This window comes from Eretmochelys imbricata, chromosome 1 (assembly GCF_965152235.1).
Source record: "Eretmochelys imbricata isolate rEreImb1 chromosome 1, rEreImb1.hap1, whole genome shotgun sequence".
In the NCBI taxonomy this organism is placed as follows: domain Eukaryota; kingdom Metazoa; phylum Chordata; order Testudines; family Cheloniidae; genus Eretmochelys; species Eretmochelys imbricata.
In genome coordinates this window covers 185,608,795-185,680,883 of record NC_135572.1, presented here as the reverse complement: position 1 = coordinate 185,680,883, position 72,089 = coordinate 185,608,795, and the positions used below count along the sequence as shown (strand labels likewise).

Here is a 72,089-nt window from a genome sequence, read left to right as displayed (position 1 = left end):
TGGGAATATGGCAGATGAGATGATTAGAGACCAGCAGATTGAGAAAACAATCATGCTTCATGTAAGAGAATGCTTACTTCTAGAACCACAACTTATGCTAGAAAAAGCAATAACCAATGCTACTCAGATTGAGTCAGCTACAGCTGAAGCCAAAATAATGAGCATGGATACAGGAGGCACAGTCCAGGCTGTGACTCCTTTGCAGAAAAGTTCACTACCACTGCAGACACACAATTGCAAGAGGAAAACTAATGAAAAACCACTGAATCAGCAAATTCAAAATACAGTAAAAGCATATTTTCACTGTGGATCCCCACAACACCTTGCAAGCTACACAGGATGTCCAGCAAAAGTAGCTCAGTGCAATCATTGCAAAAAGATTGGACATTTTGCCAAAGTATGTCGCAGTAGCGAGTTCAATCAACAGGTGCATGCAGTACATTCCAGATGTTACTGTGCTGAGCATGGACAAAATCACTACTGCACATATTTCAGAACAGATGAAGTGCACTGTAAACGTTTCCGCTATGCCCTCAGGCAAACCACACTCTATTCAACTAATGTTGGACACTGGCTCAGCAGTATCTATACTACCTGATTCCATCTATCTGCGTTACTTTAAAGATGTGCCTCTTACTGAACCCAAACTTCACGTGGTGTGCTGTTTGAAAAACCTTATTCCAGTACGTGGCTGCCTGCCAGTAATAGTTACTTTTGGTGATTGCTGTGTAACTGCAGAGTTCTACATTGTCCACAAAGGTACTCCTATTGTTGGCAGAGATTTATTGGCTGCTTTAAATCTCAGGGTAGTTAATGGACAAATTGATCTTCCTCAGCAAAGCAGTCTTGCGGTACACACACCAATTTCAGCTGGGACCCAACACTAAGTTGAGGAGAAACTCGGCTGAGCTTATGGGTTTCTGCATAAAGTTAAAATGCAGAATAATGTGATGACTGTATAACAGAAGTTACAGCACTTATCATTTTCAGTCAGGGAAGCTGTTTCAGAGGCACTTAGAAAACTTGTTCAAAAGGACATTATTGAAGAGATTAACTCCTCAGAATGGGTTTCACTTATAGTAGTGACGCAGAAGAAGGGTGGAGGCATTCACCTTTGTGTGGACTTAAGGGAGCCAAATAAAGCTATTGTGATTGACAGCCATCCTCTTCCTCACATAGAAGAAGTATTTGCAGAACTCCGTGGAGCAAAGATGTTTTCTACTCTTGATTTGCAGAGCACATACCACCAGGTTATGTTGCATGAAGATAGCAGAGACCTCGCAGCATTTATTACACATGCGGGACATTTTGTTTTCAACGTGTTCCATACAGTCTCGTATCTGTCCCAAGTGCCTTTCAAAAAATGATGTCATTGATTCTGAAGAATCAACATGGAGTTCAGTGCTATCTGGATGATGTGAGAAAAACAGTTGAACAGAACCAAGCAAAGTCTAAGTCTTTCACAGACAAGCGGCAGGGTGCTAAGGAACCAAAGTTTGAGTGTGGTTCCTTCGTTAGAATACGAAAACCTGGAATTTTATGCAAAGGGGACCATTAATTCACAGCTTCTCTTAAAATCATAGAGAAGAAGGGACCTTACACCTATCGACTTTCTGATGGGCGGATGTGGAATGCTTCTTATCTTGTACCTGCCTATGCACCAAGAGGAAATTATGCCAACATCTAGTCTTCACTGGATGACTTCACCGTAGTACCAACACTACTGCAAGACGTTGCACTGGAACCGGGACTTGAGAGACGGCCTGTCAGACCCATATGACCACCTGTCTAGACTTGGTGATTATGTTATGTAGTATCTACAGTGTTTTCAGTGTAATATTTCTGCCAGCAGTATAGTGTCGTTTCATAGTTGTTCCTGTGGTTAGAACAATAATGTTTATTTTAATTGGGAGAGTTTCTTAAGAGAGGAGAGAATGTGGTGTTCAGATGTTGCTTGTGATTGTTAGAATTGGGAGCACTGGCTGTTGGGAGTCTGAAAGGACAGGAAACAGGAAGGAGGGGGGGAGGAGTTGAGAGGCTGGGAGAAAGCTACAGAGGGTGAAGCAACAGCTTGGTAAAGAGGTTTCCACTTTGAAAATAAAGTCCTGTTGAAGCTTGTTAGTACCTTGCCTGGTTGATACAACAGTAACTTAAGTAGGTTCTTACTCATTCCAACTGCACTACTAAAATGAGTAAGGACTTCTCACGTGAGTAAGATTTTACACAGTCTGGTTCATGCATGTGAGTAACTTTATGAACTCGCTGTGACCACTCATGGTCAAAGTAAATGGAGAAGCGGGGAGCACAGCTGCTGAAAGGAGAGGGGAGCTCCACCTCCTCTCCCTGGCATAGGTAAGCAGCACTTGTCCATTAGTCTCTCTTCTCATTGTCTGGTCTAGTGACAGATCCCCTTCCAATTTCAATCTACTTTAGCCACTGCAGAGCTACTTTACGTGAAAGTTTGCAGGATTGAGCACTTTTGTTTTAAGTTCTTTATGTCAGGGGCCTTGTGCCGCAATAGAGCAGCTGTGTACTATTCTGCTAGCGTGAAGCTGCCTGGAAGTTGGCTTAGCTGGCCATAGGAGGATTCCCTCTGTGGAAGGGGATCCTCACGTGCTATCCCACCTTCCCCACCTGGTATCTTCTGCAGAGGGAGTGAATGGAAAAAAAAGGGACATGGCTGGTGCTTTCCTACACCCAGTGACCCCAAGCTTTGATCACAGCCCTTTGGGGCCATAGGCAACTGAGGCAAATTAGAGCAGCTGTCAAGCTTGTTTCAAATTTTGTCCAGGGACAGGATTGATGCAGTGTGGCCCCAGGATTGTGGGAGCTTAAATGCACACCCTTCCTTAGCCATATCTGAGGATTTTGCTCCTCGTTGTGGACATGTTTGTAAAGCAGCTAGCACAGTGCTGGCACTGGAGGAATCTCTCTCAGCAGCAGGGAGGCTGGGTTGAAGAAGAGAGTGGGCCTGATTCTCTTCTTGCTTATACCAGATTTACATTGACTTCGGTGGAGTTATCCCTGCTTTGCCCCTTTGTAAGGTAGAAGACAATCTGGGTTAATGAATGGAGAAGAAGAATAGTGTAGTGGTTAGGGCTCTGGCCTAGGACTAGCAGCTTCAAGTCCCTGCTTCACCACAGACTTCCTGTGTGACCTTGAGCCAGTCACTTAATCTCTTCGTGCCTCAGTTCTCCATGTGTAAAACAGCAATCAACCACTTCCCTACTTCACAGGGTTTGCGAGGTACACACGTTTTATAGTGATAAGAGCCATATAATGACTTTTTGTGAGGAAAACACCCTAAAAGTGAAGGCGTCTACCCTGGAAGTCAAGGCCATGACAGCCTGAATAATACTGCATAATTACTGTTTAACCATAATAGTTTGCTGTGTGCTATGGAGATACATAACTTCATGCTCTCAGGAAAAGGACTAGAACAACACATCCCACTGTCCCCAAAATCTTTCCCCATCTGCAATACTTTTGAAACAAATTGATTCAAGTTTTCTATAAAGTTAAGACTGCTTAGTATTGTACTGTTTTCAGCAATTTTTAACCAAGTCCCTGGGGGAAATCATTAAGTGACTTCAACAATCCTCTCCTGTGAATGATTATTTAAAGCAATGTTATAAATAAAATACTCTGACAGGTGGAGACACTTAGTAATATCAATCAGTTCCCCCTTTAAATATGAAGTATTCATTTGATAAATTTATTTATTGTCTATATAAAGTTGCTGCCTCTCAAAAAAAAATGGTGGCATGCTATTGGAATATATCGTGTTGTACATATGGAAGAATAAATACACTATGGCTGGCGTGCCAAGGATATGCTCTAAACAATTTTAGGAAGAAGGACGAAATGGTGATGTTTTGCAAACATGAAGATGAGTCTGTTGAGTGCTGGATTAAGAAAAAGATTAAGGGATAGCTTTGGAGAGATCTTCCACTCAGGTACTGTGTTTGCTGTGTACAGACAGTGGGATATTCTCGGCATTACCAGTGACATATGTTTTTCCTATAACACCAGATTTCTTAGTAAGCTTTCTTTGTTAAAGCTTTTGTGAACACAAGGGTAATATAATTTGTTTTAACTCAGTTGTAAAACGTGCACCAGCAACTTGATAGAATCTCATTGTAAGGACTTAATTCACGCAGCAGAATTGCTTTCCTGAATTTGATGCTCTTTGTGATATCTGTAGAGTAAGATAAGTAATGATAGCCATGAACCACATGAAGTAGGTGATATAAAAAGAGTAATCAAATGTGATTTCATTGGGCACTCGAAAATTCATCACATACATACTGTTAAGTATTCTGGAGTAGTGAAAAGTGTGTCTAAGTTTGTGTTCTGTATATATATTCTGTGTATGAATATACTGTGAACATGCATCCAGTCTCTCGGCATTATACAAAGAGCTGGGTAACAGATTTTTAAAAAGCCAATGAACTAGCACAATTCTAACATGACTAGAAACAGAATTAGCAGCGATCTGGGTCTGATATAACCAACCTTCCTAGGGAGTGGTGAAAATTAATGTTTTTAAAGCACTTTGAGACAATCAGATGAAAAGTGCTTTAGAAGTGCAAATTATTGTTAATATAATCAGTACTATATAATAATAATTAGAGTAAAATGAGAGTGTCCTTAATCTATTAAATGAATGCCAACTGACAGAGCTCAGAGTGTTGATGGCTTCCAGGTTTCACTACAGCTCCACAGCTGGGCATGCTGTTTTATTTTTTAATTTCCAGTTTTCATTAAGAAAAGAGATTGCAGATTATATTCCTCACAATTCTGTTTCTCATTGAAAGTAAAATGTTGTAGGTACTATATATGAAGAGACTGAGCTGCTAAGAAATCCTGGTAAAACCATGTCTACCTTCCAGCCACACCAACTTTTAACTTTTTTTTTTTATCATCAGAGGCTTTTACTGCATCTAGTTTTGTTTTATATTTTAGAAGACAACACTAATAAAACTGGAACATAGCTGTGGGCAAGTTCCATTGCAAGATGTGACTAGCCAACTAAAATGATGTGTGATTTAAAAAGATAACTGCTGCCCTTTTCTAGGCTGGTAAGTATTAGGGATCTGAAAGGAGGATGGGAGGACAAGGGAATATGAGAAAGAATCATAGGACTGGATGGGATCTTGAGAGGTCATCTAGTCCAGTCCCTTGCGCTCATGGTAGGATTAAGTATTATCTAGACCATTCCTGACAGGTGTTTGTCTAACCTGCTCTTAAAAATCTCCAATGAAGGAGATTCCACAACCTCCCTAGGCAATTTATTCCAGTGCTCAACCACCCAGACAGTTAAGAAGTTTTTCCTAATGTCCTCCCTGGCTGCAAGTTAAGCCAACTGCTTCTTGTCCTATCCTCAGAGGTTAGGAAGAACAATTTTCCTCCCTTCTCCTTGTAACAACCTTTTACGTACTTGAAAACTGTTATCATGTCCCCTATCAGTCTTCTCTTTTCCAGACTAAACAAACCCAATTTTTTCAATCTTCCCTCATAGGTCATGTTTTCTAGACCTTTAATCATTTTTGTCACTCTTCTCTAGACTTTCTCCAATTTCTCCACATCTTTCCTGAAATGTGGCTCCCAGAAATGGACACAATACTCCAGCTGAGGCCTAATCAGCACAGAGTAGAGCAAAGAATTATTTCTTGTGTTTTGCTTACAACACTCTTGCTAATACATCCCAGAAGGATGTTCATCTTTTTTTGCAACAGTGTTACACAGTTGACTCATATTTAGCTTATGATCCACTATGACCCCCAGGTCCCTTCCTAGGCAGTCATTTCCCATTTTGTATGTGTGCAACTGATTGTTCCTTCATAAGTGGAGTACTTTGCATTAGCTCTTATTGAATTTCATCCTATTTACTTCAGACCATTTCTCCAGTTTGTCCAAATCATTTTGAATTTTAATCCTATCCTGCAAAGCACTAGAAGCACCTCCCAGCTTGGTATTGTCCTCTTTATAAGTGTACTCTGTATGCCATTATCTAAATAATTGATGAAGATATTGAACAGAACCGGACCCAGAACTGATCTCTGTTGGACTCCACTCGTTATGCCCTTCCAGCATGACTGTGAAGCACTGACAAATACTCTCTGGGAATGGTTTTCCAACCAGTTTTACACTTACCTCATAGTAGCTCCATCTAGGTTGCATTTCCCTAGTTTATTTATGAGAAGGTCATAGATATACCACGTCTACCGCTTCCCCTACCATCCACAAGGCTTGTTACGCTGACAAAGAAACCTATCAACAAATCCATCCTGACTGTTACTTATCACCTTATTATCTTCTAGATCAGTGGTTCTCAAAGCTGGTCCACCACTTGTTCAGGGAAAGCCCCTGGCGGGCTGGGCCGGTTTGTTTACCTGCCACGTCCGCAGGTTTGGCCGATCGCGGCTCCCACTGGCCGCGGTTTGCTACTCAAGGTCAATGGGGGCTGCAGGAAGCGGCGCAGGCCGAGGGATGTGCTGGCCTCCCTTCCCGCAGCCCCCATTGGCCTGGAGCGGTGAACTGCGGCCAGTGGGAGTCGCCATCGGCCGAACCTGCGGACACGGCAGGTAAACAAACCGTCCTAGTGCACCAGGGGCTTTCCCTGAACAAGCGGTGGACCAACTTTGAGAACCACTGTTCTAGAGGTTTGCAAATTGATTGCAAGAAGTGTAAGAGAGGGAGAAATCTCCTCACACATTCGGTCTAACCACCCAAGAGTGTGGTAGTGTGGTTCACACAGTCAGTTTGTGGTCTGCTGTGGCTTTTGTACCCTGTGTAGTCAGATGTGAGGATATGACCCATGGCTTGTAAGGTGCTGTGGCATGAAAGAGTCAGTACATGTGGCTCAGCTTATAATTTACTTCAACTGTTTTGTTACTTTGCAGTTACAGCTATGAGTACATATCATGGCTCAGATGACCTCTCAAAGTACTTAAGCTTCACTCTTCTGGCCTATTATGATGTTCCTCACATCCACTGGTGTGCTTATAATGTTATGTTTTATGGATTTCATTTGGCTTTAGGGACAGCCCTGAGCAAGGAGTGGTGTGTATGCTGCACCATCTTTGGAGTGGACCCAGGGAGCATTAACTCAGAGACACTCTTCTGAGCCACAATTCCTCCCCTGCTTCCTCCTCACTGCCAGGGAGTAGTAATGTGCTGTTGGCCTATTCCCTGGCCAGTGACTAGGACAGGGAAGCAGAGCCAAGTTTCTATCTATTCCCCACCTCTACACATCCATGTTCTGTCTCCCTCTTCCAGAGAGAGAGTAAGTGGTTGAGTAGCTCCTTATGCCTTCATCTCCAGAACATGTTGTAATCCATGTCTAGCCCTCCATATCATCAACTGTACAGAACACCCCTCTTAAAGTATTCTTCTTATATAAGGAAACCAGAATCTCCTGATGTAATAATGGCTTTTTAAGACGAAAGTTATTCATATTCCTTGGCATTATAGTGATGGGGAGGGGAGAGAGAGGGGGTATTTACTGCAGTATTTATGATGTAAATGTAACTGCTGCAGGAAATAGTTGTCAAGCACCCCAAGGTCCCCCCCCCTCACTGTGGAGGGGAGTCTGCACCTGGGGAAGGCGGGAATTCCACTTTTGTGACATGCTGCCCTTCTGTGAGGGATTTGTGAGTGCAAGGATAGGGAGCTGTTTCCTCTAGGTCCTTCCTCCAAACTGCTGGAGAAGACACAGTACACGTTAGTATAGCCTGAGGCTATGCATGTTGCACTCTGTGCTCTGGAAGTCCCCATCCACAATGGTACATGTTCTGGAAGTAATGCTGTCATGGGGACCCCCTACAAGTACAGCTCCTGTTGCAGTCCAAGGGTTGGTGGGACTTGTGGAGCCATACAGAAGGACAGAGGATAAACGAATCATCTGCATGGATCCTCCTTGCCTAAAAAGGATGCCCCAGGACCTGTGGGTTCAGGGGCTGAGAACCCTTGATTGCTCTTTCAGGGGAGCAAATCCCACCTTGAAGGAGAATTCCTGAGAAATAATGTGAGCTTAAACTGAGGAGTTTCTTCTCCTCTATTTGGTTATTCTTTCAGGGAGAAGCATACGGGCCCCAGATGTTAATGGTGACCGACCCACTGTAGGTTAACTCATGGGAAATGTCACAGTGCTGCCTTTTTAAAAACATCCCTCTCCCACAGGCCAAACATCTTCCAGTACTGTTGGAAGCCTTCATTCTACGTGGTATCTATGCCTGTTGGCAGGTTAAAATTTGCCATTGTGGTTTTAAAGAGGGGTGGGGTGGGGAAGAAAGTTTCAAAGTTCTCTTGTGCCTGCCTCCCAGCGTGGCTTTCAAAAACACAGTATGTGTTAGGAGGTTTTAAAAGAATAATCTCTGGAGTAATGATGCCTAAAAAGGCATTCATTCCAGTCAGAGACATTGAAATGGTTGGTTTGGGGAGGAAGGAGCATATTTGAACACTTTCACATTTAACCAGTTCCCACATGCTCACACAGACTACACGTGAAAATGCTGAGTCAATGGCCATTTTGAAGATAGTTGTGCATTTTGCATGTCGGTAGTTGCGGCTTTATTCCCCCCCCCCAGGTATTTTTTTAAAGGGGGGGGGAGTTCACAATATCTTTTTTTCTCTTCTCACTGCCTTTTTAAAAAACTTCTCTCAATTTTGCATATTTTACATGGAGAGAACAACCACCTCCTTCCTGCCAAGTTGTATTGATATTATATTAACTTGCTCCAACTTTTAAGTAGTTAATTCTGATTCTGAACAGCAGACAGACTCCGCTGGCCCATATGGTCCCCCAGAAAGTGTAGGTAGTGTTGTCTGTTTATTAATGTCCACTCAGTATTTCAGTCTCAGTGTCCTTCTATGATACAGGGATGCATGCAGAAAGTTGCATAGTTTTGTGCTTTGAGCAAGAATCTGGGTGTCTGTAGACACACCTAAGTACTATTCCCATTTTTACCACTGACTTTTTGGGTTACTTGGGTAAGCCACTTAACCACTCCATATTTCAGTTTCCTCATCCATAAACTGATGATGATACCTTTGAAAAGCACTGTGATATCCTCTGAAAGGAGCTCTTCATATTATTCTTCCTATCATACGGTATACTTTTTCACATTTAACATAATTTGGGAATGATTAATCGAGCTTTATGGATTTAATTTTTTAGTATGAGTTATGGAAGACTTTCCTAAAGAATAATACATTTAAATGTTATTTGGGATTAAAAACTTAAAACTTTGTCTCATGTTTCAAAGATTTTTAAATGACCTTCAGACTAAGCTGGTCTCTGGTTTGAATATGCTGATGAAATCACTTTGGTTGCAAGATGTTTTGTTTGATAATGAAACTCAAAACTACCAACCATGCTGAACAGATGATGTTTTTCTGTCTAATATACTAATATTCATCAATGCAATGTGTGTGAGGAAAGTTCAGGTATGAATATAGATGAAGACAAGGATTTTCCAGGACCTCATATGATTATTTCCATTAGGTCTTGATTTTTTTTTAGCAGCATCATTATCTTTACTTGCATTGATATTGGAAGGAAAAAGCAATATTTCATCATTCAGCACTATGAATGCGGAAGCAATTGAATTCTCATCACTAGCCATTTTATCAAATTAGAAATTCTGATTTAGGACAAAATTTTGTCAGTCTTCCTCACAGTGAGTAGTGTCTTATTCAGTGAGCAAGCCCATCAAAAACAATGTGACTATTCACAGATATTACTCAGTGTGAGTTAGAATATCAAAATCTGGCCCTGAATGTTTTGAGTTTATAGGAGAGTCCAGATTTAGGAAACAAATTTGCTTTACGGATTTTCTTGGCACTGTCATTTTAAATAGTCTTATCTTAGATGAACATATGTAATTTTTTTTTTTTTTTTTTGGTGTGAAGTACAGAACCTTACAAATTCTGTGATCTTCTAGTCAAAAGAAGGGAATTTGCTTTTGCAAACTGTTATTTGAAGTATTAGGTTTATAAGAATAGATGCAACCAGAGAAGGTTCACACTTAATAAAAAACTTGCAAATCTCATTTTTACTTTGATCTTGTGTCATTTACCATTGTAAATCTTATTAATGTGAACTAAGCTGGGATCAAAGCTTTTATTTGCACATTTGTTCTTTAAAACCTGCCTATACTTTAAACAACACTAGTAAGGCTACAGATTGCAACTTCTTGGAACATTTGGCCTAAAATGATCTGGATGAATTGAATAGTCTACTTATTTAGTATGTTTATAAAAGATTATAAAGGGTGTCCAGACCCCTGGATGGGTACCCTCTTATTATAGTTTATGAAATCCAAGTAAATCAATTAATGGGGATTATCTTTTCATTTATATGTGTGTACAGCAACCAGTGAGCCTCAATTCCTGGTTGAAGTGTTCTAGCTACTACTGCAATGTAAATAAATAGTGCTGTGTGGGAACTAGAATTTTCCTTTCATGGGAAATTCTGTGATTACAAAATTTTCTTCCATTCTGAATCAGAATGAATGTTGAATCTTGAAAATTCCTGTGAAATGGAATTTTGTCCAGGGGAAAAAAATCATTTTGGGTCAATCAAAATGTTTCATCTTAATTTTGATTTTTTTTGTGTTTTAAGATTTTTTTTATTATCTAAAATAAAATTCAAAACAAATAATAAAAATGTTTTATTATGGAAATGTTGAGATGGGCTGCTTTGACTTTATTGAAATGCTTTGTTTTGATTTAAAAAACAAACAAAATTTCATCAAAATCAACATGGTCCCAAGGAAAGCTTTGAGTTAGATGAAACAGCATTTTACAACAGAAAAACTATCCATTTGAACACTTTTGACCAGTTCTACAAATAATAAATAATATAATTTTTGTTTATATAATTCATTTTTTACTTAAACTACCAGAGGCCAGCTATGGCCAACCCTCCGTTCTCATGCTGAGTACACTTAGTACACAAGTAGTCCCACTGATTCCAGTGGGGCTTCATAGATAGCAAGGTACTAGCATCTAATTATTATTTATTCTCTTTAATGGTGCAGAGTATTTAATTATAATTTTTAGCTATAGGGCACACAATTCATCCCAGGCATAGGTCTACTGGTTAGGCCCGATAATACCTTTTGTGACTAATTCACCACTGCATTTCAGTGGAGTTACACTGGCACAAAACTGGTGAATCAGGGTCTCTATATTTATGCTTTGAGGAGAATGGGTGAAATTTTGAAAAGCACTTTAGTGCTTTAAGAGCACATTATATAAATCAACTCACTCCTAAGTCATTTAGGCTCTTTTGAAAATCCTACCTATCATCTCAAACATATTTTATAATATTTACTATTATTCAGAATTCCGAGGCACTAGTGTGGGGAACTAGTTGCTCACCCCATACCTGTCACTAAGTTGTTCTTTGAGAACCGTGGGAACAACATGTTTTCTGTTCGGATGATAGGTCTTGTCCGTGATGTACATTCAGTGGCTGTTTTTCAGCAGAGATAATCTAGTACACGGACAGGTGCTTCAAGGAAACAAATTATTTTACATTTTCTCTTTAGCCTTTTTCAAGTAGCTCTACTTTTTTTGAATCTGGATTTAAGGCTATTGTCAGCTTTAATGCAATTATGCTTGTTTTTATTCAAACCTCAGTGAACCAGACTTTGGCAGCAAGACCTAATAAGCCTCCTATATGTTTTAAAAGGCAAACCACATTGTGTTGGTCCATGGGAAAGTGTCTTCCTTTAAAAGCTCTTAATCCCTTTCTCCTCTTCATTTGTGTATGCTACAGTAGCTGTGACCATCTATGGTATATACTGACAGGTAGTTAATCTGTATGTCACACACCTAGTAAGAAGTGTACTCTTATCCCATACCTAAGTATAATATACTAAAAAAGATGCTGCTGTTTACTTATAGTAAAGATATTATGGTTTCATTAGTATACTGTAAATAGAAATGTGTATCTCAGTGATTTCAACTGAGTTATAAAGAGTTCCATTGAAGTAAATTGGAGCTGCTGGTTGCTCAGAAATTTTGACCGTCAGGCCACTTATCCATATGCAGATATGGAAGCATAATTTTAGACACCTATTTTGGATCATCTGGTTTGTATTCTCATCCAAGATGTATTTATTTAAGACAGGTATATTATTCTAAATGATCACCTGCAGATATTATTCCTGCCACAAACACTCTTTTAAAACGTATTCCAGTGAATCTGTATTTCGCTGAGAACTACTTCTCTCAAAGGTTTTTCATCACTTCTACCTCTTGTGAAATTAAATCACAGTCCTGTATTAATGATGTTACTTTTTCTTCTCCCACATGGAGTATATTACAAATACAAATGTTAAATTTATGACCTTGAAGAGGTTGGAGGAAATAAATGGAAAAACACAGGTTTTCCAAGAGTGGGATTAAATACATAAGTCAGGTATGTCCCTCGTGTAACTCACTGAGTTTGCAGAGTTACATTTTCTGCAGCTATTCATAAATAGCAGAAAGTATTATTGCACAGCTGTAGAGTGGAGACTGTAGAAACAGCATCTGTAGAGCATCTGGTGTTAGTAATGTTCAGATCATCAGTCTTGAGTAATTATCACGATCTCCTTAATGTTGTTCCTTCAAGGTACAGTGAAATCTACTACATGCTTGATTTTTCAGTGGTGCTGAATACTTGCAGCTCCCACTGACATAAGTTGCATTTGTGGCTGCTTAGCAGCTCTGAAAATAAGATCTATAAGAATGAAATTCACATATGGTACAGAGAGACAGAACAAGGCTCTCCACTTAAGAAGCACCAAGCCCTGCATAGGGACTCTGCTTGGGGTTTGCTGGCTGAGTAGCCACCTAGGGGTGCACATGCATCCTCTGTACTTCACAGGCCTGGTCACCTCTAAAGGGCTAGTAGAGTAAGTCTCTTTGTGGGCTGGATAAAAAACAAGGATGTTAGCATGGTAGGGGTCTACCATAGACATTTTAACCAGGAAGAAAAGGTGGATGAGTTTTGTTTGTTTTGTTTTGTTTTTTAAAAAAACTAACAAAATTATCCAAAGCACAGGCCTTAGTGGTAATGGGGAGCTACAACTACCCACATCTGCTATGAAAATAATACAACAGGGCTCAAATTATCCAACAAGTTCTTGGAATGCACTGAACACAACTGTTTATTCAAGAAGGTGGAGAAAATTCGCATGCCCATCCTTGGAATGCACTGGATACAACTGTTTATTCAAGACTAGGGGGAGACACTGTTCTAAATTTGATTCTGACAAACAGGGAGGAACTGGTTGAGAATTTGAGGGTGGTAGCCATCTTTGGTGAAAGTGATCATGAAATGATAGTTCATGATTCTAAGGAATGGTAGGAGGGAAAACAGCAGAATAAAGACAAATGGCTTCAAGACAGCAGACTTCAGCAAACTCTGAGAAGTGTTAGGTAAGATCCCATGGGAAGCAAGTCTAAGGGAAAAAGAATTCAGGAGAGTTGTCAGTTTTTAAACAGACATTATTAAGGCACAAGAGCAAGCTTTCCTAATGCATGAGAAAGATAGGAAGTTTAGCTACAGACCATGCTTCAATGACCTGAAACTCAAAAATGAGTCATACAAAAAGTAGAAACTACATCAAATTATGAAGGATATATATATATATAAAAAACACAAGAATATAGGGACAAAATTAGAAAGGCTAAAGCGCAAAACGAGATTAAACTAGCTACAGACATAAATGGTAACATGAACATTTTTTTAAAATACATTAGAAGCAAGAGAAAGACCAAGGACAGAGTAGGCCCATTACTCAATGAGGAGGGAAAGTCAATCACAGAAAAAACAGCAATGGCCAAACTATTAAATCATAGAATCATAGAATATCAGGGTTGGAAGGGACCTCAGGAGGTCATCTAGTCCAGCCCCCTGCTCAAAGCAGGACCAGTCCCCAACTAAATCATCCCAGCCAGGGCTTTGTCAAGCCTGACCTTAAAAACTTCGAAGGAAGGAGATTCCACCACCTCCCTAGGTAACGCATTCCAGTGTTTTCACCACCCTCCTAGTGAAAAAGTTTTTCCTAATATCCAACCTAAACCTCCCCGCACTGTAACTTGAGACCATTACTCTGTGTTCTGTCATCCGCTACCACTGAGAACAGTCTAGATCCATCCTCTTTGGAACCCCCTTTCAGGTAGTTGAAAGCAGCTGTCAAATCCCCCCTCATTCTTCTGTTCCGCAGACTAAACAATCCCAGTTCCCTCAGCCTCTCCTCATAAATCATATGTTTCAGTCCCCTAATAATTTTTGTTACCCTCTGCTGGATGCTTTCCAATTTTTCCACATCCTTCTTGTAGTGTGAGGCCCAAAACTGGACACAGTACTCCAGATGAGGCCTCACCAATGTCAAATAGAGGGGAACGATCACGTCCCTCGATCTGCTGGCAATGCCCCTATTTATACATCCCAAAATGCCATTGGCCTTCTTGGCAACAAGGGCACACTGCTGACTCCAGACATAAAATTGTTTGGAAAACTTTGGGGTTTTAGTTCACATGGCCTTCCTCTGAACTGGTACATACTCTAATTCTTAATGGCATCACTACAGCTACTCCCCTGAAAGATTTCAGAGTAACAGCCGTGTTAGTCTGTATTCGCAAAAACAAAAGCAGTACTAGTGGCACCTTAGAGACTAACCACATATCCAGCTTCTCGTCCACTTCTTGTCCATACATATCTAGCTTCTCGTCCACTGTAACCCGTAGGTCCTTTTCCCAAATGCCTTCTTTTGTTTCAGCTTTTACCAAAAAAAAAAAAAAAAATTAGCAGTAATTGATCAACTAACATAGGGACCATCAGTGTAGAATCATAGAATATCAGGGTTGGAAGGGACCTAAGGAGGTCATCTAGTCCAACCTCCTGCTCAAAGCAGGACCAATCCCCAATTTTTGCCCCAGATCCCTAAATGGCCTGCTCAAGAATTGAGCTCACAATCCTGGGTTTAGCAGGCCAATGCTCAAACCACGGAGCTATCCTTCCCCTTAAAAATGGGGTAGGATCTGAGGCTAAAATATGGAAAAAACAAGTTAAGAATTACTTAGACAAGTGAAATGTCTTCAAGTCAGCAGGGCCTGAGGAAATTCATCCTAGAATATTTAAGGATTTGGCTGAAATGATCCCTGAGCCATTAGCAATTAACTTTGAGAACTTGTGGAGGACAGGAGAGATCCCAGAGGATTAGAAAAAGGCAAATATAGTACCTATCTATAAAAAGGGGAATACGAATAACTCGGGGAATTATAGACCAGTCATCTTAACTTCAGTATCTGGAAAGATAATGAAGCAAATAAACAATCAGTTTGTAAGCACTTAGAAGATAATAAGGTGATTAACAGTCAGTGTGGATGTGTCAAGAACAAACCATATCAGACCAATCTAGTATCTTCCTTTGACAGATTAATCAATCTTGTGGTAGGGGAAAAACAGTAGATGTGATATATCTCAACTATAGTAAGGCTTTTGATACTGTCTCACATGACCTTCTTATAAGGAAACTAGGAAAACATAGTTTAGATGAACCTACTATAAGGTGGGTGCACAACTGGTTGGAAACCCTTACTGAGAGAGTAGTTATCAGTGGTTCTTAATGGAACTGAAAGGGTATATCTAGAGAGGTCCTTCAGGTATCTGTCACAGGTCTGGTTGTATTCACTATCTTCATAAATGATTTGGATAATGTCAGGGAGAGTACACTTATTAAGTGGACGATACCAAGCTGGGAGAGATTGCAAGAACTTTGGAGGACAGGATTAAATTCAAAATGATCTTGACGAACTGAAGAAATGGCCTGAAATAAACAGGATGAAGTTTAATAAGAAGAAATGCAAAATACTACACTGAAGAAGGAATAATCAGTTGCACAAATACAAAATAGGAAACGATTGCCTAGGAAGGGGTAGTGCAGAAAAGGATCTGGGGATTATAGTGGATCACAAACTAAATATGAGTCAACAATGTAATATTGTTGCAAAAAAAGTGATCATTCTCAGAAGTATTAGCAGGAGTGTTGTAAGCAAGACATAAGAAATAATTCAAGACTGAATAGACCTCAACGGGAGTCCAGTTCTGAGCACTACACTTGGAGAAAGATGTGGACAAATTGAAGAAAGTCCAGAGGAGAGCAACAAAAATTATTAAAGATCAAGAAAACATTTCCAAATCTATGAGGAAAGATTGAAAGCACTGGGTTTGTTTAGTCTGGAGAAGAGAAGACTGCGGGGTGGGGGGGGGGGAGATAATAGTCTTCAGGCATGTGGTTATAAAAAGGAGGGTGATAAATTGTTCTTCTTATCCCCTGAGACAAGACAAGAAGTAATGGTCTTAAATTGCAGGTTAGACATTAGGAAAAACTTCCTAACTGTAAGGATAGTTAAGCACTGGAACAAATTACTGAAGGAGGTTGTGGAATCAGTGCAGGGGACTGGACTAAATGACCTGCTGACATCCCTTCCAGTCCTATCTATCTATGATTCTATGGGCCAGATGAAGGGCCACTGGATAGAGTGCTTGTGGTTGCTGTTCCACCCCATGTGCTATAGTCACAGCCATTGAAGACTTGGGTCAGGATAAGTGGATTTGACCTCCCCCATCTCTTTGCACTCCATCTCTACAGAGCCCAAACGTTCAGGCTTTTCTGTTCATGGAACGAATTTCTGCTTAGTGAATAAAATATGGAAATGAATGCTTCTGTCAGTGAGAACAGAAGCAGCAGAATTGCGGCTAGATGATTACAAAATCAAAGTATATTTTATAAATTCTCCATTATTCAATACATTGTTTTAGAGCCTCATTAACTCCAGTGGTAACAGTTTTGATGAGCCAGGATATTACACATCCACTGCTGAGCAGTAAAAAGTCAGTCAAAACTACTTTTCATATGACAGATGCCCCCGAAGCAGTTAACACCACTTTAAGCATTAAGGCCATGTCCGTGGGATGTAAATTAGCTTCTGTCTCAGCTTCCTACCACACCATGCTCTGATCCTGTGTCTATGTGGATCATGGACATTTCTTTTTTTAAAAAAAGCAGTGAAATAAAACTCATAAATTCCTGATCCATCACTTTTCAGACAATGGGCGATTCTCCACTGACTAATTGTAAATTGGACCAAGTCCAGAATGAATAAACTTAGATGGCAGTACATTTAATTTCAATGTGTCCTACCATTCTGCAACGCTTGTCCTTAAAATTTTACTATTTGCTGTAATGCTTAAGCTTAGATTTATGCTTAAGGAGTTATGAGCATGGATCTGTACCTTAGCTGAATCCCATTAGTAATAATTCCTTATGCTATAATCCTTTTGAAATGCTTTAGCACTGAAGACAAAAAATGTGAACTATGGATACCTCCAGACATAAAATTGTTTGGAAAACTTTGGGGTTTTAGTCCACATGGCCTTCCTCTGAACTGGTACATACTCTAATCCTTAATGGCATCACTACAGCTACTCCCCTGAATGGTTTCAGAGTAACAGCCGTGTTCGTCTGTATTCACAAAAAGAAAAGGAGTACTTGTGGCACCTTAGAGACTAACACATTTATTTGAGCATAAGCTCAAAGCATAGCTCACGAAAGCTTATGCTCAAATAAATTGGTTAGTCTCTAAGGTGCCACTAGTACTTCTCCCCTGAAAGAGGCACTTTTAGGGGTGATATCAAGTATTCAGGAGATTGGCTCTTTGGCTTAATATCAATCTTACAAATATATCCTGGCAAATGGACATAACACACATAAAAACAATATGAAATATCCAAAAAGAAAGATCTGACCCACCCATATCTAATTTTTTTTAAGTTCAGCAAACAAAGATTATCCATGTGTTTTAAAAAAGTAAAAACTTCCTAACGTCAGAGTTAGATATCATCTCTTCAGAAATATAGAGGTGATTACTAGCTTCCCAGTGGGACCCAACACTTGCTTATTCTAGCCCTAGAGGAGCTTAAGAGAACAGTCTTTAAAGACATGGCATTTTAAGATGCCACAAAGCTACTTTAAATGATTATTTTAAAGACATTTTCATGCATCTCTGAGCCCTGTACTATTGGATTAGGGCACTCTGCATAGCTGCATTGACTTCAGTGTGTTGTCTATAAAAATGTGGTATTTACAGAATATTGGATTGTGTGGTATGGTATAAGGATTTTCTCCACACTTTTTCTGGGATGGTCTGCAGAATCCCTGGAGGATTTACTACTCCTGAGTAATGTGGCCATCCCAGTTTCATGCTAATGAAACACTTAGGGCTCGGCCGCACTTGTGAGCTAGCTCACTACCCATCCGCACTGGCAAGGCACGTAGAGCGCTCCTGGTACTCCATCTCGGCAAGAAGATTAACGCTTGCTGTGTCTTGGCTGAAACGCCCCGGCATCAGTGTGAACAAGGTGTTGCATTACTGCGCTCTGATCAACCTCCGAAAAGTCTCATAATCCCCTTAAGTCAAGTGGCCACTCTTCTCATTGTTTTGGAATTGCTGCAGGAATGTGGATATGCCCTTTGACAGCTCTGTTTCTGACAGCCGGCTGCTTATCTGCTCCAAGACAAAGCAACCATTACTGTGGAATGCTGGGTGTGAGAGAGAGGCGGGGGGGGGGTGTCTGCTGCTGTCTGAACTTACAAGGCAGCATGCTGACATGCTGTCAGCCCCCCCAAAACCCACTCTCTCTCCCCCCACATACACACAACTCCCTGTCACACTCCACCCCCCCATTTGAAAAGTACATTGCAGCCACTTGCATGCTGGGATAGCTACCACAATGCACTGCTCTCTGTGGATATTACAAGAGCTGATAATGTGGCTACACCAGTGCGCTTGTAGCTGTCAGTGTGGACAGATTGCAGCGCTTTCCTTACTGCACTCTACAAAGGCTGGTTTAACTCAAAGCGCTCTACGTCTGCAAGTGTAGTCATGCCCTTAGATTGCAAAGGCAATAGCTGGGGCAAGGGTCATCTTTATGTTCTGTGTTTGTACAGAGCCTAGCACAATGGGGTCCATGTCCTTAACTAGGGCTTATAGGCGCTATGATAGTACAAATAAATAATAACAATAATAATAATAAATGTATGAGCGCTTAAATTTCTAGTATTTGTTGTTTTCTTTCAGAATCTTAAAATATCATGTACACAGCTTTTCAAGAGCAGACATAAATTACCTTAGATAAACATTTAGCAGTTTATGCTTACTTATGTAAAGTTCAGAGCCTCTAGATATATTCATTCTATCATGTATAGCACTGAATTAGGCAAATGTGACAAGTCAACTGACATTCGTGCAAGTTCTTGGCATTAGATTAATTTAGATTAATTTCTCTATACATTCTTTCATAGACTTTCATTTGATTTCTCTGCCAAGTAGCCATCAAAACAATTCCTGGGTGAGGTTTTTGGAGCAGGTGTTAGCTATGGAAAGCTATTCAGTATTAACCATACCTGCCTTACCTCTACAAACTTTGGAGACACCTTTTTTTCCCCTGATTACTGTTCTTTCACAAAAGGCCTGATTTAAAGTATCTGTCAAATCAAGTCTCTGGTTTCCCTCTTCTCCCCGCATTAATTGGGCATCTATTATGTTTGGGTGGGAAGGAAGGAGGCTCTAGGCTGATATAGCAATACTGCTGGGAAAAGAACATTAACATGGATAAAGGGATTTCCTAGTGGTATAAATACCTGCACACGACCTCCCTGTGCTCTGGAGCCCTTGTTTATGTATATATGCAAGTTAAGAGAACTGGAATAGAGTTTGACTGCTGTTAATCAATAAGGATATATTTTGTTAGAAAATAGGGGAAGGTGTTTCTTTGTCTTTTCTCCTTTTGTGGGAATGAGTTGCCAAGCATTTACTTCAGCTGACACCTTCGTCCCCTTGAATTCTGACTCTTCTCCCGCTCTGCCTCTGATAATGCATCATAGCGCTGCAGAATGCTTGCCCGTCTCCAACCATGCTACCAATGTCGTGTCTACAGGTACTTTTTTACTAGAACAATTACACTCTTGCTAACTTTCTTTTTAAATGCTTTTCCCTCTTTCTGTAAATGTTGCCAAACTTAACACAGAGATAGGGAAACACAGGCAGAGCTATTTCATATCAGCTCTGCAGTGACTGGGGACTACCTTAAAGCAGGAAAGTTTTCACAAGGCTATGTAAAAATGAATACATCTAGAGCGACTAAAATGTCTGCATTTTAGCCAAGTTTGTAGCTATCTCTAAATTTGTTATGGGATTAGGTTGAGGTATTTGACCAGCACAGTGAGGTACTGGCTACAAATACTATCAAACTTTTGTAACACAAAATAGTCTTCAGTGACAAACGTCTCCTGAAATAAACCAAATTATATTTTGCCTATGAAACTGCAGTTTATAAATATATAAATGTATGATTTCAAATGGGTGATATACTTAAAATGAGGCAGATGCTGATGGCAATAGCTGGGGAAAATACCCATTAATGGGAAAATTAACATTTTAATAAATGCTGAGTAAAGACACTGGGATTTGGGTGAGATTTTCAAAAGCGCCAAAGTTACTTAAGTGCATCGGACCCATCCTTCTGTATTTTGGAATGTGGTACCTTTATCTGACTAGGAATTTTAGTATGTTAAAACTGAACAAAAATCAAAATGTTTCCACAGAAAATGTGCTTGCTACCTGAAAATGTACAGAACTGGAGTTTTATCTCATTGGCATTTCTGTTTTTTTGAATGAATGAAAATAAACTTTCATAAATAGAGAGAACTGAATATTAATTTCAGCTAACCCACTGACTCAAATTGAGTTGCATGGAGGAGAGAATTTTACTAGATGTCTTCAGTAAAACGATGATCTCTTGTTAAGCATACTGGAAGTAACATCTTTCAGTTGGAAGGAAAATGAACCACTTAAGTACAGTACACTACACAGAAAATTGAGAGTATTGATGACAATATGATTGCATGTATTAAATAGGGGGTTCAAAATGTTTCATAGTGCTTGTTAGAAAAACATAAGAGAACTTAAATTAGGGAAAAGAGGACAAATTTCTATATCCATTTTATGGTAGCACTTTCTGAATTGTTTCATTTCCCACATGCTCCAAAGTAAAGAATTAAATGAACACATGTTGGCTGAAAATATCACCACATCCTTTTACTAAGTCTATGCTGTGGTGTTTAATAATCATAGGCCCAGTTCTGTAGTCCTTCATAAAGCACAAATCCCACTGAAGTCAATGGAAATTTTGCCTAATAAGAAATGCAGAATCACATTCTATTTTATTGTATTATTACCCAAGAATGCCAGTGTACAGTCCTAGAAGAAAGAAAAAGTGGGTGAGGAAATCTCTTTTAGCGGACCAACTTCTTTTGGTGAAAAAGACAAGCTTTTGAGCTACACAGAGCTCTTCAGGTCTGGGAAAGGGGGAAATGAAGAAGAACTCTTTGTAACTTGAAAGCTTGTCTCTTTCACCAACACAGGTTGGTCCAATAAAAGATATTACCTCACCCACCTGGTTTCTCTAATATCCTGGACCCAACACAGCTACAACACAAAGAAAGCAGTAATAGAGAGAACATTTATTTGTATTAGGGGAAAGGTTCTAAGTTTTTAATACAGATGACAAGAACTGTAATACACAGTGCTATGGTGAGTCAGTGTAAAGAACTTGTGCAAAGAAAGAAATGTATAAGGATTTTTACACAATCATTATTTAATTCTTTTTTTAAAATGACAAAATCCCTCACAATGCGTCTGGGCCTTGTAGCGCCGTTGCATATGAATTAATTTTGCTAACTGGCAAGTAAGTGAACACACACACACAAAAGCAAAGATACCTCATCATAAACTTTAGACAAGTACATGTTATCTGTATGCTATATATATTATTAAAGATATGTTCTGGAGTAGATTTTATTTAAAAAAATATCTTAGCGATGTAAGACTTCACTCCTGCATCTGCTATTAAAATATTGCCAGGAAGTTGGAAATGTCAGTCTTTTATGTCTGAAAATCATGGGATGTGTGGATTAGCAAATTGCAGATTGGCAAAATTCAACAGTAAACAAGTAATTCAAAATAAGTCTTTAACTAAGACTTTTTGTCTAAGCACAAACGTTGTACAGCTTTATCTATACTGTGTAGTTTAAAGCAGTACAGTCCCTAGTGTGGATGCAGGTATGCTGGTATGAATGTGCTTTACCAGTATAGTACGGAAAGGAGAATAAGCAATACCTATCTAAGGTCCCCTATACCAGTATAACTGTGTCAACAGTAGCCGCTGTACTGGTATAACTATATTGGTGGTAAAAATCAGGCCGCCTCCTCCCACAACTAATATTGTTATACTAGTGCAAAACGTGAATGTAAACTATAAAAGTGTAGTTCTAAATATCTGAACTTTGATGACCACTATAACAGCAGTGTTGTAAACTATTAAAATGTCAGAGATCATTACGTTAACAGTTTTGCCATACTGCAGAAATCCTTCTGTGCATTTATACAGCTCAAAAGAATCAAAGACACCAACATAGTTCTGTAGTCTTAGCGACAATTCATATACAATCCAGTACTTTAAAAATATCCACTTGTTTGTATCTGTTTTTCCTTTTAGTCCCAGAGCAAGGGTGAAAGAAATGCAAATTTCTCCAGACTGTTCTAACAACATGCTTCAGCTTTGATGTAGAAGGATTAGCCATGAATAGTAACCAAGTCGTGCAGTTCTCATGTCTATCTTTCCTTGGTCTCTCTGCTGCGGCTGCCAACACAGGAGCCTATTTGTGACTAGGTTTTCTGTGATGTGGACACAGGTCCAAGAAGACATGAACAACTCCCACAAACTCAGTTAACTTAGCCCACTGAATTGCCATCCCACTGAATTGCCAATATTGAAATTACAGTTAGGAATACCCAGTTTGAGTTGTCCTAAGTTCCTGAACGAGCCCTGATGTGGGATTCAGTGTTGTTGGGGTCATTTGGAAGCAAGGTGAATTTCTGAAAGGGTCAAAAGCATGGCCTCTTTATTGTTTGAGGGAGAGGGCTAAATCCATTATTTGGAAGCAACAACAGACTCATAAACTTCTTTCATGGATCAGCCATTAGAGGGAGACAATATATTCTCATTCTGTGGGGTTTAGCACATCTCCACGCATCTTTAATATACAACATCTTCAAAAACCAGACTTCCTGCTTTGCATGCATACAGAAATGCATAATAGATTTTGGGGATGCTGATGCTAGACATTACAGAGCAGAGATATGAACCTTCAATCTCTTCATTAGAGTCAGCCAAAATTATTAATATTTTTATTTACAGAATTGACCAGCAATAGCTCAACATTTGAGGATACAGAAAACTTTACAGAATATTTTGTCAGTGTAAAATGCTGCCCTACACAGCTAATAATTTTATTATTGTGGGTCATGCTGCTTCTTAAACCCTTACCTGGTTTCCGGAGATGCCTGATACATAATAGTGTAGCCAAGCAAACAATGGAATCTATTTCCTTGTTCTCTTCTTCAAACTTCTGCCAGCCATCCCACTGCCTGCCAGACACCTGTGCAAACTATGGAGACAAAGTGCATGTGGGTCTATTGCTACTGCTATTGCAAAATGTTGCCTAAATTTTCAAAGTTTTGAATGTCTCTACTTTTGAAGGACCATCTGAAGACACCTTAAAGGGCCCTAGTTTTCAGAGGGTGGGTGCTCAGCACTTCTGAAAATCAGACCCTTTTAAGGTGTCTCCAGGTGAGTGCCCCAAATCACTGCATGCACAAATGTAGGCTTTACTCTACATAGAAAATTGTCCTCTTGGTTATATATGCTTCTTTTAGGGTTTTCATTTTAGGGGCTGATGGACTTTTCAAGAACTTAGAAAAGATTAAAGTAAAAATAGATGGAACAGTATTGGGGGCCTGATCTTCATACACATGTAAAGAGGAGAGCTTGTCAGGATACCTAAATTATTACACTTGAGATAATAAATTTAAAAACCGGGCAAGATAAATCATTGCTCTTGGCTAAAAGCGAGCTAGCCAGTTTTCTGATGAGGCATGAGCACCTACTATAGGCTGTTTCCTACAGAATTACCTTGAGAGTTAAAAAGCAGCACAGAATGGTTAGCATGCAGGCAGAAACAAAGTACAAAGATATTCTCTACCTCTGGACTGAAAGGATGTATCTTGAATCCTCATACATTTTCTTACCAGTCCCGTCTGTTTTGTCTTTGGTCCATACTCCTAAATGTTCCCACGTGCACTTCTCCATGGCAACTTTGGGAAACGCATCTACAGGTCTTCATTATTCAGTCCCTTCCTGTCATTATGGAAACCAACAGTCTACCTACGGGGTGATGGCAGGTAAGAGATATTCACTCTAACAGGTTAGTTATTGGCATGATTGTTTGAGGGGATTTTCCTTCAGAGGGGTTGAGGGAATGGAGGTTAATGAGAGGTAGGATGGCCTCATGGTTAAGGCACTGGACTGGGACTCAGGAGAACTGGGTTCAGTTTCATGCTCTCTCTCAGCCTCTATCTGGGGATCCTGAGCAAATCACTTACTTTCTCTGCCTCACTTCCTTGTCTGTGAAACTGGGATAATGCTTCCTTTCTCTCACCCATTGTCTGTCTTGTGCACTTAGATTGGAAGCTCTTTGGGGCTCTTTCTGCCATTTCTGTATATGGCCCCAGTGCACTGAGGCCCCAATCTTACTTGGGGCCTCAGGGGCCCTATGCAGTACAAATAATAAAAATTATAACTGATTATGGAATTTGTATTGAATTCAGGGAGGTAAATTCAGCACAGGATGTAGCTGCTTCAGAATAATCCACCCAGGGCGAGATCAATTAAAGAAACAAAAATAAATGGAGTGCCATTTTTGGTACTCATAAAACTTGTGACAAGGTATCAAACATTCCATTAACTGTGACTCAGATTTTGGCTGGTGAACATTCTGTTTCTCAATCCAGAGTCCCCACTCCTTTCCCTGAAGCTGACTTGGAGCAGGTAGGGAAGAAAAAATGAAAAGTGCATTTTCTGGATTCCCTCCTCCCCCATGTTGTTCTTCCCTCCCAGTCACTCCTGATACAAACAAAAAGTGTGAGGTCACACCTTAACAGCTGGTAGCTATGGGCGATCAGGATTGTTCCTTATACTCACAATTAAAATCACACTGTTATGTGATAGTGTGGCTAGTGTATCTGGGACACCACTATACCTTGTTATAAAACATCAAGGGAAATATCCGGGGCCTGACATGGTTTAGTAGGTATAAGAAGCATTAGTCTTGCAGAGACTGTTGCAGGCTTTATGATTAATAATAGCCTGGCAAGCTTTGAAATAGGAACTTATGTTGAGTAATAACAACTTGCTTTCAACCAGAGTAAACACATCAGGGGTGGTTTCTTTTCACAGAAATACTGTAGCTGACATGTAGGAATCTCAGTCCTTCAGAGTGAAAGGAAATGTATGTGAAGGCCAAAGAGAAATCACTTAATTCAGTTTATGCTTTTCCAAATCTCATGGAGCAATATGAACTGTTTTCACACAGAGGATCCATAGACTTTATGACATAACTTGTAAAGATGTCTTAGCACCCAATGCAGTTCTCTAGATACCACACTGAAGAGAGAAGAGAAATTGTTCAATATAAAGGTGTTCAAGTCAAGTGTCAACCAGGAAAATAATGTAGTAATGCCAGGGGAAGAGACTTGCCAGGAAATAACTATGGCTCAAAACTAATCCAAAATCAAACAGAGCATTTTATTTCAATTGAGAAGGAGGGAAAATGTAAAAATGAATCTGCACAGGTGAATGTTTCCTCATGCAGACTTTTCTGGGACAGCAAGTAAGACTCTTTCTTCACATGGCCAAATGCTCCTGCTTCTGTGTCTCTTCTTGTGTCTCTGGTACAGAAATTCTTGTTTAGATCTCTATGGGAAGTCTACAGAAGAAGAATCATTAGATGAGGAGGATTTCCATTCAGAAATATCAACCTATTTCTACACCAAAAGAATTCCATGTTACTGCAGTCTCTCCTTTTTTCCCACTTCCTTTTAGGCATCAAGCCTGCAACCCCAGAGATGTTATCAGCAAGTCTCTCCCAGAGTCGCATTTTACAGACCTGCAGCATGCCCCATCCCAACGTGGTGAATGGAGTCAGCACTCTGCAAGGCAAGGCCTTCTCTTGTTTAGACTTTTGCCCTTCTGACATTTAACAGCTCCCTCTCCTTTTTCACAGTCATACTGCATGTGACTTTATATATCAATAGGGTTAGAACCTCCATTGTATTCCCAGCCCTCTGGAGGATGTATCTAAGCAGTGAACAAGACAAGAAGAACAAAAGAGAAGGAAGAGAAAGGAAGGATGGTCTTGTGGTTTAGATGCTGGGCTGGAGATGTGGGTTCACTTCCAGACTAGGCTACAGACTGCATGACTGGGCAAGTCAATTACTCTCTTGATTCCCCAGCTCTAAAATGGGGGTAAGAATTTTTCTTTTCTCCCTCCCATGCTTTGTCTGCCTTGTCACTTCAGAGAGACAAGGTGGGCGATATCTTTTATCGGACTGACTTTTGTTGCTCAATAAAAGATATACCTCACCTACCTTGTCTCTCTAAAATTCTGAAACAGACACTGCTACAACAACAATGCAAGCAACAATGGAAGATATCAAATTTTGTCTGTTCAGCTCAGGGAGTCTCTCTGTTTGTTCAGTGCCCAGCACAAAGGGCACCTGCTCTTGATTAAATGGTGCTGTATCGTCCAATAGTGAATAAAATTTAGCATAAAGTAGTTCATACTTGTGCAATTACTTTCCTCTCTAAAATTATAATGTGACGATCTTATCATTCTTTGGGCTTCATCCTGTACTCTTTACTCAAGGAAATTTCCATTGAAATTGGTTGTATATAGTACCGAATCTGCATATCACATGTAGTTTATAAAGTAGTATTGTTGGTACCAGAAAACAAACAAAGACTATGGGCCAGATCCTCAGCTAGTTTAAACTGACATAGGTCCATTTACTTCAATGAAAGCAATGCAAATTTACACCAGTTGAGGACCTGTCCCAATATAAGTCTATCTAAGGTACTTGTATGGCCCTCATTCTCATAGTACTTGAACACTTCATAGCATATAGTACTATTATTCACATTTCACAGATAAGGAACTGAGGCAAAGTATGACAGTTCAGGGAATTGAGCCCTGGTCTCCTAAGTGCCAGGCTGATGCCTTAACCACTGGACAATCCTTCCTCTCTCTAGTATGTAATATTACAAAGCTTAACAGTTGATAGTTGACACAAAAGTTTATTACGCAATGCTGGAGAATGATTATATCAAATTGTGCTTTTTGCCTTCATGCAGGTGGCCTGACCCCTTGCCTTTATAAATTTCCTGAACATGCTCTCAGTGCCAGTTCCTGTGCTCTGGGGCATGGCTTCACTCCCATGCACCAGTCTATCCTTGGAGATGATCCCACAGCCACTGACTTCAAGCAGGAATTCCGCAGAAAAACCAAGTCTGTTGAAGAGCCAATAGACATGGATTCCCCTGAAATCAGGGAACTGGAAAAGTTTGCCAATGAGTTCAAACTGAGGAGAATTAAGCTAGGTATGTGCTTTGTACTAGCCTGAAAATCCAAATGAAAGCTCAATTATTTCTGTATGTTTTATATTCTAGTCCTTCTGATATGCTTTATAATTTAAAACCTGCCTCACGTTTACCAAGCTTTCTCCATACCTAGAAGACTTGTTTAGAACTAATTGCCTCAAGCTTTTTGCAACTTTTTGCAAGAACAGTAAGTGATTTTAAAACTTTCTGCTCTATCTACTACTTCTGTCTGCCTCTGAGAGCAGATTATTGGTACCTGGACTAGCTGTATTCTAGGGGAAAGTGTGATCAATCACATAAATCATACTGTAAAGTTGCATTTAATTCAGCCTTTCAGGATTGTCATGGAAATTTGCCAAACCGGGTACAAAATCTACTTGTTACTATGATAGTGAAAAACCTAAGGATACTTTGCCTGTCAAAAATTATTCACCACGGCAGTTGTACAACTTGTAAGGCTGATTTAAGGTATGATTTAGACACAAAATGACACATTTTTAAATGATTTCAATGGAGTTGGACAGGAAATGATTTTTATCCTGTGAAAAATTGATGAAAGTGAAATTTTATTCATTTTTACCAAGCTTTTGGTTGTCCAAAACAGCAAAACATACATTTAATTTTTTTTTCATAAAACCCGTGTTTTAAAAAAGAAAGCAGCTGTTGTAGCAATACATTTCTATTTAGTCAAAAAGCCATTTTCATTTTAGATGGAAAATTTCCAACCAGCTCTAGTCTTCAACCCTTCCTTTAAAATTGTACCCCAAGTTTTGTGGGGGCTCAGGGCTGGGGTGTGGGCTTACCTCAGGTGGCTCCTGGTCACCGGCGCAGTGGGGGGGGGGGGCAAGGCAGTCTTCCTGTCTGTCTTGACTCCATGCTATGCATGCCTCAGAAACAGCCAGCAGGTCCAGCTCCTAGGCAGAAGTACGCCCGGTGGCTCTGCACACTGCTCTTGCCTGCAGGCACCGCTCCCACAGCTCCCATTGGCCACAGGTCCATGCCCTATCTCTCACACATATATGCACTTCTGTTTGGCTCTTTGGGAACCTAGACTTCTCTCAGATTCACTTATTCCCTTGTCGCCGGGCCATGTCCCATCACACATGATGATGCAATTTCTTTTCACTAAATGATCTCAATGTACAACATACAACAACCAAAACTGAGGAGCTCCCCCTCCAGTTTTAGGTTCATTTTAACCACTGCTGAGTATTGTGGTGACCATTTTGTTACCATCTGAGAACTACTTGGGGATGATATGAAATGTGTGGATGATCTCAGCTTGATTTCTGGTGGATAGATGTCCATATCATACTCACTGGCAGCCTCAGCACGGTACAAAGATTAAATGGGCACTGGTGCTGGATTATCCCTATCACCCCTAGAGATTTCCCTCCATGACAAGATGGAAGCACACTGGTGGGGCAGTGTGAGGAAGCTTGGTCCTGTCTGTGCTGCACTGAAAAAAACGAAGTTGTATGTGTCAAACACTGCAAATCCAGCCCCTTCATGGATACTAAATTCACTTTGTGAATTACGAGTGGTCATTTTTAATTTTCTCCTATAACAATAGATTGTATCATTACAGAATATGGCATGACTCCACTGTAAAACACAGCTCTGTAAAAGCATGTAATTTATATGGCTGTAACAGCCATCTGTATTATCTCTAAAGCTACAGGGATATTACTATCCATTTTCCATACAGAAATGAGAGCTAGAGCAAGGGTATGGTGTCTGAAAGAGTGTTTACAACCTGTGCTGTTTTGCTGTATATCATGACTATTTAATGGTCAGTCACAGAACGGGCAAGATTACCTATGCCCACGAATATTTCAGTAGTAATTATTTACAGTGGCTTGATCCTGAATTCCTGCACACTCAAAACGCCTATTGACTTAAACAGATGTGGCTGAACAGAGACTGCAGGATTGGTCTTAATGCCATTAATAAAAACGGGATGTACCAACAGCCTAAAGTCAAGTAGACAGTGCCCTGCTAGGGCAAAATGTTAACATTAATAACAGAGGGTTTGATACTGTGAGGTGCTTAGGATCCTCACTACCTACTAACGTCAATAGGAGGGGAAGACACTCAACACCTTGAGGATTATGCCCATTATGGGGAGGAGATAGAAGAAGACTTAGCTGTGTCTACAGTGAGGATTAGGCCGACCTAACTATGGTGCTCACTGAATGACATTTTTCTCAAGCCCTGAGCAATGTAGCTGGGTCGATCTAATTTTTCAGGTGTGGCCCAGGCCTGTGAGAGAGAGGCCCAACCCTGGAAATGGGATTGGAAATTGTGTTTTATTTTGTTGTTTACATTCTTCTTTGTATAATGGTAGTGCCTAGAGCCTCTGCTCATGGCTCAGGGCCCCATTGTGCTAGGCACTGGACAGATACATAATGAAAAGACAGACCCTCCCCCATAGAGTTTACAATCCAAGTATTTGAGGAGAATCAGCAGGTGGACACAACAAAATGAGGGTAAATGAGATTAAACAGGAGGATAATGATTACTGTGAGAAGCAGCAGTCACAGCAGTTACAATGGTGTGAGTAAAAATCAGAGTATATTCTTAGATTTTAAAGTCTGAACCCTGAATTGTTCTTCTTTTCTGGGTTTAAATCAGACCCCTAATGTTAAAATAAACTTTTAATTCTGTGTGCAGAATTACTGCATGATCATTTGCTGTTGCTTCCTGCCTACATTATCATACTGGTCAAATTGCATGTGTCTCATGATAGACATGGGGACGGATGCTCATCTCACCTGTTTTACACTTGTGATCTCCACTGAAGACAAGAGAGATACACCAGAGTAAGACTGATGTCAGATCGAAACAATCAAAGAAAACACTTAAGGCAACTTACCAAAAAGTGTGTTTTGGGGGCAGTGACCAAGGTGGAATGTATCTTTCTGTAAATAAACCAGGTTAGGTTACTCAAGTTTTTTTTTCTTTATTGCTTTTTGACAGGCTACACACAAACAAATGTTGGAGAAGCCCTGGCTGCTGTGCATGGCTCTGAGTTCAGTCAAACAACCATTTGCCGATTTGAAAATTTGCAGCTAAGTTTCAAGAATGCCTGCAAACTGAAATTGATATTATCCAAGTGGCTGGAAGAAGCAGAACAAATAGGAGGTAGATATTTATAACGCCTCTAGAATTTAGTCTTACCCCTACAAGAAGCTCTTTAATGTATAAGATGGTTAGTAGTGTATAACTTCCACTGGTCCAGCTTTTTGTTTATTCAGGTGGGGAAGATGAATATAAATATTGTAGGATCAGTACATGCATTAAATTCAGTAGGACTGATGCCTGTGTCATGGGTAGAGGGAAGCAAACCTGCCAGAAACGTGTGGCAGGCACAAATTAGAGAGATGTGGCTCTCTTATATGTCCCTTATTTCCCTCAAGCCCATTCATGCAAACTAGCCCAGCTCTTGAGGTACAAGGCAGCTGGTTTTTGATGCACTGCCATTGAATTCTAGTCCGAAAGACAGCATAGCTGGCTGTGGAAGAATCACTGGTACAAGAAGATCTTCCAATGGTAGAGCGCTGGTGTTGAAACTCCTACACCAACTTGCTCCCTATTATAGGTGTAAGGGATGTGGCAATGGGAAAAGGAATGTGACTACCCAACACCATGCCCCCTATAAAAGTAGAAGGGGGGGATACCATGGGAGTTTTAACATCTGCTCTTTGCCATCTTCCCTATGCCCTGAAAACCCCAGCTGCTGGATGAGCCCCTGGGATTCCGTGGCAGAGGCATGACTTAGGACATGATTTAGAATAGGTTAGCTGTTGTAAATTACATTGGAAGACCTGCCCAGCACATAACTGGCTCAGGATGAGGAGAGAGAAAAGCTCCTGGCAGTGTATGTTCCTTGGCCTTAAGCAACAATCTGAGCTACCATGTAGCTGAGGTTCTGCACGTCAGCAGATGGTATGCCGGGATGTTAAAAGAAAGCAGATCCACATCCAAAGCCTCTCTCCCCTGTAGGGTTCCTCTGAAGACCAAAACAGGTGAGCATGTGATTCTTTCATATACAGTATAGCTGACTCCTTCCTATTGAAGATCCAACTCAGCTTTGACAGAATTTCTCATCCGAGCCCCAAAATGGCTGATCCTTTCTAATCTCACAATCAAAGGTTGCCCTTTCAGAGGCATGGAATATGTGCTGGAGTGCCACCGACAGAGGACCTAATACACACTAGATTGGATTAAATCAGATCATGTATGTTCTATCACTGTCAAAATGACTTTACTGATCATTAAGGGAAGAGAAATGGTGTAAGTAAGAAGATACTTCCATTGTTATAGTAGCTTTTACCATTGCTATTTAACCCCTACATTTTTATCTGTTCGGTGCACTCCTGCTTTTTCCTCCTCCCAACCACAAATAACAGGGCGGAGCCTCAGGCGGAAGGGGCGGGGCTAGGGAGTCAGCCTCCCCCAGCCAGCCCTTCAGCGCTCCCCAGCCCGTGCCGCCTGGGGCTCCGGGTCCTTTTAAATCGCTGGCCCCGGGGCAGCTGCCCTTTTTGTTGCCTGTTGTTTGTTCTAGAAAAGCATCCTTCACCTCCTCCTCTTAATTTGATGGTCTATAATAGACTCCATATCATCATGTCACCCTTATTTTATTCCCCATTTCTTTCCCAGAGACTTTCAAATGGTCTGCCTCTCATCTACTTCTGAACCTCAGATAAATGTGTATATATTTTTGGTGTACAATGCCACACCACCTCCTTTTTCGCAAACTGTCCTTCCTGAACAAGCTATACCCCTCTATTGCGAATATTCCAGTCATGAGATTTAGCCTATCAGTCTCTGTGATACCAATTGTCATCATTTGGCTTATGTACTAATCCTTTCAGTTGTTCCTGTTTATTCCCCATACTCCTTCCATTTGTGTATAGGCATCTAATACGTTGAGCAAATTCCCCCATTAATTTCCCTCTTGTTGCTCCTTTGACCCTACAGTAATTTCCCGTGTCCTGCACAACATCTGCCAATCCTGTTTAACTGTGGGGATTTGTCAACTGCCCCTTTGAATCTAGTTTAAAGCCCTCTCTCGGTTGGTGAATCAGTACACGAAGATACTCTGACCCTTCTTGGTCAGGTGGACCCCATCTCTTCCCAGTAATCCTCCTTCCTGGAACAGCATCCCATGGTTGAGGAAGCCAATGATGCAGTCTCAGATGCACCCAAAATCAGCCCTTGTGTGAGCTCAGCCTGCAGTCATGAGCCAGCAAGGGCTGCGTGGAACATGCTCATAATGGGTACAAATTCTTTTGCCCTGTATGTGGATATCCAGGCCAACAGACTCAGTGTTTCTCCAGTGCATTTTGAAAATGAACTGCATCTCTTGGAACAAATTATGTCAACATGTCCCACTATGACCATTAAACCCACTGGCACAAAACTGCAAAAAAAACCAAATCAAAACAACAATCTCTGATCAAATCCAAACCATGTCTATGAGTTTGTAACAAGAAACAGTACCTGCGGTTGGACCAGAAATATTTTGATGTACAGAGTGATTCTGACACTCTCAAAAAATGAATCTGCTTTGAACCAATGTAGATAGGTTCCTTCAGCGCTGTTCACAACATAAACCTTCACTTATTCCTGAAGAGTGCAATTACAACATTCAGCCACCAGATGTCTCAAAGAGAAATGTTTCAGAGTAGTAGCTGTGCTAGTCTGTATCAGCAGAAAGAACAAGGAGTACTGGTGGCACCTTAGAGACTAACAAATTTATTTGAGCATTAAGCTTTCGTGGGCTAAAGCCCACTTCATCAGATGCATGCAGCTGAAAATACAATAGGAAGGTATATACAGAGAACATGAAAAAATGGGGGTTGCCATACCAACTCTTAGCTCACCTTAATCAATTGGTCTCGTTATTATCAGCAGGAGAAGAAGAAGAAGAAGAAAAAACTTTAGTAGTGATAATCAGGATGGCCCATTTCAAACAGTTGACAAGAAGGTGTGAGTAACAGTAGGGGGAAAATTAGCATGGGGAAATATTTTAGTTAGTGTAATGACTCATCCACTCCTAGTCTTTATTCAAGCCTAATTCAATGGTGTCCAGTTTGCAGATTAATTCCAGTTCTGCTGTTTCTCGTTGGAGTCTGTTTTTGAAGTTTTTTTGTTGAAGAATTGTGACTTTTAGGTCTGTAATTTAGCGTCCCGGGAGGTTGAAGTGTTCTCCGACTGGTTTTTGAATGTTATAATTCTTGACGTTTGATTTGTGTCCATTTATTCTTTTGCGTAGAGACTGTCCAGTTTGGCCAATGTACATGGCAGAGGGGCATTGCTGGCCCATGATGGCATATATCACATTGGTAGATGTGCAGGTGAACGAGCCTCTGATAATGTGATTAGGTCCTATGATGGTGTCCCTTGAATAGATATGTGGACAAAGTTGGCAACAGGCTTTGTTGCAAGGATAGATTCCTGGGTTAGTGTTTTTGTTGTGTGGTGTGTGGTTGCTGGCTGTAAGCAAGGACTGGTCTGTCTCCCAAGATCTGTGAGAGTGGTGGGTCGTCCTTCAGGATAGGTTGTAGATCTTTGATGATGCGCTGGAGAGGTTTTAGTTGGGGGCTGAAGGTGATGGCTAGTGACGTTCTGTTACTTTCTTTGTTGGGCCTGTCCTGTAGTAGGTAACTTCTGGGAACTCTTCTGGCTCTGTCAATCTGTTTCTTCACTTCTGCAGGTGGGTATTGTAGTTGTAAGAACGCTTGATAGAGATCTTGTAGGTGTTTGTCTCTGTCTGAGGGATTGGAGCAAATGTGGTTGTATCTTAGAGCTTTGCTGTAGACAATGGATTGTGTGGTATGGTCTGGATGAAAGCTGGATGCATTTGGTAAGTACCGGAAACCTATTGACCGCTATATAGGGTGGTGTTTATATGACCATCGCTTATTAGCACTGTTGTGTCCAGGAAGTGGATCTCTTGTGTGGTCTGGTCCAGGCTGAGGTTGAAGGTGGGATGGAAATTGTTGAAATCATGGTGGAATTCCTCAATGGCTTCTTTTCCATGGGTCCAGCAGATGATGATATCAATGTTGTCTGATTATCACTACAAAAGTTTTTTTTTCTCCTGCTGATAATAGCCCACCTTAATCGATTGTTCTCCTTAAGAGTTGGTATGGCAACCCCCAGTTTTTCTTGTTCTCTGTGTGTGTGTGTTTGTGTATACATATATCTATATATATCTATCTATCTTCCTACTGTATTTTCCACTGCATGTATCTGATGAAGTGGGCTTTAGCCCACGAAAACTTATGCTCAAATAAATTTGTTAGTCTCTAAGGTGCTAAAAGTACTCCTTGTTCTTTCCACAGAGAAATGTTTCAAGCAGATCATTCAGCAACCATATCTGGCATGTGTTCATGGTATTAAAACATGACTGGTAACAATGGTTTCTAGAAATTATTGTACTTGTTTTAATCTTGGAAGGTAACTCCCCCTTTTTTAATATAGCTTTATACAATGAAAAAGTTGGCGTGAATGAGCGGAAAAGAAAGCGCAGAACCACCATAAGGTAATACAATACTTCAGCAAATTATGTACTGGAAGTCCTTTTTTTTTCCTCAGATCCTTCTTAGGTTTGAAATCTAAGTAATACTTTTCCTTAGAAGCCCTATCTAGAGCTGGTTGAAAAATAAATCCAATTTTGAAAAACAGGGACAAACTTTGTGTGAAAATTTTCACAAAAAATTTCATCCCATTTATCAACCAACTAAGGAGCTGCACCAAAACCTTCAGCCTTTTAATTTTTTCAACAAACCTCCCCCTCACACACTTTTTGTTTGTAAAAAAACATACCCATTTATGACCCCTGGTAATCCCATCCTTTATGACATCCAACTCAGTAATAAACTTCTGTACCCCACTGGCTCCTTATACAGCCTCTGAACTTCCTTTGTGGGAGGTTTGATGATACAGGAGAAATTGCATTACTTCTGCTATAACTTGTGGTGATTAGTCCTGGTGGCTTGGGAGGAAAGCTTGCTGCAAAGAGCATCTACCCCTCCCTTGGCTAGGGATCTGGATCCTGTGGAGCTTCTACAGAGGGTCTTTCACAGGCTGTAAGGAAAGAGGGAAGGGGAGTGCAGAGTTGCCAACTCCACATAGCAGGAAGTTGTCAGAGAAACCCTGAAAAGTCGCTGGATGTTGCTATTTTAGCATTCAAAAGGCATCAAAAATGTCACTTCACTAAACAAAATTTCCACAGCATTCAACAGAGAATTTTGTGTGTATGTATATAAATACACACACACACACACATGCATTGAACATAATACTGAAATAATACATTATAGAATTTCTGTATACATTAATCACTGAAAATGTTTTTAGACTGTAGATCATATTCCAACAGGTGTTTGTCATAGAGTTTTGAAGTGCATTCCATGGCTTCTTGGCTGAGAGGCTGTGAATGAGAGGAAGGGTTTGACTAGAGCTCGTGTTGGCAGAAGAGGTTACTTACTGTAACTGGAGGTTCTTTGAGATATGTGGTCCCTCTCTGGATTCCAAATGTGGGTGCGCATGCCTGCTGTGCACCAGAACTGTTCAGAGTTGTGTCCGTTGACCCGCACGTGCTTTGTGCATCAACCGCGTGGCACGTCCGAGGCTTTAAGAGGCTGTGTGGATTGACACTGCTCCAGTTCCCTCGCACCAGTAAGCAACGGAGCCTGGAGCGGAGGGCAGCTACTGGAATCCAGATGGGGAGCCCATATCTTAAAGAACCTCCAGTTACAGTAAATAACCTTTTCTTTGAGTGATGGTCCATATGTGGATTCCAAACATGGGAGAGTAGCAAGCTGTGCTCAGTGCAGAGGCGGGCATGAGGGCTCACCCGAAGTTACAGGCTGAAGGACAGCTTGGTCGACTACCACATCTGTCACTGCAGCAGGTGCGAGGGCATAGTGGGCAGTAAGTGTGGACAGAGGACCCAGTGGCCTCCCAACAAATGTCCTGCCATGCAACATCTGTATGGAAGGCCGACATGACAGTTTAAGCACGCATGGAGAAGGCTCCCTGATGGGAGGTGGTGGGGGGGACATGAGAGAGAGCGTAGCAGTCCATAATACAGAGGGAGAGGCATTGTGAAGAGAGGGTGCGGCCCCAGCAGCGTTCTGCAATGGTGAGGAAGAGACAGGATGAAGCGCGGAAGGTGCAAGTGCGGTACAGACAAAAGGCCAGCGCTTGGCGGATGTTGAGGGAATGTAGCATGTGTTCCCTGTATGAGGTGTGTGGTTTAGGGTAGAATGTGGGGACAATGTCCCTTGGAGCTGACTTTCTCTGTTTTTGCACCTTTGGTGGCCCACATCTATGGAGTTCAGCCCCCTCTGCCTTTGGAAACAGAGTGGGCATGGGCCCTCTTGTTATTAATATAGGTCATTAACAAAAATATTTACATACATAAATAAGCAAAACCGGATGGGATAATGGCATCAATAAAAATATGAATTTTGATCCAATTATTAGCTAAACATGATGAGAACTGTGCTGGGGTCCCCCCCCCCACTCTCTGCTAGGTCGTTCCAAACTATGATGACCTGGATAACACCAAGGAATGGCTCCTGTGCACAGATCTGTCCCAATGCCTGTATTAGCATGTATACAATCCCAGTGTCATTGCAAAGAGCAGTCAGTCTTCCCAGCACTGCTGCTGATCTGTGCAATGGGGCCTGCACAAATTTTTGTTAAAACCAGCATGACTCTAGATTTCTATGTTATGGGGAGAATGGCCATCTGGAATAATCTTCAGAGATCAGTGGTGTTTGGAGTCAAAGACCCTTTTTCTGATTGGGGAATAGTCCCAATGAGAGACACCTCTTCACAGGAGACATATCATCTCCAATTCTACTATTACACTCCTGGTGTATCAGTGCTATGCTGGCATCCATGAAACACCTTTAATTTGCAAGCCAATAAAACTAACTGGTTCCTTACACACTATAAATGATCAGTTTTGTACACATGCACACACAGTGCAAGGAAAGGGGGACGCACTCGGAAAGAAAGAAAATGTTCACTGATCCCTTGCGGAGCCTGGGACCCCAGCTTGGGAACCTCTTTCAGAATGAGCTAGAGGAGAGTAGTACCTCTGCTCTTCACTCCCATTGAAGTTTTAGGTAGATTTCTTGAGGATAAACTAGAATCTGGAGATGAAAAACAGTGAGTGAGTTAGCCTACTCCAGTGCAGGAGCTTTGTAGGACCTGATCAAACTATCCATAATATGGAGGTGAGAAATTGTATTTTATTTTCAGCTGTTTGACCCAGTGAAAACTTTATTTAAATACTTATTAGTACAGCTGTGCATCTATGGAACACTCAGCTTTCAGCTAGCTAGCATCAATAACCCAACATAAAAAAGAAAATGCATTACTAATGAAATTACACTAAGGGCAATCTAAAGTTACATGCAAAGTTGTTCATCTGTACTAGAATTTCTGCTGCAGGGTCTTGAACCTCACGAGCAGAAATAAACATGCTTCATATCTAGAATAAAGTGTACAGTGACCTCTTGTGGACAAAAAGGAATGATACCGCTAATGCTAAAACTAGGTGTGACAAGATCAAGCTTTCATCCTAATTGCTTTTGTACAAGCACATTTCAGGCACTTATTCTTTTTGGAGAATAAACAGCACAAAAAAAATTCACCTATATTCAGCCTCGGTGTCTGAATATGGGAGGAAAATAGCTCTTAACTTTTATGCTGCCTGTACCAGCTGAACCGCAGCACATTTTTGGGTTCTACTGCAATGCAAATAGGCTAAAACTGACTTTTGGGGAGCATGTGATGATTTTTGGATTGCCATGGGCTATATAAATGCATGAATTACATTTAATGGATTACCTCTAAAATTATAATAAAGTCCTTATTATTTTCAGTGTGGATTGAACATAAAGATACTATCAGATTTTTGCAGCCCATGGCAGCATGGAACCATAATACCCTTTAAACTCAGTGTTTTTACTGAGAGGGAAAGCAAAGCAGTTTCTTGCCTTTTTAGTGCAATATTTTTAATGTTCATATCATTGCAGCTTAGCCTAAAATAGCAGCCATGACCCGAGTCTGTCCAAAGTCACTAACAGTGGCATTTTTATTTATCCCTTCTTCCAGCATTTCTGCTAAAGAAGCTCTAGAGAGAAACTTTGGGGAACAAAGTAAGCCTTCTTCTCAAGAGATTATGAGGATGGCTGAGGGGCTTAACCTCGAGAAGGAAGTTGTGAGAGTTTGGTTTTGCAACCGAAGACAAAGGGAAAAGAGAGTGAAGACAAGTTTACACCAGAACACCTTTAGTTCCATTATGAAGGAGCATCATGAGTGCCGGTAAAGTTTCCTGTGCATAGTTGAGGATTTCTGGGTCTTTAAGATTTTTTTTTTAAAAGTATTGTCGGTTTGAACAGAAACATTTGTTTCCTCTATAAGTTAATTTTAACTGTAACATAGTGGGCTTGATTTTAATGTAAAAGATTGGAAACATTGTTACTATATGTATTTGTGTAGGGGAGACTGTTGCTTAGCTGTCAACTATTCAATCTGCATTAAATTGATTGTTAAAAATTTCACAGTAAGTACTATTCATATACCATGCCTTTCTTGCATCCACAATACACTCACTAGTTAATGTGAACTTTACCCAAAAGATCTGCAATGAAATCTTTTGTGTTAAATACAAAGAAGTTACTTATTGGAACTGTAGCATGTGAAAGAACTTGTGTGATGTGCCCCTCACTCACCCAACAGCAATGAGCTTCACAAACCTAGAAAAGCTACAGCTGTTGGGACCACAGAAGTGCCCCTTCACAGCACCAAACATTTAGAGCCGAGGGATGAGGCTGTGAGATCAGTGGTTCGTCCTCCTGCTAAACTTCAGCATCATTGAAGTCTGAGGAAGGTGACCGGGTAATTGAGACAGTTGCCCGTCTTAAAAAACTGCTTAATGCAAACAGCCTTTCTTCTTTAAAGCGGCCTCTACATCTTCCCTCTTGTGGAGTCTAGCTGGTAATACAAACTCAGGAAGGTGGGCTAAGTTCTGTTAAGCAAGGACTAAATAACTGCCCTCCCATAGAGAGCATCAAATGTAGCAGCTTGGCAGATTTCTAGGATGGAAACATTACAGAGGCATTCTGGCTGCTGCCTTAGCCCTGGTACAATGAGCTTTAAGACCCTTGAGATACTGCCACCTTTGCTAATGTGTAACATTTCTCAATACACAGCCAATCCATTTAGACAGGTGCTGAGCAGAAATGACATTCCCTTTACACTGATCGCCAAAGGCTACAGAAAGTCTTGCTGACTTTCTAAATGCTTTAAACCTAGTTAAATCAAAACTCAAGTATAAACTCATTTTCCCCTGGGGAGGATGAGGTTTAGAAAAGAACAGGCAGAAATCATTATTTCTAGTCCTCTCTCTTGTCCTGTCCTGCAGAGATGACAAAATGATTTCATAGCTCCACCCCCAGGAAGCCAGGGATTAAGGGGAGTTGGAATAATGTGACTTCATCACTCAAGGGACGGGTGGTCCAGTGATCACTGCAGCAACATTGCTCCCATTATTTGTTACGATACTAATTAATGTGTACATATTTCAAGCTTTTTCCCAGGACTAAAATTAGAGGAATGCACATTAGTGGTAATGGTAAATAAAAAATTAGTTTTGTGTGAAGCAGGCATGATGGTGATTTAGAAAACTACTAGATAATAGATCCAGAAAGAGGTTATAATATTTGAGGTCATTAAGTGTATCACATAGAACATATCTATGTTGGTGTGCTTTAAATAATACATAAGCACAGCCAGGAAGGGGCCCTAGGCATGTTAAACTAAGGAATATAGTCTCCTGTATTAAGAAAATATATCCTCATGAATGAACTGCATTTGTGCTTTTCTTTTTCTCTTTAGGAGAGGATTCTAAATTAAAACTGAAGGGGTGGGGGGAAGGGAGAGAATATCCCTCTCCCCCTTGCTAATGCATGTTTCATACAGGACTTGAACTATTCTAACCCCCAGACTGTCACAACACTAACACAGATCAGTCACTACTTTACAAAGCAAGAGTGCACTTTCTGGGATTAAGTCTCAGCCTTCACCACCACCCACAGATGCTGTACTGACAGAAATGCCTGTTGTAAAATCATTGGAAAAGTAGAGAAATGAAGGTGATGACTTGTAATTTTATTCCTTGGTTACTTTTGTTTCTTTGTTTGAAGTTTCTTGTGGTGTATTATGCATATGTAGTTAAACTTGCAATATGACAGTTTGAGTTTATTTTCTAAATTATTTGCCTGTTTAAAAGGGATTATGAAAAACTAACCCTACTCTTTGCCAAAAATAAAGCATTGTTCAAGTAACCTCTAATACCAAATGTAACTGTTCACATTTGTTTGGTTGTGATAGTATTTTGATTTTACCGTAGCTGCTGCACTCTGCTGCTACATGTTCTTTTTTGCATGCTACAATAGTTACAGTGAATGCATCAGCAGTCACTCACTACGCTGATGCTCTTGTCCTCCAAGAGTGTTTATGGGTAAAGGACACTTTAAGAAACATGGCAAAACAAATGAAACCTGTGCCATTCTCATGTAACGGAAGAGTGAATGGTTAACTACAGCAAGCAACTTGTCCAAAAACATCTGGGTTACAGAAACACCAAAACAATACTTCAGACCACCAGATTGACAGCCATAAGATGTCCTACACCTAGATCCCTGGCCCTGAGGGTTGAAACACCCACCACCACCTTCCTATCTCTAGGGGCTACTGATCACTCTTATCTGGTTTCACCCGCTTCCAGGCATCCTTCCAAAAATGCTCTTCTGATACCTGATCCTTTAAACCTGGGGGACAAGCAGCTGCTGTCTTTAGGTAGCCATATGCATTTGACTTCTTCAGGCTGCATCTCTCACCAGCCCCCCCTTTTGCAGGTCATAAGTATTTCTGGCTCCTAATATTTCCCTTTGTAAGGCTAAGGTGATGCCTTTTAACAGTTTATATTAAATTTTGTGGTGGGACAGAAGTTCTCCACTAAGCTGCAGTAGGGTGCCACTACCAATAAAAGATATTACCTCACCCACTTTGTCTGACTAATGATAAAAGCAACTGAGCTTTGAATTAATTCAATAATTTGAGAGATTGTTTTAAACAGTGAAGGAGCATTGTAGACAAATGATTGACGACATATGGGGCACATAGCAATATCAAGCCCAAAGCAAGAAATACTGGTTTTTGCTTTGCCAAAGGCCCATTTTCACTGACATTTCCATTGTAATTAAGTGCACAGTTTAATACTTACAGCCATACTCTTTGCTCTGATTGCAGTGAAAATAAATCGGGCAGGGCTGGGTTGTGGGAGGGGGAAGGTGAAACAGTGAAGAGGGGAGCGGGACTAGAGCAGGGTCAGCAGTTTTCAGCTACTTTTTTTGTTTTTAGCCCAACAAGCCAGTGCTAAGGTTCAGTGTGTACAGAAACCTCCCCAACCCCACTAGCAACAGCAACAATTAATTTTTTCCAAAACTGATGGAATTCACAACTAATATCCCTCCTAAGTGACATCACAAAAGATTTTAACATCCATTACTAGATAACTTACATGTAAGACCCCACCATCAGGACAGCCATTGTGGGAATAAAAGCTTTTATTAGATTTTTACAAAATAAATGGTCAAAGAAAATTCACCCCAAATGTCAGGGGTGTGTGTGTGTAGTATGTACACTTGCACATTGCAGATGCATGGTTTGGCCCCATGTTTTCTAGTGAAAACAGCATTCTGTATTTCTACTCCTAGACCTGGGCTCACAAACCGATGATTATAACCTTTATTTCCCTGCTCAGTCCTGCACTGGCAGATGTGACAATAGCAATTCCACTCAGGGCTTGCTTTCCCACTTAGAGACTAAGCGCTCTTTGATTAATGGCTTAAAGTCAGTGCTAATCTATGGACCTGATGATGATACAGATCAAAGACCGTGGAAAACCTTAGAATCAGAGCCTGTTCCTATTATACTGTTATCCAAATCACTTGTGTCTAACCTTAAACTTCTACTGTACAATGTGTAATACCCAGCATTTTCTTTTTTTTTTTTAACCTAAAAGGAGTAATCATAGGTATAAGGCAGCCAAGTCATTCTGATAAGATTTAGATTTCACCTGCCAGGAAGCAATCACATGTACCTTAGTAAACAATGCAGTATCTTTTAGGGGTAAGTACTGTTACGGGATAAGTACTGTAAAATATATACAGTAAGATTTCAGGCAGGATTCCTTTTACAAGTGCTGAAGTCCTTTAGATACGAACTTCAGCATGGACTGCTATCAAGTGTAGATTGCACTTCTCAGAATATTTTGTACCTGGCAATAACGGCCTTAACAGTAGTTACTCTACCCTTCAACAATTAATACAATTTTGAAAAATCAGGCGCATATAGCAAGGTTTTATATACACAAAGGCACAACAATTCTGTTGAAGTTAGCTATGTTACAGTACAATACAGTTTAGTCAGTGCCTTTCATGCAAAATATTCACTAAAAATATTTAGTTCAAGCCTCTTCCACTGAAGTTAGTAAGAGCTGGATTGCACCCATACCCTTCAGTAAGTAGTACAATTGTCTAAGAATGAATCAAGTCAAATTTACTAAAGACACCTGAAAAACAAAGCTATAATTGCCTACGCTTACTAGAGTATCAAGGTTCTCACTCACCAAAAGAAAAAGGTTATCCCTTTTCAAACTGAAAGCAAGCGTAAAGACAAGATCATAAAATATTCTAAGAACTTTCCATGTGTAGTGCTTTTATAAACACTCCAAATATTATCCAGAGAAATGCTGTCAACAATCACAGGATGACAATTTCGAAAAAAGCTAAACAAATGAAGATCTTATATTATAATTGTTATTTTTCCAAGTCTGCTTGCCAGCTGACATTTTGTAAATTAAAAAAAGTCAGTGCTGCTCAAACAACTAAACTGTGGGGATAAATCTTGAATGCAACACAGCCCAACTTCAGACTTGGTGTAAATGGATGTACCTGTTTACCTTAGATCTCAAGCCGGTGTTCAAAAAATCCCACATGCAAGTTATCTATTCATGTCATCTGATAAAGTAGTTTTTCAAACAATTTCAGGAATTCAGTGCCACTAATAATGGTTCTCCGGCAAGAAATAAGCCTTTTTTGGTGTGAATCATCTTGTTTCTGAAGACTTCAGTTCTCCTTAAAACCAAAGTACATCAGTTGTGTTGAAAAAGTGTACATTTTACATCTGTCTGTAGTTGAATAATTGTTAAAAGGCAGGCTGTGTATTGTCATCAGGCTAATCTACTCCCAAAGCTTTAAGCTGCCGTTCAATCTCTTCATCTGAAATGGTGGTAGTTTTTGATGCTGATGCAGATGGTAAGCCTCTGGCAGCAGATGGTGCTTTGGCCATCTATTAAAGAAACACACAAACTTCGCTGAGTAAAACCAATACACACTGTGACAATTTGACTTCTAGCACAGAACTACAAAATGAAAGCTGTTAGGATGACATTTTAAAAAAAAAATAGAGGAAGGTATTTGACCCACCCTAAAGAACATTTCTCCATACCTTTCCTGAGATTTCAATTCCAATTTCATCAAGCACTTGGTTCACAATATCCTGGCTTTCCTCTTCTTCATCAGAGCCCTCAAAGATATCATCCAGGGTATCATTAACTAGGAAGGAAAATAAAAACCAGAGCTACATTAGTACAGAAAGATTACTGTTCACAGAATAAATGGTAGACTAACTAAAACCCACTGTTCTTCTACAATCCTAGCATGCAGCAGTAGCGTCACTACGTGAGATGGCAAAAGAAAGGAACGTACACTGTGTGAATTTGCAGAACAGCACTGCATCACTTAGCACCACATGCTGGCAACCCAGGAGTCCTCTGCCTATCTCTGCACTTTAAAATCTTGCCCCTGAAGTAGTGCTAACAATTGCACTATGCATTCACATGCCAGCACTTCACACAGAGGTTTGATTTCACTATTTTTCAGAAAGGATTTAGTTTCAGAATTCTTTGTTACATTTAAAAAGCAAACCAATTAAAAAACCCCTCCACATCCCCCTTAAAGACCTCATTTCTCTCTCTGCCCCCCAATTGCAGAAATCCAACTAAGGGGTTGGTGCATTGATGCCTAGCACCATAGTATAATTTTTAAAATTCTGCTAGTTTCCCCCAGCAGAGGCAATGCAGTGGCAGATTTTAGGATGAGAAGAATGCTGTGTTAACAGTAGCCAGTAGCAAGACCAGTGTGGCATCACTGACACTTACAAATTACCAACAAGCTAATAAGCCATTGTGGTAAAACAGAGAAGAGGGTGGCTCCTCGTACCCAGTGGGCAGATAGGATTCCAGGCTGTGTTTGGCTGCTCTGTACCACTATTCTGTTCATTATTGTTTTATATGTACAAGTCAGTTGCTGGAAGGATAGTTCTAAGGACTCCTGCCCCTCAAAACATTTTACAAGTTCTACATAACCCTGACTGCTGCAAGTGAGAGGCCTTCAACTATTCTCATTTACAGATCAGGGTACACAAACATCTACAGGCAAGCCCAAAACTTTAAATTTAATCCTAAAGCTCAGACATAACTCCAGACTAGATGATAGAGTTGCTTATCTATATGCCAACACTAAAGCCTTCTTCATTTCTAGAATTCCCATACCCAGTACATATGCTTCTTTGTAAACAAGAGCAAATATACTTAACTACATATTACTGTTGCACTTTAGTCTTTCACCCCTTCTCAAAAAGCAGAAGAACTTGTGCTACTGCTTCTCTTTCCTTGCACAAGAGCAGCAACTCTCCATGCCACTTGCTCATGTGAAGTTTCTACTATCCGTGAAAAACAGAATGCCATGTCTTATTCCCCGGGGTCTGAATTTCTAATTGTTAGGTTAACAGGATATTCCCTTGATTTAGTCAATTCAAGTAGTAGTGGTAATTACACCTGTTCAACAACTCTCCCACTCAGTGCCTCTCATTTTTACAGGTCTTTCATACAACTATACATGCAGTACTGTCAAATACCCGAAGTAACCATGCCGAACGTGAAATATTTTCCCTTTAATCATTGCTTATTGATAGTAATCTCATGTATTATTAGTAATACTCAGAAGTGGCATTAAGGTGTGCCTTCCTGTTTTAATGGACTGATAGTGTCAATGCTTGCTGAAGTTATTTACTAGAACACATAACTTACTCATTTCCTCAGTCATTTCCATCTTCATGTTTTCCTTCTGGAAGTTCTGCATAGTTTGTAATGTCTTTTGAGGGTCCATTTTCTTGTTAACAGATTGCATTGTCTAACAATATTAGAGAATATTAATCATAAAATTGCACAAATTTGTGTAGTATACTGAATATGTTAGGCAAAGTTAAGTGATTTCTAGTCTAACAAACCTGGGGCCAGGTTCTGCATGCTTTGCAGATGTAGACTCCCACTTTAGTGGGAGCTCTGGGTGCATATGGAATCCTCAGTTGGTCCCTTGTCTAGTAATTAATAAAATCTACTACTCTGACTAGTGCAGAATAACAACAAGCTAGACTTTTTTCTTAATTTAAGGTCACTTTTCTGGCTTGCAGGATGAGCTTGGGGGAGGAGGAGAAAAGTTCCATAATTAGGCAACTAATTGTTATCAGACAGATGGAAATGGCAATGTTTAAAGCAAGTTAAGAACATTCTCATCAACCAGCAGTAGGAAGCGGGCATGAAGTCATTATGACGTTTCTCCATCTAGGATAAAGCAGTAGCAAGTATGACGTTTCTGATAATGGCAAATGCCAGGGTGTTCAAAAGTTAATAGTACAGGTTGAACACTTGGTATCACTTAGAGAACCTCTGCCACATACTACTAAACCTTAAACATAATATTTTACCAAACTTCATGGCACTGATTACCACAGGTGTGTAAAAAACACATTCACCCAGTATTACTTCCTTTTTGATTCATTAATATAAAGCTATGGTATTTTGCCTCCTCAAAGCAGCTTCCATGTCAAACACTAAATTGTGATATGTGCAAAAAATAAAGGAAGTAGCCTCTTTGTAGAAAGTGCTACATACACTTTAGGAACATATGGAAAACTAGTTTAAAAGGATACATTAATAATTGATATCAGTGATATATTAGAAACTTAAAACTGAAGCCTTTAAGGGAAATGTCTGCTTTCATTTCTAATTTTGTTTAAATTGAGAAAAAGCTTTTTGTTCTCCTTTTCCAATTCAAGGGTTGTCAGTGGATATAAATACATTTTTTCGGGGGGGGGGGGGGGAATATTCTCCAATCATAGTAGTGTGTGCTTTAATTTTATAGACAGATAGTAACACTAAGTGTCCTATTTACAGATAAATTTATGGACAAGATACTGAAAATTTCTTACTCATCTCATTTGTTGAGGCAGCTAGACAGTGAGTTGCATCTGATTTTAATTGAAAGTTGTATGACTGTAGATCCTGGTATGGGTTAGAGAACACTATGGCTCCAAAATTAAGTCAGTGTTTTTAGTTCTATATTTTTTACTGCATTAACTGAAAAAGTTGACCATTAGGTGGCCAAAATAACTTAATTCTCCTTCAATCCCCATAATGTTGCATAGCCCACTGACAAACCTGCTTCATCTTTTTTCCAAATCCGTTAAGATCTGTATTTATTGACATTTCTGCTGATTTTGTTCCACCACTGCGATTATACCACTATGTTTGCTTTAAGAAGTTTAATCCAAAATATTCCAAGGATAAAGAGCCCAGAGAGAAGAACGCTCAGCTAGGGAGGGATGCGATAGTTCTAAAAAGCAAGATTAACTTCCTCACTTATGTGAAGCTGTTGTACGAATGATGGGCAAGGAGGTCACAGGAGAGAGAAGAGGTGCATGCTAGCATAAACTGTCTTGTTTAACTTGATCATGGAGTCAGCTGTACCATCTCTTGGAGGAAAAAAGACCTACTGCACAGCCACAGCTTTGGAGGGTTGAACTGGGTTGTTTTTTTTTTTACTTTATTTTTTAAAAACACTTTGTTCATAGGTTTCAGAGTAACAGCCGTGTTAGTCTGTATTCTCCCTTTAAGAGCAAAGTCTTCCTAGCAGCTACTTCCTGCATCAAATCAAATTACAGTGCATTAGTTTTATGAGACAAGAAGCAAAACAATTTAACACAATTTCCCTGGTGTGTGGAGGATGAGGGTGAAGCAGAATTCTAGCTCACTGAGCCCTTTAGAAGCGTCAGCCAGAAAGCGATGCCTCATTTTCACACAAGTTATAAAGCTAGGTGACATACTGCCTTGATTTCTAGAATCAGTCTTCCCTACTTTGGCTTTATCCACTAGAAGCAGTTACATGACAGACAAAATTTACAGGAAAGACATTGCATAATGAAAAGCTGTTTGTTAGCCTACTGTAATTATCCTCTGTATCAAGACTTACAGCATCCATTTTAATCATTAACCAGACACTAACACTGAACAGCTTTCTGGCCTACGACAAAGATATTCGTAAAAAGAAAAAGGAGTACTTGTGGCACCTTAGAGACTAACAAATGTATTTGAGCATAAGCTTTCGTGAGCTACAGCTCACTTCATCGGATGCATATGCGGATACAGACTAACACGGCTGCTACTCTGAAACCTGAGAAAGATATTATAAGTCAACTGTGTGAGAGCCTGTTAGTTTAAATAGCAGATACTGACCAGCAAGATATGAATGGCTAATTTAGTGTTTTTCAAAACACAAATTAGTACTCGTCCTGTAAGCATCATCACTGCTAAATGTAGTATTACACAATACATTTATCTCCTGCTAATTTTTACAAGATAACATTGAACTCGTCAAGACTTTTGCAAGCTACCTATTGTATTTGAGTTTCAATATGAAAAAGTGTCCATGAACATGAATTACATTTAGATATTTATATTGATTTAACTGCTTACTTTTGCTGTGGTTGACATAGCTCCTGCCATCTTCATCTGGGAATTCATCACTTTCGTTTGAGTTGACATGGAGGTAACTTTGGAACTAACAGCATAGGTTCGAGTTTTCTGTTTTCGCAGCTGCACCAGCTGTTTTGCTAGAACCTTGCAGGCTTCTTTGTTACCAGTCTTTGCCATTTTCTTTATTTCCAGTTCCTAGTTTTAGAAAGTAGTTTTTAGATTCACATTAAGTGAACAAGAATTCTATAAAGTTATACAACTAAACATTTTTTAATAAATGCTAGATTGGATAAATTAACCACATGTTCACAAACCTCTTCTTTGAGAATGAAGGAATTGACAAATGATACAAGAATATTTCCCTTTCTAGCAGAAGTCTATAGCAAGAAAAAAAATTAATAGATGACAATACTCTATTACTAAAAGAATAACGTGTGTTATACTGTGGGAATGTGCACTTCTCTGACATACCGTTTTTTACATAGTGGTAGATATTACTTGTGCATTCTGACATGGAGTCATACATAGAGAGTTAAAGTGTATTTTTATGAGAGATCCTTTAGTTTACAGGCTGATAAATATACACATTAAGAACTAACGGTGATCAACACCACTGCTAACTCACCTCCTCCTTCTATAGGTCTTTCAGGCTATATCTACACAGCAAAGAGGAACCCACGGCTGCCCCATGAAGCAAACTTGGGCTCGTGGAGCTCTGGCTGTAGGGCGGTTTCATTGTTGTGTAGACTTGCAGGCTTGGGCTGGAGCCTGGGCTCTGGGATGCTGTGAGGTGGGAGAGTCTAAAGGTATGTCTCCACTCCATCGAAACACATGAGTCTGGCCCATGATAGTTGACTTGGACTATGGAGCTGTTTAACTGCAGTGTGGATGTTCAGGCTGGAGCCAGAGCTCTGGGACCCCACAAGGGGAGAGGATCTCAGAGTCCAGGCTTCAGCCTGAGCCCCAACATCTACAGCCCTGTAGTCTGAGCCTGAGCCAGCTGACATAGGTCAGCTACAGGTGTTTAACTGCACTGGAGACATACTCTTAGACCCTCCTCTTGCATTCACCCGCTGCAACCTAGTGGCCACTTAAGCAACAGAGCATACCTGGACAGGTAACTTTCAGAAAAACTTTACCCTTCAGCACCTCTCCTCAAAGATTATGGAGTTTTATTTTCTTGGAAGGAAGATTACATGAAGTAACCTGTGAAACAGTTGAAGTCCAAGCTTTCCCCCACCCCTCAGGATTTAACTCAATTATCTTAGTGCATAATAAATGCAGTGTGCCTTGTCTACACTGCCACAAGCTAATATCACACCCTAAATCCTAGTCTAGGCAAAACCTATGCCCAGATAACTCTATAACCAATATGGGGAGGGAATACAAGACTAATTAATTTAATGGAGGCAAGGAAAGTTTTGCACCCCTGACTTAACAGCTCTTCACAGAACATAATGATCAAATTGATCACCATCATAAAATCCTCATACCAAGCATTTTATTGAAGAGAAAAACAATAGGGCTTCTCTCTTTAATTTGCCATAATGTTACTGACTGAACATATACAATTCATATGTCCAATTGTGACAACATTTTCTCCGGGAATAGGCAATAAGTAAAACTGTGTGTAATAACAGCACTGCAGCTATTGGTGGGAAAAGAGAGGTGCTTTACCCTCCCCTGAATGCAACAGATGTTTAAAAGGCTGCTATGAAGCATAGCCAGTTGCTCTGTGATAGTAAATAGTGGCCACCAGACTACAGCATGTAGACACTGAGGAACCAACAGCAAGATACACAAAATTGCAGGAGATGCTCCAAAAGCAAATGTTAACTAATTGCTTTGGTTTTACCACTATGGTAGAGACAACATCCTGCGACCATAAGAGATACCTCATGTGTAAGAAAACTATAAATACTGAACTATCATAGGAACATAATCTTTTGAGACTGGTACATTAGCTTGGCAGAAACTGCTTCGTAAAAATCCCTCATTTTTGAGGAAATTAAACTTCATGAGAGATTTGGTAAGAGATGCAATTTTACCAGAGAAAATACAGGTGTGTAAGTGAAGTACATGAGATCAATAGAAAAGTATTGTGGGTATGAAATGGAATGGCAATCCTGTTTTGGTAGCCTACATATAAGAGATGCGGGCACTTTACAGGGTGCTCAAAATATCACTGAAACTATCGTGCTTTTTAAATATAACTCCAATATTATGTGGTTAAGATAAGAGTGACTTGGGAATGCATATTTTGGACACAGATTTCCAAATGTTATAATAGCAAATGTTAGCAAGCACCAGTTTTCCCAGTTAAATACAGTAGTTCTTGTAGCCCGCAGATCTCATTATAGTATGAAAAGCACACTTTCAAGATGAAACATTATAAACTGTAAATGCCAAGTATTACTAAACTATCAATTACAAACTGAATCTGTGCCAGGGAATCAAGTTGCTATATGGCTGATGTATTCATAATTAACACTAATTGTGAAAGTAAAAGACAAGATTAATCCATAGTCCTTGTATTTATGAAGAAATTTTAAGACAGTCACATCTTTCTCCTACTCAAAATTCAGCAAGTCAACAGTATAGTAAGCAGGATACATTACTGATCAGACATCAAAACTGTCCACGCTAGCCAAGTAAAGACAAATATAAAAACAGTAAATAACTGTAACAATGCTATCACAGAGCAACATCTATTTTAAAAAAATATTTGTTTTGCCTCTCTATATAAGTAGCAGCAAAAGACCATTGTTACAGGACAATGTTCTGATTCATTGACAATTTCCTGCTCTTTTCAAATGACAAGCGTACCAGGCTTTGAAAATTCAGATTTCTTAGAGTCTGAGCAGCAAGGGTAACAACAGAAGACTGAGTCTTTCAAAGACTTGTTCTCTTCACCTCTTCCTTCACAAGAGAAAAAAATACACAATATATTTCTGGAGCAAGTTACTGACAAGAGTGCATTCAAAGCTTCAAGGTGAATTTCTTTACAGAAATCAAGGCACTAAAAGAAATAATGGTAGCTTAACCACTTACACAATCTATCAGACATATCTTAAAGCCCTAGCAAAAGGATAAAATTTCCAAGAATAGTCATCTTTCAGGCTCTCTAATTTTTCTCATGCCAAAACTGATATCCACAAGACCTGCCACCATATGAGGCAATGTCTTATTAACCACTAAACCGGGGAGTGAACTGTCACAGAATTTTTCCACACAGTTTTTGTGTCATCTATCAAGGCATGTAATTTGACGTATACCTCCACCAGTATAGGTATGAGGTGACATAAAACTAAAGGACATGTTCTAACGATCAAGCGTTCAATGAGGGAGTTATCACAGGTATGTTTAATAAAGTCAGCTGGTTGTAGGGAAATTCTATGAAGACCATAGGAATAACTACATCCAGGTGACAATGTTAGACTTGTCTTTGTCTGCAGTTGCTGTTAAGTCATGTTGTGTTTTGAGATGAACTGTTACTGAAGATAAGCCCTAATATTCCCTCTGAAACCCTCACCACTGATGTTCATTTAAATAAGCATCAATGACATATACTAATGCTTCTCACTGCTTTCTAACCCAAGAACTTAGAGCATTGCCTCCAAAGCTCATGGCCCTTGCTATCTATAATGGAAGGGTCATGTCTGGGATAGAAGTCCCAACAACTCATGTTGGAATGCAAAGCACTAATGCTGGGCTACTGAGTCAACAGTATATTCCCTTGCTGCCAATATTTTAATATTTTAAAACAGGTTATGAAACATTGGCCCAAATTTACCCATGCTGTTGGACAAAAAAGAATCAGGTTATATAATGAAAAACAGCACAGCTTCTGACTCTGCACTTATTAGAGATTCAGGAAGACTAAGGGTATGTCTTCACTAGCAACATTAAAGCACTGCTGTGGCAGCGCTTTAACATGGCTATGTAGTCGCAGCACCAGCACTGGGAGAGAGGTCTCCCAGCACTGTAAAAAAAACCCACCCCACTATAAGGTAACTAATGTAGATAGTGGGGGAAAGTCAGCAAGATTTTGAAGACTATCATTTAGGTGTGAGACATTCTCTTGCCATTTATTTAAAATTTCAAACAAACACTTACTTGTGTGTTTTAAAAAGGTAAACTAAAATTCTCTGTTCTACTTACCAGCTGTTTTTCCTGTTTCTCAAGGGCTGCTCGATCTCTGGTTATAGTCCTCTGTGTACCTCTTAACTCTCGATTCTGTTCCTTTATTACATCTGGAAAGGAAATATTTATAGTTGGTAAAATAATTCTTCAGACTGAATGCTTAACAGTATTGAAACATGTAATGAAAATCTGCAATTTATTGGATGATAGAAAACTTCCCTTCATTAATTTGATTTTTTATCATAAGAGTAACACATGCATCTCTTACTAGGACTATAAATATCAAATATATGCAATGATGTTAGAATATAAATTTACATGTCTGAAATACTATCTTAAATTTCAACACTATAGGCCAAGTTCTCCTTTTATACCAGTGAAACCTAAGCGGCTTCAATGGAGTTTGTACCAGTGTAACTGAGAGAAGCATTTGGCACAAGAGACTTCTATATTCCATAAACATGTCTCTTTTAATCATGCAGGAAGTGTCAAGAACAACTTCCCCATGCAGAAAAGCATATCTCTAACTCCTATTTCACAGCAATATGAGCCAAGTCCTCCTTATCTCAGCCACCGTAGCCAAAATATTCAGTGGAGAGGTCCGTGAGGTCTGTGATGATAGGGTTGGGGGAAGGAATCCTCCCTTCTCCCGAATAACCATGGGACTGTTCCAGAGCTGCTTCAATAGAGCAATAGCATTGGTTCCCATTGCACCTTCTCTATAGAGTAGGGAGAAATGGCAGCAGCTTCCATAGATGTGAATCCCTTGGCTCTGTTTACCTCCTTCCTCACTGAGGTGCATAGAGACCACTCCAAAATCCTGCCCTTCCCCATATGCAACATAGCTGCACTTATTCAACTAAAAGTCAAGACACAAGGGATGTGACACAGAATTGCCTGAAAACTGGTCAAGTCTTTTATCCATTCCTGACACCCTCTTTGAGAGCAGCAATTCCATAAGGTAGTAATCCGACCTAAACAAATATATAGCAGTACTTAAAAGATGTGCCTATAACTTAGCTAAATTTTAAGTTAAGCTTTGGTTAACATTTTCCCCAGCCATTAGGACAGACAGAAAAGGAACAGTGTTTAAGAGCACACCCAAAAAATATAGTTTTGCTCCCAGCTGTTCAGTGGTCCATTTGGGGAAAAGTTAGTAGTCTCGCAATCCAATGCCTAGTTTTGGACATTATCCACATAAGTAGCCTTAGAGAAGCTGGGGATGGACAAGGAATGACTGATCACTGAATTACCTCTTACTAGTCTCACCCCTTAGTAGGTGATCTGGGCATAGGAAGATTGATATACAGTGATGGAATGCAGCAGCTTGCACTGCTATTACACATTCTGTACCTGTTTTGAGGAGAAAGGAATTCCATTCCCAAAACTGTCAAGCCAGCAGCTTTAATTCTAAACATTACTTGAAAGGAAAAATTAAAGGAATTTAACAGGTGAGTATGTCTGCAACTGTGGCACCAATGGGGGTTGAGGTTTGAGAAAGCCCACTAAGCACCCCTTAGGGTTTCTCTGACTACCTGACACTTATACTTGGGAGACATACAGGCCTTCTAGGATCTGGTCAACTGACTCAGGTGAGCCCTAATGCTGAGTGCCTGTTAAGATCCCCTTCTGCGTATCTAAATGTAATACAAAGGGAAAATGGAGAAGTGCCCCATTTCCCTTGTCCTGCTAGGATTTTTTTCTTAATGTATTTAAACTAGACTACCTTTAAGTTGAAGTTGATTTTGAGTACATATCAGTAATTTAAGAATCTTTACAAGCATATAGTTACTTTTAACAAAAACAAGGAATTTGGGATAAAAGTTAAACTTAGTAAACACCCCTCATATCTGCAAGTATAGAAATTTAGCACTGAACTACAAAAACTACTTTTTCAATATTCTGTCAACAATCTCCTTAGAATATCAGAAACTAACATCCATCCACAAAAGCCCCTTTTGTCATATCAACTACCACAAAAACTAGAATGTTTTACCCCTAATCAACAATAGGTGTGCCACGGTAGTATTAAATATCTATACAGATTTTTATACCATCCTCTTGCCATAGTACCTGAGCACCTTCCAGTAGGATGGGCACTTTCAGTAGTGAAGTGCCACACACAACAAAATAAAAGCCTATTTTTACACATTCAAAGTTAGACAAACAACATACTTCAGTCAATCTTACCCACTCATCATTAAAAGCCCAATCCTGTGAGGTGCTGCAGGTACTCCACAATGAGTACCTCACTAGTTTGGGTCTTATGATTCCATCTGCCAACAGATTATCAAAATGTGATTCGTCATGGAACTACTTCATCGTCATATACAAGCTCCCTAAGCCCAGATCATGAAATTTTAGCATGGGCATACAGAAATCAAAGGTTAGCATTATAACAAAACATCACACTTAATATGAGACATTTAGGAAACAAATATGAACAATGCTCTATTGATGACTTTTGTATACTGCCCCTGCAAAGAACAGAAAATGACATCTGAGGGCAGAGACAGTACCTTAACTATCTTCCTTACAGGATAATGCAAATTGCTTTCACTTGGTGCAAGAGACCACTTTCTTCATACTATTGTTTATGTAGAAGCCTTATGGAATTTACTTGATAAAGTGTAAATATTAAAAGCAATGTATGATATAGAACCCGTCATTTCAGGTTCCATTAAAGATTTGTCTTCATTTGTTAGGCTGCATAGGTCTTACAGTGAATATTAAAATCTACAGAGGGATTTATTCCTAAAGCAGAACTTCTTTTCCACTGCTGGAGGGACAAATAGCTCTCCTGGGTATAGGCTGCATACTCAAAGCAGCCTCCCATATTGCTCTAATTTTGCAGAATTCTAAAGAGTAAAAAAGTCAGCAGGTACTGGAGTTTAATGCTATTGGGTTTCCTAACAGAGAAAAAAAGTGCTTGAATATGAACCGAGAGTCACAAGAGTTAAATTTGCATACCTAACATACTACAGTGTATTACTAGAATGAGGTAACTACCAATGGCAGTTAATTTTTGGTGTGGTTAGAAGGCTTCTTCTAGTCTATTTTATAAGAATTAGATTTATATGCTTAACTGATTTTAGCACTGTAAGACATGCAAACAAGTTTGGATTTGAAAACAGATTAAAAAATGATGCCCCTTTACAAGACTGTTAATCTTATTTAACCCCATAATAAATATAAAATTTGTTGTTTCAAACTCAAACCTTTAAATGTAACAAAATAAAAGATGAATAAGTTATTGAAAGTTGTGCTGTGATGAGAAATCAGGAACCCTTTTCAGGTTTATATTGTAAAGACAGGGCAACCTCCATCTATTAAAAAAGTCTGTTTAAAACAGTCTGAAAAGGAAATAATGTTCCCATAATTAAGACTACATCATGGTTTTGTATTCCACAAAAGCAGACTAATACTTGTACGCTTCTATTTTCCTCATTTACTTGGGTAACAAGTGAAATGCAATCTAGACAGGCTCAATTACTGTCAGATGACTAAAGCATGAATAATAAGCAGAAACTGCAGCCATAGTCTTCATTTTAAAGCATACATCAATCTTTCTGGAAAAAGAAGAGTAGCAATTCAGATTCTTCCTTCCCAGATGTGCGAAGACACTGCAAGCCATCTAAGTCTGAAATTATTTCAGCAGTAATAGGTTCCAACAAAATATTTTAATGGAATCTTGAGAGGAACACATGCTGCACAAAAAGCTCATACTCAATAATTGTTTTAAGCCTAAGGAGTAATTATCGGAAAAGAAAAGTGATATTGAAAGGGGCCATTTTAGTCATGTTACTGCTCCCAAGACCCCACAAGTAACATTTTCAAGAAACACTTTACAATGGACACTGGAGTAGACAGCCAATATATGAAAATAAAGCCTGACAAATAAAAACAATGTATTTTGGCCCAGCAGAGAAACAATGGAAGCAATTCAAGAGACAAGCATCAAGCATGAGCTCTGTCAAAAAGACTTTAAAAAGAAGACTTTGCTGGGGTGGGGTGGGAGGGGAGATTTAAAATTTAACTACACTATATATAGTTGAGTTTAAGAACACTGAGAAGAAATAGTAATGCAAATATATTTATGTATGAGACTAGCATTGATGTTTTACTCTACAGGAAATATTCCCTTTTGTTAGAAAACTTGCAAGGTAGAAACTGAACCCAAATATAATAAAGGCACTAGCATTTTAAACAAGTTAGAAGCCGGTGGAAAAGTCAGCAGATTCATTTTTTTTATATTTCTTCTACCACAGGAGATTCTCAGCTACTTTAAAAGAACTACAGCAATAGACAAAAAGAAAAGGAGTACTTGTGGCTGTAGCTCACGAAAGCTCATGCTCAAATAAATTTGTTAGTCTCTAAGGTGCCACAAGTACTCCTTTTCTTTTTGCGAATACAGACTAACACGGCTGTTACTCTGAAACCAAACAACAGACAGTAAATGGTGATTTGATAACTACAGAACACCAAGAGCTCACAGCTAGACACCACTGAATCTGTAGCAATGTTTATTTGCTCTTCTCTTCACCAAACAAACAGAAAAGTGTTCTCAGAGAACAGAGCAACTTGTTTCCATGGCTCTCCTGATTGTTTAAATTAGAAGTATTTTTGTATCACTTCGAACAACCAAATATATATTTGGTTAAAAAGACAAAAAACAAAACCCCAACCCTCCTCCCCTAAACAGGGTCCTCTTTAGGTTCGACTTAACTATTATCTCGAGGCACCATCTTTAAGAGTCACCCCATGTTCTTAGAGACCATGCAAACATACCCCCAACACTGCAGAGAGCAAAAAAAAGTTCCACTTTTATTACAGACTTCCTTCCCCGTGTAACTGACTTATCAGCGGTCCCTGACGCTTTCAGTACGTGGGGAGGGTACGTGTGTGTGTCTCTCACACTCACTCTCTCTCCCACACACACACACACGGCTTTAGATGAGTCACTCTGGGTGCACCTCCTTGTTTTCCGACCAGCCCGGCCCCGTTCTGCTCCGACACACACACCCGGGACCGAGTCCCTGTGACCCCGGCCCGGGACTGGTGTGCGCAGGGGACCCGCCCACCCCGGGAGCAGACACAGGGAGCCCGCGGGCGGAGGGAGGCTCCGTTGGAAGCGGCCCCCGGGGCGAGCTCCGGCCCGCAGCAACAAGGCCCCCCTCCTGACCCGGAGGGAAACGAGAGGCGGCCAGACAGACCGACCCTGGACACAGGGCCCGAGAGCCGGACACTGACCCCGGCGCCCCTCAGACCGACCCGCCCCCGCTCACCATCCACCGTCTTCTTCTTGAAGAGCGAGGCCATGGCGGCGGCGGCGGCGAGCGCAGGCCGCGGGCAGCGAGAGCCGGACTCGGAGCCGCCAGAGCCCCCGCGCCGCACCCGGCGCCGCGCGTCCTTCCTGCTTCTCCCGTGACCGCCGGCAGGCGGGCGCGGCCCCGGCGCAGAGACCCGCCCCGCCGGCTCCGGCTCCGCCTCCAGGCCTGGGGGGGAGCGCCCCCCCCCGAGCCCCCGCCCGCCCGCCCGCAGCAGCGCCCGTTGGTTCCTCGGCCCGCCCAGCGCCCTCCTCCCGATCCCCTCCCCCAGCGCCCTCGCTCCCCCTCGCCTCCCTTCCCCTGCCCCCGCAGCTCGCCCCAACTCCCTGCCCTCCCCCCTCTTCTTCCTAACTCCTTTTCCCTCCTGCCCTCCCCCCAATGCCCCCCCCCACCAGGCTTCACCCCTCGGTTTATACTCTCCCCCCCCACACACACTGAATACAGCTTCTTGCCGACAGGAGAGCCTGCAAACCCGCTGGGGCAGAGCAGAGGGTTCTAGGGGGCAAAACAGCAGCCAGGCACGTTGGGAAAGGACAGGTGCTGCTGGATCACTAGAGGGGGGTGAAGCATTGATCCCAGCTGAGCAGCCCCGGGTGATGAGCAGCCCAGTGTAAATGTTAGGGAGGGGGGTGCACTAGCGCCAGGCAGGATGGGCACAAGGGCGCAGGAGGAGTCAGTGACACAAACCAGGTTCTGTCTGATCAGCCAGACCCCAGAGAAAAATGCAGCCTGCCGTTCCCATAACAGTGGTCCCCTGCTCAAACAAAGGAGGTGTGTCTCGAACTCAGACATTAGAGCTGGGTCTGTAACCAGAGGATGGCCTCTGTATCAAGGGAGGCTAGGGAGGTGCAACTTTTTCAGTCACATATGTGGGGTGTTGGGAGGACTCTCATGTAGAAACTCCTTGGTGGCTGACACTTATGCCTGGGAGAGGCAGCAATCTGATTTACTTTGTTAAATAGAAAGAGGATGGAAGATGTGGGAGCCCCACTGGCAAGAGGTGGGTGAAGCAGTTGGAGCACTCTGGTGTAGTAAAGGAAGGATGGAGAATTGAAGAGGCTGAGACTTGCCCCTGGGTAATTTTAGAACTATCACTAAAATTATCAAGCACTACTCTCTCCTTAACACAGGGTTGCCACCCATCCCGATATTTTCTAGCATCATCTCAACTTTTGAATGGAGTCATCCTGTGACCCACAAAAACAGCTTTCTGGACCTTCATGGGTCCCTAAATCATTTCAGGGTTGGGAAAAAGGTCCCATGTCTAAATCTCTCACAGTACTAAAAAGGGGAGAGTGCTTCTCGACTGTAATGACATTGTGCTGCAAAATGAAGTCTTGAGGCACCATCACACTTCTTATTGACTTCTTCATTTAAACCTTAGAGTTACATTTTCTTTTAACACATTCCATTATTTATTTCTCTCTCTCTCTCTCTCTCTCTCTCTCTGAGAAATGGTCCTGGTTGTCTTGGGACGTATTTGAATAATGAAAACACAAATCTTGGACTTTGTGGATTTTCACATTTTACATGTTACAGATTTCTGTCTGTATACCTTTTCAATGGGTTTAGCTGTGTACAATTCAAAAAAGAGTTGCAAATTTGAGATATTGTCATGTATAAAGCTTTCAGATGTATGATTTATAAACTCCTTACCTACAATGTTGGCATATAGATCATACTCTCAGATAATAAGATGTAACATCATATGAATATTAAATAAATGGAAGAAACAAACAAACTTAAAAGTCTGAAATCTTTACAAACACAAGGTAATTTTAGTTACCTTGTTCCTAGACATTGCCACACTTAAGATATTTACTAATTTTCTCAGATGAACTCCTATTTGAGGATCATACATACTGCAAGATATAAAATAAATGAGTATGGAGTACTTAGTAACAATGTTCTTGTCTTTCAGTGACAATTCACATCCATAATTCTTAATAACCTAGCACATGATGTAGGATTAGTATCCATCATGGACAAGCATCTCAGCATGTGACATAAAAGTAAAAGATCTTGGAGCTACTGTACAGGCTGCTAAGCTAGTGATCTGAATAATAGCATGAATATACCTTCATTCCTGATTTTTTTTAAAAAAATAGTAGTTTCTTCATAGCCTTCGAAACAAGAAACATATTGTCATAATGCTGCAGTGAATTCCATCACTAGATCCAAACTTGCATTGAAAGAGATTTATAATTCATTTTCTAATTTTCTGTTTTCTAATAGCATAATCAAACAGACCTGCATAACCTTGCATGGAAATAATTTTTCTATTGCAACTTCACATTTTAATCACATCCTAACAATACACATGGATGAAGGCAGACATGCTATTTACTTTATGAAATATGTATTTAATATTTAATTTCCTGGAAATAATTTTTTTATTACAACTGACAAGTTTTCATTGTTCTTCACATGTCCAGGCCTTTTATCAATACACTACAAGGTATCTTTAACAGTTTCCAGTAGGCTAGGGTTTCGATTGTGTGTAATGTCATAATCTCCTTGGACAATTAGGGATACACGATGAGGGGTAAAATGAATCATCCAGTGTATGTCCACATTTCAGTTTTCTTGCTCAACCCCTGCTAATATCCTTCCAATACTTAGAGTGGAAGCAGAGATACAGGAGTTTTTCACTAAGTTTTTATCTGTATTTGCATGCTGGTTATGAGAGACAACAAAAATAACTAACCAGTATATTGGGCCTGAAAGAAAAAACAGAATTTGATTTCAAATTTTCACATCACTATAATGAGTAAAACCAATACCTAGGTTTTGAACACTCGAGGATTAGGGGGGCTCATAACTTGGATTCAAATCCACATTTCCTGTTTGGATTCAGTGTTTAAATTTCTCCAATACATCAACAGCAAACCAGTTACTTTCTCTCCTTTTTTATTATTGACATTCATCTGTCTACACAGTTGGGTTCTCTGCAGCTGTGTATCTTTATCACTGGGTATTTTTAAACTAAACAAATTAGCTAAAGGAAAAAGGCAGGCAAAAAATATTTCTTCGGCACAATGGTTCTATTGTCCTGCTGTGCTAAGGTGAAGAAAGAGGCTTTAGGATTCTTGAGGTGGCTGCAATGTTTAAAGTATCTATGGGTAACCACTGATTTATTCATGCCACAAGCCTATGTGGTAGTATGTTGTCACAAGCTTTGTTGACATGTATGGAATCTAGATATAAGGAACACAAATAATCGGTTTAAAACACCACCTCCATTTTGTAAATCTAGGCCCCAGTTCAACAAAGCACTTAAGTATGTGGTTAACATTAAGGGGTAACTGCTCGTTCAATGCTTTATAGTAAGAAATCACACAGTTATATGCTAAATTCTTGGTTTTTATGTTTGTTTTTCTTTTTCTTTTAGGAATATTGTATCCATGCTAAAGGACTTATTTGAAGACCCCAAAACTGGATCAGAAGCTTTCTCAGCCCTCACATGAAGGTGTAATTGTGTTGACTCTCACACAAAGAGAACATTTCTTCCATCTTTGTGAGGTATTTGAGTTAAATAGTTATTAATAAAAACTAAAGTTTTAAACTATCTGACTAAAATTTATTTCCGCACTCAGTAGCTCACCTTTTATTTTCTTGTTATACCATAAACAAGACCTGAATTTGTAATGTAAAAACAAGCAGGAGGAGGGGAAAAAAAAAAAACCAAACCCAAAACATGTTAAAGATTTCTTTATAAATCATAAAGACAAAAAAGGATACTTTCACCCTCTCCTTGCCCATTGAAGGTCACCTTTAAAGCCACTCAGAGAGCAATAACTCACCCGATGGCTCTATATCTGAGTTTCAGGAAAAGAGAAAGCAGAGATTGCTTATTATTCTTAATTGTTGGGTGCAAGGTAAAAATAAGTCACACAAACTGGTTTGGGAAGATGATGCAATGTCCACATGCTAATTTGAGACTGAACACTTGTGAATCAGCCTGTTATAAAAAGAGGGTGGTGGCTGTGAAAGGCAGAGACTTTGCTGGCCGTTGAGCCCACAGACATAAGAAAACTAGAGAAGGAAGAGATAGAGAAAGAGCAAGCAGAAAATCAGGGGCAGCTGAATGAAAGAAAAGGTTAGAGAGTGAAATAAATATATTATTATGTATTATTTATACAGTGCCTGAAGAGTCAAGTGAAGAAATAAAAAGACGTGGTCCATGTCCCAAATAGCTTACAGCCCAAGTCACTAAGCCTGCAAATACTTATGTATGTGCTTACTTTGCTACCATGAGTAGTCTAACTGCAAGTGGTAATACAGTTAAGCACTTGCACGTTTGCGGGATTGTAGTCTAATGATGTTTAGGGCTCCATAACTGGTGATAACAAACAGTGGCAGGTTGGGAGGGGGAGAGAGAAAGGAAAGGGAAGACAGAGTGTTACAGTGATATGTGGTCAGGCCCCAGTTCAGCAAAACACTTAAGTATGTCCCTATTTTTATGTGCTTATTTTTAACTGCTTTTGCTCAATAATGTACTTAGGCGTGTGCTAAAAAGTTAAGCACATGCTTAGGTGCTTTGCTGAACTGGGGCCCATGTGACTGTTTGGATGAGGTTTAACCATTGTTTAATTTATTTATTTACTTTAAGATGGAGTGGGTGTTCCAAAGTGGGGAGGAGCTGGGAATAAATGTAGAGGGGCTAAAGTTTGGGGGATTGGAAGGAGTTGGGGAGGAGAATGTAGGTATGTTTGAGTGCCAGGATGAAGACGGCGGGGTCAGCACCACGTTGGAAGAGAAATCAGGGGAGGCTCAGGGAGAGTTGAAGATTTGTGAGAGAGAGAAAAGGATGAGAAATTAGGGAGGATGGGAAGAGAGGGTTAACAAGAGCAGAAGAGGAGAGATAAAAGGAGTGAAGGGGAGATGATGGAGGGGAAAGGGGTGTAAAGGAGACAAGAAATAGTGTGTGGGGCTGTCACAGTTAAGCAATGCTGAGGCCACCAACTGCCAGGGTTCTGAAGTTTCTCTTGTCCTGGCCTTATGCAATCCATATTAACTTCATTCAAATTCAGTGCCTGTTGACCTTGAACTTGGTGAAATGGGGCCCCACAAGAAGGCCGTGATGTCATTTGCAGGCTCAGGGCCTGTAGAGCAGCACGTGGATACAACATCTAATAGCTTTATTTAATTAATTTAATACTAATTAGTGTAACATTTACATTTGAAAGAAGGGGAACTGTTAGGAGACCTCACCTTAAAGATAGATCACTGAATTTATTTAACGGAAAAATACCAAAGTCTTGTCACTAACATAATACTGACTGCTTGCTTGGTATTGTTTCAAAGCTTCCCCTACTTTGCTTAAAATTAAGTAAACTGGCTCCCATCTGTCTTCTAAGAACTCAAATAGTGTTGTGAACAGTTCATCACCTTCTCATCTTACAGATTGGACAGCTTCCCAGAAAAGAAATTTACAGTATCTAAGAGCTGATGAAAGCTCATAGGAACTAAAGCTACCAAAGAAAGAAAATATTTAGTCAAATGTTAGGGGCACCAAATACTCAGACATTAACCCATTCTTAAAAAGTAAACTTAAATTGGAAAGATAAATACTTAGGATCACAGGACCTGATTCTTTTCTTACTCCCACTGATGTCACACAGGAGTAAAGTAAAACCAGCATGAGATGGGATTTGGGCCAATAATCTGGAGTTCATTTATTTGGAAATTACATAGAATTTCAAACTAATTTTGGTTTATCTGAAAAATAGTATTTTAAATGATTGTTATAGTAATTTAAAGAGACACGGTAAGGTTGTTGAGCTTGAAATTTGATTGTTTTATTGACATCTATTAGCAAGTCAATGGAATTTATTAAATGTGTGTGTGTATGTGCGTACTGTAGGTATTTGGGATAAATGCTTAATTGCTCCTTTTTTTCTTTCTAAAAAGGAATCACAGACATGAGTCCAACATTCATTAGCAGCCTTACAATAACAAAGCAAGATGTGCAGAATGGAGGGGAATAAAAATTTGGGTAAAGAAGCATATTTAATTTTTTAAAAATTGTTTTCAGTGAATGCAATACTTGTGATAGTTACTGATTTGACATCTGTGGAGACTGAAGTCTTCTCTTCATACACAGCCAATTGTGATGGTGTTTTCTGTAATGTGGACATGTGTCCACTAGAAACTGGTGTGAGACCCACTAAATTCACTTGAAATTCCGAGTGAGTACAAAAGTGGTCTTTAAGACAAAGATGAAAAATAACTTGATGGTTTAATACAGGTACTTCAGTTAATGTGGTCTGTCAACAATGCTCTGTGATTTCTAGTTTTTTTAATGTATGACTCCCCTGTTCATTTGGGCCTCACTTCTGCAAATCTTTATGCATTTGAGTAGGTCTGTTGAACTCATTGGACTATTCAATTGCATAGAGTTACTCATGTGTATAAGTCTCTGCAGGAATGAGATCTTGATTTCAAAAGTCTGCCAACAGCTTTCCTTCGTGAAAAAATAATATTTTCTCATTGTTTATGGTATGTGGACAGTGCAGTACTTTATAAACAGTTTAACAGCCCAGTCCACTGTGTAGTAGTTTATTTTAATACTCGCCTCTTTTAATATTAATAAGAAAGAGAAACTCTCAGGTTGTAAAGTGCACTTTCTGTAACCTTCAATTTGATTACAAGTATCTTCCATTCTAAAAGAGTAAAAAGAAGAAAAATCCTTTTTAAAGCACTCCATTGTTCTGAACAAGGAGATTTAGTTTACCTTCAGCAACCAGGTACAGTAGGAAATCATATTTCTGTAGGGCATTTATAAAATCAAGGGTTATATTTTTAAAGGCATTTACTTGCAAACACTATGTCTTTAAATGACTTTGCCCAAGGAGAAATGTAAATCAAGGGTATCACCTAAATAGGCAAATGCTGTTATATTTTATCACAAGCTTCAAGAACTCCTTAAGGCATCAAGTTTAAAAAAAGAGAGTGAGATTATGTGGGGGATATTTATTATTATAAACTGCAAAGTCAACAGGGACTGCTGCTAAATGCTCTTACAATCATAATAGCCTATCTTGTGTTAATTCTAGCCTGAAGCTCCACGACTCTTTATGTGCAGAGATAATGGGGGTAAAACTACATATTTTTGGTTGAGCTGCAGATTCTTCCCAACCATGTCAAACAAATTAAGCAGCCTTGCAAACTAAAAATGGTTTGGGCATTGAAGGAATTCCCAGCAATAATATGTAAGAGTTATTACCCCTGGTAGATAGCTGATGCTGTATTTTATGGTTGATAGTAGTTGTTTTGATTGAATATTGCCTCTGTAAATTGCTTGCAAATAATCTGCTTTCAACCTCAAACTTTACAGTCCAAAGAGAACTTTGTTTCATATAATTCTTATTGTTTATACTCTCTCTCCCTCTTTCTGTGTGTATCTGTGTGTGTGAAACGTATATTGAATATATAGTTAGGCCTGGCAGAATTTAATTTTTATTTTTTTAATGGATAGTATTGTTTATTTTTCAGCATTTTTTTTTTACATTTTCAGTTATGAGAAATTACGGGGGGGTCAGACAATAATTATTTAATGGTAGTAGATATTGAGATTCAAAAAGTTAAAGCTTTGTAACTGTTAAAACACAATTTGTCACCATGATATGTCAAAATATATAAAGTAAATATTCTTAAACCAAAATCTAAGTTATCAAGCAGCATTTTTCTTATTTTGACTATCTGTAAATTTCAGTTATTTTTGATGGAAATATTTTTTGTCAGTTTGTTTGCATACAGTGAAATCGACATTTGCTGACATTTACCAATAAAAATCTTATCCTTCCAAACCTATGTATAATGTGTATGTATTCCAAGACAAAAGCTATATTAAGGGGGATGGGGTGAAATGGGGTATCTGCATTGACCCTGAGCTCCTCCAATCCTTGGGGAGGGTTAACTGATCACTCCTACAGCTGCCCTTCCTGGAGCAAGGGCTGGAAATAGGAGAGAGGACCCAGGACTTTGAGAATGTGCACTGACTCTGGTGGAGCCTGAATGGTGGAAAGAAAGGGAGAGATGTGTGTGACTGGAACTTGAATCCTTTTCCTAAGTGACCAACTCTGGTCCCTTCATCACCACAGGCGAGAAAGGGCCATCCCAGAGGCCAGGCCAGGCCAGGCTCATGTTATATTTAGGGAGACCAGATAGCAAATGTGAAAAATAGGGACAGAGGGTGGGGGATAATAGGGGCCTATATAAGACAAAGCCCTGAATATCGGGACTGTCCCTATCAAATTGGGACATCTGGTCACCCTAGTTATATTCCTCAGACTAGGTCCTACTACCTCTCAGAGAAGGGCCATTGGAAGGGCCAGAGTCAGGGACCGTCCCCCTCTACTGCACCTGTGAGACCCCCACCTGGCATAGCCCAACACATGGGAAATAAAGCTCCCTGGGGCCTGGGCTCTGGTGGGAGTGCAAGCACAGGACACAGGGAAGGAGGGGAGTAGCAGCAAACCTGAGTTACAACCACTGTGAGGTATGGCAGCAGCTCCCACCACCAACCTTCAGGTTTCTCCTCTGTGATGCTTAGGCTGAGCATCAATGATCCTGCCCACAATGGGAGCACATGCCCGCTGCTTCCAACAGCTGTCCCCCGCATGGGATTTCAGTGTGATCCAACACAGTGGTTCTAACACATGCAAGTATTCCAAGGGCACCCCCTCTCAGCATGTGACATCTGTAACCCTTCTGCCCGTCAGAGTTGGCAGCAACAAGGGCCGGGTTCAATATCTAGGGGTTCCATTCCAATAACACAATGCAAACCGGCTCAAGCCCCCACCCAGTGACCTGGGACAAATATATACCACCCCCGCTGGGCGCCTCCAAGAGGCAATACTTCCCCTCTCGCAAGCACATAGTCTGAGTGTAGCAAAAGCCTTTTAATAACAGAGAGAAACAATGTGGCATTATGTTGGGGAAACACCACCAACAGGATTCATAACACAACCCATGAGCAAAAAAAAAACCCACCCCAGGCAAATTGGGGCATGCCCTTTTCCCTTTGGTTCTTGAGTCCAGCAACCCCAAATCACCCAAAGTCCCAAAAGTCCAATGCCCCAAAAGTCTCTGTCCCTGGTCAGGGCAGCCCCAGAGTTCGAAAGTTTATCTGCGGAGCTTTACCTCCCAACCTGGGTGGAAATGGGACGGGGGTAAGAGGCACCTTACATGATCTGAAGCTGACCGCCCCATAGCTCCATAGCAGCGCTCCGCTCCGTCAGCCGCCCCACAAACTCTTTCGCTCAGCTGCACTCCGCTCCGCCAGCCGCCCCACGAACTCCTTCGCTCAGCTGCGCTCCGCTCCGCCAGCCGCCCCACGAACTCCTTCGCTCAGCTCCACGGCCCACAAGCAGCTCCTGCCATCCACACACTGCTCCGCGTCGAACTGCTTCACCAGCCGTCCGCAAACTGCTCCACAATATATCTTCAGGCTCCCCCACTACTTAACACAACACTCAGTGATTTCAGCTCTTAGGTGAATTCAGCTTGTAGTAGGGGAGCCCCAGTACTGGTGCACTGTGAGCCCAAAGTGAGCTCAGCAGCCTATAACTAGACTTCTAATGAAATCAAAATTAGCTCTGCTATTCCACAGTGGAGAGAGGAGGAAGTGCAATTAGCATGTAAGGCCCTCACCAAGGGGCCCATGCCACCAAGCATTAATACTTGTCCCCAGCCTCTCTCCATTCACACAGTTTTGGAACCCATGACCCTTGCCTAGCGAGTGCTACTTAGTTGATGGTGAATCCCTCCATCATAACAAAAGGCCACGTACAGTTCCAAGCACAGTTCCCATAATCAGGGTAATAACAATTTATTCTTCCTGCCCCAATAACAGAGACACTGGGGATCCCACAGCAGCCAAAGTGACCATTTGGGCAGCTATGGTCTCATTCTAGGCGGGGTGGGTGTGCCTATGCAAATGAGATCAGCCCCTGAAGTTCTTTTCCACAACTTGCCACACCTCACCACCAGATGTCAGGGTGGAGCTCATCCTGACACTGCTTACACATCATACACCAGCATGTGAGGGGCAGGACTAATGGGGGGTTTGAAGAGACTGACCAAGTCTCCTGGTATGTCAGGGAGACTCCCATTTTCAAGCAAAAATTCCAGACTCCTGATTTAATAATGTTATCTCCCACCATAGCAATGCTTCCTTTCCTGCTCTGCCCAGCAACTCCAATCCCTTTCTTTGGTGTCTATTCTTTGGCTGGGATGGAGGAGTGGATGTGCTACATGTCCTGTTTGTTGAATTTGTTAGCACACACACCTGCCCCTAGTACCCCCTAGCACCAGATGTGCCTATGCACTGGCCATTCTTTCTGTCTCCCTCCTGCTCTGCTGCGGCTGGGTGAGGGAGGGGGATGTTGATAGGCTTCCAAGTGGCGCTGAGCATCTCCTTGCTGCTCCCAGCCAGGACCGTGGTTGCTGTGGACATCCAGCAGAGATGCATCAGGGAGGTGAGTGTCATGTGCCCCTATCCCACCACAAATCTCCCAAAATTAATTTTGACAGTGTTGGTTATTCTGGGTGTATATGGGAGTGGCATAGCCAGCCAGTGGGCAGGGGTTGTAGAACACTGCAGAGCCCAATAGGATCTGTCAAGATTAGCTGTCTATGAGCAATCGTGTCTTGCCCTGGTTTTCTTGCTGGATGGATCTCAGAGAAGATGGAAATAAATCACGGACATCTTGTCCCCCCAGCATGTATACTTCAGGGGAAGGATAGTACATTTCAAGCTGCTGGGGGAGGGGAGGGACTAAGCTTTATCACATAACTATATTAACATAGAGTTGCAGATGAGAGCACATATCAGTCATTTTGAGTAAAATACATTATAATGATGTTGTAATTATCCTAGATGAAGCATTATAAAACCAAGAAATTCACAGTTAAACATCCTATTTATTTATTTAGTTATTTATTGTTAATATTTCTTGGTGTTGTGGTAGTACCTAGAAGCCCCATTCATGGACTGGGACCCCATTGGGCTAAGCACTGTACAAACAGAACAAAAAGATACTCTTTGCCCCAGGGAGCTTGCTATCTAAGTATAACACAAGAGATAATAGGTGGATCATAGCGGAGTACAAGGAAACAATGAGGATCCATTGGAAGTGGTAGGCAGGAGTCTCAGCACACCTGCTGCCTAACTATAGTCAAATATTTTCTAGGCATCATAGCACAGAAGAGTTTTAAGAAGAGATTTGAAGGAGGAAAAGGTAGTTTTGTGGATGTATATGGGGAGTCCTCCCAAGCATAAAGGGTGGCATGGGAGAAACCACAAACGTGCTTTTCTCCACCAGTGTGTGGTGGAGGCTGGCATCCTTGGCTGATGGGTGGTGGGAGTCAATATGAGAGTGAATGAGAGATGATAGAGAGGGGCTAGGCCATGAAGGGCTGTTAAGGTAGAGCCATCTAGCTTATATTTGATGCTGTAGAGAAAGGAGAGCCAGTGGAGTGTTGCAAAGAGAAGGGTGACATGGTCAAGGTAATGAGCTAGAAAAATGATCTTTGCAGCAACATTCTGAATGGATATGAACAAGAAGAGATTTTGGAAAGCCAGTGGGAACAATCTGGATGTGATATGATGACGGCCTGGATGGGAGCTTTAGCAGTGTAGATAGAGAGGAAAAGTCATAGTCTAGAGATGTTACACAGAAAGAATTGGTAAGATTTAGACACAGTCTGGATGTGAGGCTCAAGAGAGAGGGCTTAGTCAAAAATGACAGCTAGTTTACAGGCCTGAGTGACAGGAAGGAAGGTGGTGATGTCTACAGTGGTTGAGAAAGGAGGGAGTAGGGAGGGATTGGGGGTGGGGGGAAGATTACAAATTCTGTTTCGGCCATGTTAAATTTAAGCTGATGGTTTGACATGTACAAGAAGATATCTGAGAGATAGAACAAGATTTTAATTTGGCAAAAGGAGAAGAAAGGTAGCTGAATGAGTTAATGAATGTTTGTGAATGAGATTACGCAGAGACAAAATTGTAGAGGGAGAAGAGAAGAGGACCAAGGATAGAGCTCCGGGGAACCCCTACAGAAAGCTGAAGGGGGAATAATTAATACAGTTAGATTTTATTAGTATTGTCATAGCCACTGTCGTTTTTTGTTTGTATGACTATTTGATAGGGGAGTGGTTTTTGTAAATTTTGATTAGTTTAGGTAAAAATAATTTTATTAGTACTTAATTCTTTTTACCTGAATTAGTCAAAACTTACAAAACCCGTTTTTCTTAAACAAACACACAAAAAACACAGTTGCTATTATGATAATACTAATTTAAAAATCTATTTTTTTTTTTACTGATAACCATGGACATTCATTCATACTAAGTTGAAATGGAATTCTTATATAACTGCATTTTAAACACACACACCCAAACAGAGTAATTGGTTAACCATTAATTTTGCCTATGCAATTTGTATTTTAACCTGAAGATTCTGATACCCACTCAGATATAGTTTAGTTGAAGCTGGTATATGGACCTTACAACAATAAGATTTTTAAGAGCTTTGTTTCTTGATTTTGGAAAAGTTGAAACAATTTTTTAACTTGGTCTTTGTCTTAATGATTAATGATTTCGCAAGTAATCTGTATACTTGTCAGTTTTCATACCCTTTGAGAGTAAAAATAGCTATCTAAAGGCCTAATCCAACAAAAAATATGTTCAGCTTTTGTACTGCAGAAGTGCCCATAAAGCCACAGAAATCACTAAAAATCAGGTCTCACAACATGCCCCGCCAGAAAACCCGATATATTTTATGCTGGGTTGGGCCCTAAAGTATTATAAAAATGGCTTATTCCTTTTTTATCACCTTGTGTCCATGAGGGCAGCATCAAACAGTTTGTGGCTGATTCTGTTCTTTATGCTTTGCAAGAGTGCACTGTAGTAGGCCCATGTGCCTGTTTTATTACTTTCAGCACTAACGCTGCAAGTAATTTTTAATCTCCTTTGGTTTCCTTTTAATCCGTCTTCCCTTTGTTCTTTGTTTTAAACCAGTATTGAAAAAAATTAACATGGATCAACACTATCTTCACTGCTTAATAAGGCACCAGATTTATTGCAGATTACTTCTGAATGTGCATAGTTGCCGCTCGCTATCTATTTCCTTCTTAACTGTTTCACGTTGTCTGCACTGTATTTCTATCGGAAACATTTCATATGTAAAATACACGTGTCACGTTCAAAAAAAGAACAGTTCAACCACATAAAAATGAGAGCTGAGAGTTACAAAGCCAACAAGGAGATTTAACCACTTAACTCCCATTAATTTCAATTGGAGTTTTGTGGGTAAACCCTCTAGTTCACTTTGAAAATCTCAACGGAGACATTTAAATAGTTAAACAAGGTACAACTAGGACTATTTTAGTTTCTTTTATCCAGTTCAGAACTCTCACATGCAGGACTCTTCTTTAACTTGGCCTTTTAATGGTCAATCCTTTTTTAACAAGACTTTTTTTTAAAAGAGGTCACATTTTTATATGATGATACATAAAATTCAATAGACATTTCACTAAAAATGCAATTAGGGTTGCTAACTTTCTGCTTGCACAAAACCGAACACCCTTGCCTTGCCCCTCCTCGGAGGCCCCACCCCCGCTCACTCCATCCCCCCCCTCCCTCTGTTGCTCGCTCTCCCTGCCCCCAATCACTCGCTCATTTTCACCGGGCTGGCTCAGGGGATTGGCATGCGGGAGGGGGTGAAGGCTCTGGGGTGGGGCCAGAAATGAGGAGTTCAGGGCATGGGAGGGGGCTCCAAGCTGAGGAGTGGGTTGGGATGTGGGAGGGGGTGAGGACTCTGGCTGGGGGTGCGGGCTCTGGGGTGGGGCTGAGGATGAGGGGTTTGGTGTGCAGGAGGGGGCTCTGGGCTGGGGTGGAGCCAAGGGGTTTGGAGTAGGGAAGGGCTCTGGGCTGAGGCAGTGGGTTGGGATGCGGGAGGAGGTGAGGGCTCCGGCTTGGGGTGCAGGCTCTGGGGTGGGGCCAGGGATGAGGGGTT

The 72,089-nt window shown here is 40.5% G+C and overlaps 2 protein-coding genes across 3 annotated transcripts; one reads left to right on the top strand and one right to left on the bottom strand.

The window, feature by feature from the left end:
- Positions 1 to 19,863: 19,863 nt before the first annotated feature.
- Positions 19,864 to 38,981, top strand: POU1F1 (POU class 1 homeobox 1). 2 transcript variants are annotated; one of them, XM_077820013.1, is made up of 6 exons: positions 19,864 to 20,005; positions 24,298 to 24,369; positions 27,377 to 27,622; positions 30,602 to 30,766; positions 35,114 to 35,174; positions 38,768 to 38,981. In XM_077820013.1, exons 1-6 carry the CDS (start codon positions 19,864 to 19,866, stop codon positions 38,979 to 38,981), a joined length of 900 nt encoding a protein of 299 aa, XP_077676139.1. The 2 variants fall into 2 exon arrangements, with proteins under 2 accessions (XP_077676139.1, XP_077676132.1); XM_077820006.1 differs by having other exon boundaries at positions 24,220 to 24,369.
- Positions 38,982 to 42,267: 3,286 nt separating this feature from the next.
- On the bottom strand, positions 42,268 to 58,181 carry CHMP2B (charged multivesicular body protein 2B). Its single transcript, XM_077820023.1, has 6 exons — positions 58,025 to 58,181; positions 52,758 to 52,849; positions 48,597 to 48,791; positions 45,873 to 45,975; positions 44,231 to 44,337; positions 42,268 to 44,071 (listed from the first exon to the last, which is right to left on the bottom strand). The coding sequence occupies exons 1-6, from the start codon at positions 58,056 to 58,058 to the stop codon at positions 43,958 to 43,960; spliced, it is 645 nt and encodes a 214-aa protein (XP_077676149.1). The 5' UTR covers positions 58,059 to 58,181; the 3' UTR covers positions 42,268 to 43,957.
- Between the last annotated feature and the right edge of the window lie 13,908 nt (positions 58,182 to 72,089).

Coding starts and splice junctions, on each gene's coding strand:
- POU1F1 (XM_077820006.1), top strand. CDS start 19,864: ATGAGTTGCCAAGCATTTACTTCAGCTGACACCTTCGTCCCCTTGAAT. Junction 27,623..30,601: donor ACTGAGGAGAATTAAGCTAG/GTATGTGCTTTG, acceptor GCTTTTTGACAG/GCTACACACAAACAAATGTT. Junction 35,175..38,767: donor AAGCGCAGAACCACCATAAG/GTAATACAATAC, acceptor CCCTTCTTCCAG/CATTTCTGCTAAAGAAGCTC.
- CHMP2B (XM_077820023.1), bottom strand. CDS start 58,058: ATGGCCTCGCTCTTCAAGAAGAAGACGGTGGATG. Junction 52,850..58,024: donor CAAGAAGAAGACGGTGGATG/GTGAGCGGGGGC, acceptor TTTCCTTTCCAG/ATGTAATAAAGGAACAGAAT. Junction 45,976..48,596: donor CTATGTCAACCACAGCAAAA/GTAAGCAGTTAA, acceptor TAATATTGTTAG/ACAATGCAATCTGTTAACAA.